A 60,948-nucleotide genomic window follows, 5' to 3' on the forward strand; every position below is an offset into this window, starting at 1 on the left:
TCCATGGGATTCTCCAGGCAAGAATACTGGAGTGGGTTGCCATTTCCTTCTCCAGGGGATCTTCCTGACCCAGGGATCGAACCCAGGTCTCCCACATTGCAGGCGGACGCTTTAATCTCTGAGCCACCAGGGAAAGGAAACCATAAATAAGATGAAAAGACACCCTTGGAATAGGAGAAAATATTTGCAAACCAAACAACTGGCATGGGATTAACCTCCAAAAATACAAATGGCTCGTCAGTTCAAGATCAAAAAGACAAACAACCCAACCCCAAAATGGGAGGAAGACCTTAACAGACATTTCTCCAAAGAAGACATACAGATGGCCAAGAGGCACATGAAAAGATGCTCAACATCACAGATTATTAGAGAAATGAAAATCAAAACTACAACGAGGTACCACCTCACACCAGTCAGAATGGCTATCTCTGAAAATGTATGAACAACAAATGCTGGAGAGGCTGTGGAGAAAAGGGAACCCTCCTACACTGTTAGCAAGAACGTACAGTCTCTATGGAGAAAACAGTCGTGAACTGGTACAGTCATCATGGAGAACGCTACGGCGGCCCCTTAAAAACTAAAAGTGGAACTGCCGTGTGACCGAGCAATTCCACGCCTGGGTCACACCCAGAGAAACATCACTCAAAAGACACAAGCACCCTAATGCGCACGGCAACACTATTTCAACGGCCCAGACCTGGAAGCCATCTGGTGCCCATCCGCATAATAGCTAAAGAAGATGCGGTACACTAAGAAGGAAATTCAAAAACAAGCGGACTCGCGCATGTAGCTGATTCACTTTGCTGCACAGCAGAAGCCAACACGGCACTGCCAGCACCTTTGTGCTCCAACAGAAACTAATTCAAGAGAAAGAAGTCACGGTGCCTGCACGTGGACTGTTACTCAGCCGCAAGAGGGAATGAAACTGGGCCGTTTGCAGAGATGTGGATGGACCTAGAGCCTATCATACGAGTACGTCAGAAAGAAAAACACCAAATACCATGTATTAACATACGTGTGGAGTCTAGGAAAATGGCATAGATTATCTTGTTTGCAAAGCAGAAATTGAGACACAGAGAACAAACATACGGTCACCAAGAGGGCGAAGGGAGAGGAGCCAGGATGAACTGGAGATGGGTTGACGTGTGTACACCGCTGTGTGTAAGAGACAAGTAACAAGAACCGGCTGTACAGCTCGGGGACGACCCGACGCTCCACGGCGAGCCGACCGGAAAGGAGACCGGAAGGGAGCGGGTGTGTGCGTGTGCTGATTCACCGTGCTGTACAGGAGAGACTAACTCAAAATCACAAAGCAACTACACTCCAATGAAAATTAATTTTTTAAAAAAGTAAACGAGTGGGAAAGTATCAGAGCTGCTTGTATTATCTTAGTACAAAGAACATTTTGAGCAAAGAGTATCACCAGACTTAAAAAAGCTCATTGCATAGTGATAAAGGGGGTCCATTCATCAAGAGAGCAGCATCTTTAATGTGAATGCCCCTAATAACAGTGCTTTAAAGCACACAATCCCCTGTCCGTGGAACTCTCCAGGCGAGAATATTGAGTGGGCGGTCATTCCCAATCCATGAAGCAAAAATTAGGGCCCTGAAAAATAGACAACTCTGCAAACATATACTAGGAGATCTGAGCAACTCTGCCAATGATACGGAGCACGACTACGCAGAAATCAGGATGGCTAAGAGGCTCGATCACCACTGTCGACGGAAGCAGTGCGAGGACCTGCACAGAGCACTCTACCGCACGGCAGGACGCGCAGCCTCTTCAAACACACACAAAGTGTTTACCGAGAGAGACCATATTGGGGGTCTTAAAACAGTTTTCATTTAATTTGGTTGTTCTCATTGTTCAGTACTTAAGTAGTGTCTGACTCTTTGCAACCCCACGGACTGCAGCACACCACGCTCCCCTGTCCTTCAGTATCTCCCAAAGGTTCCTCAAACTCATGTCCATTGAGTCCATGATGCCATCCAACCATCTCATCCTCTGTCGTCCCCTTCTCCTCCTGCCCTCAATCTTTTCCAGCGTCAGGGTCTTTTCCAATGAGTCAGCTCTTCACATCAGGTGGCCAAAGTATTGAAGCTTCAACTTCAGCGTCAGTCCTTCCAATGAATATTCAGAATTGATTTCCTTTAGGATACACTGGTTTGTCAGAATTGTCTAGGATTGAAGGCGGGAGGAGAAGGGGACAATAGAGGATGAGGTGGTTGGACGGCACCACCGGCTGAATAAACCTGAGTTTGAGCAAAACTCCGGGAGACAGTGGAGGACAGAGGAGCCTGGCCTGCTGCAGTCCATGGGGTCACAAAGAGTCAGACACGACTGAGGAACTGAACAACAACAAGGATTTGTCACAGCTTTTCTTCCAAGGAGCAAGCATCTTTTAATTTCATGGCTGCAGTCACCATCTGCAGTGATTTTGAAGCCCCCCAAAAATAAAGTCTCTCACTGTTTCCATTGTTTCCCCATCTATTAGCCATGAACTGATGGGATTTGATGCCGTGATCTTGGATTTTTGAATGTTGAGTTCTAAGCCAGATTTTTCACTTTCTTCTTTCACTTTCAACAAGAGGCTCTTTAGTTCCTCTTTGCTTTCTGCCTTTAGGGTGGTCTCATCTGCATATCTGTGGTTATTGATATTTCTCCCAGCAATCTTGATTCCAGCTTGTGCTTCATCCAACCCGGCATTTCGAATGATGTGCTCAGCCTATAAGTTAAATAAGCAGGGTGACAATATACAGCCTTGACGTACTCCTTTTCCTGTTTGCAACCAGTCCATTTTTCCATGTGGGTTCTAACTGTTGCTTCCTGACCTGCATACAGGTTTCTCAGGAGACAGGTCTGGTATTCCCATCTCTTTAAGAATTTCCCACAGTTTGTTGTGCTCCACACAGTCAAAGGCTTTGGCATAGTCAATTAAGTAGAAGTAGATGTTTTTCTGGAACTCTCTTGCTTTTTCTATGAGAAAAATTGCCATTTGATCTCTGGTTGGCAATTTGATCTCTGGTTCCTCCACCTTTTCCAAATCCAGCTTGAACATCTGGAAGTTCATGGTTCATATACTATTGAAGCCTAGCTTGAAGGATTTTGAACATTACCTTGCCAGCAAGGGAAATGAGTACAATTGTGTGGTAGCTTGAACATTCTTTGGCATTGTCCTTCTTTGGGATTGGAACGAAAGCTGACATTTTCAGTCCTGTGGCCACTGCTGAGTTTTCTAAATTTGCTGGCATACTGAGGGCAGCACTTTCACAGCATCATCTTTCAGGATTTGGAATAGCTCAACTGGAATTCCATCACCTCCACTAGCTTTGTTCATAGTGATGCTTCCTAAGGCCCACTTGACTTCACATTCCAGGATGTCTGGCTCTAGGTGAGTGATCACACCATCGTGGTTATCTGAGTCATAAAGAACTTTTTTGTACAGTTTTTCTGTGTATTCTTGTCACCTCTTCTTAATATCTTCTGCTTCTGTTAGGTCCATACCATTTCTGTCCTTTATTAAGCCCATCTTTGCATGAAATATTCCCTTAGTATCTCTAATATTCTTGAGGAGATCTCTAGTCTTTCCCATTCTGTTGTTTTCCTCTATTTCCTTGCATTGATCACTGAGGAAGGCTTTCTTACCTCTCCTTGCTATTCTTTGGAACTCTGCATTCAAATGGTATATCTTTCCTTTTCTCCTTTGCCTTTCGCTTCTCTTCTTTTCTCAGCTATTTGAAAGGCCTCCTCAGACAACCACTTGCCTTCTTGAATTTCTTTTTCTTGGGGATGGTTTTGATCACTGCCTCCCGTGCGATGTTATGAACCTCCATCCATAGTTCACCAGGCACTCTATCTATCAGATCTAATCCCTTGAATCTATCTCTCACTTCTACTGTATAATCGCAGGGGATTTTATTTAGGTCATACCTGAATGGCTTAGTGGTTTTCCCTTACTTTCTTCAATTTAAGTCTGAATTTTGCAATAAGGAGCTCATGATCTGAGCCACAGTCAGCTCCCGGTCTTGTTTTTGCTGACTGTATGGAGCTTCTCCGTCCTTGGCTGCAAATAATATAATCAATCTGATTTTGGTATTGACTAGCTGGTGATGTCCACGTGTAGAGTTGTCTCTTGTGGTGTTGGAAGAGGGTATTTACCATGACTCCACCTTTGACCCACTGTTATAAAAACCTTCTCACTTTTTCTTGTGTTGAGATGTAGTTTTTAAAAGTAGAAGTCTCCCCTTGTTTGGCAAAGCAATAGAGCTGTCCTTTCCTGCTTCACCCGAAACCCTGTCTCCGGAGTTTGATTCAGCACCAGTGCACAGAGCAGGAGCTTTCAGTGACGTTAGAAAGGAAGACATCTCTCAAGTCAAAGTGTTAGTTGCTCAGTCGTGTCCAGCTCTTTGTGACCCCATGGACTGTAGCCGGCCAGGTTCCTCTGACCATGGAATTCTCCAGGCAAGAATCCTGGAGTGGATAGCCATTCTCTTCTTTCAGACTTTCGGATTAAGTTGAAATAACCAAATTGACGTTATTCACAGAAGACACACATGAAAAGAAAGTTATAGGTTGGTTGGAACTGCTTTTGAATACAAATAACAGAAGACCAAGGAACAGTGGTTAATGAAGTAGATTTATTTTTCTTGTAAAAGTCTCGATGTGTGTGGCTTCTGGGGTTGGAAAAGAAGAAGAATGTATATATACATATAAAACTAAATTATTTGCTGTACACTTTACACGAACACAACATTGTAAATTAACTATAGTTCAAGTTTTTTAAGAAAATAAGAGAAAAAGAAAAACATGCTAAATTTAAAATAGGTGGAAGAAAACAAGTAAGGGGGAAAAATGGTACAAATCTATGAAGTAAGAAACAGAAAATTAATGAAGTGCAAGCTGATATTTTTTAGAGGATCAAAAAAATTGATAAAACTCAATCTAGACAGGTGGATCCAGAAAAGGAGAGAAGACGCAACTCATCAGGAATATCCGGAATGAGTGGTGGTTACAAGAGATCCTCCAAAAATGAGAAGAATAAGGGTGTTGCCTGAAAAACTGGGTTGGCCTCATGGTAGCTGTTGAGCCAAAAGACACAACCAAGCCAATGATGGAGAGAAGAAAGGGTTTGTTATTCAGAGCACGTAAGGAGAACCCCGGTGGCCTTTCCCAAAGCACTGTCTCCCGCCGGAGTCCAAGGCTTACGTGATTAAAGTCAGGAGGGTCAGAGGAGGTCATCTCCACCCCTTTAGGACCAGCAGGTCTGGCGGCTGAGACTTGAGGCTCAGTGTCACCAGTGAAGCAGAACCGAGCTTGTACAGCTGAATTTTCATCTTTGATGTTGTTGCTTCTCTTGCCAGGCTTCAGTTTCTGCTTTTGTTCCCGTTAGATCATTATTCCTGAGACCCATTCAAGGGTAAGCCTTGTGGCCAGGCTTAGGTCCCCCAGAATGGCTGCTCTTACCTCAAAAAGGAGGATAGAATGAACAAGTTATGCCAACGCATTCACCCACTAACCCAAGACACGCAGATGACACCACCCAACACATTCACCCACTAACCCAAGACACGCAGATGATACCACCCAACGCATTCAACCACTAACCCAAGACACGCAGATGACACCACCCTTATGGCAGAAAGTAAAGAGGAACTAAAGAGGCTCTTGATGAAGGTGAAAGAGGAGAGTGGAAAGGCTGGCTTAAAACTCAACATTCAAAAAGCCAAGATCAAAAAAAAGAAAAGAAAACTAAGATTATGGCATCTGTTCCCATCACTTCGTGGCAAATGAATGGGGAAAATAGAGACAGTGACAGACTATTTTCCTGGGCTCCAAAATCACTGTGGATGGTGATTGCAGCCATGAAATTAAAAGATGTTTGCTCCTTGGAAGAAAAGCTAGGACAAACCTAGACAGTTTATTAAAAAGCAGAGACATCACTTTGCCAACAAAGGTCCATCTAGTTAAAGCTATTATTTTTCCTTTAGTCACATACAAATGTGAGAGCTGGACCATAAGGAAGGCTGAGTGCCAAAGAATTGATGCTTTCAAACTGTGGTGCTAGAGAAGACTCTTGAGAGTCCCTTGGACTGCAAGGAGATCAAACCAGTCAATCCTAAAGGAAATCAACCCTGAATATTCACTGGAATAACGGATGCTGAAGCTGAAGTTACAAAATTGGGTCACCTGATATGAAGAGCCGACTCATTGGAAAAGACTCTGATGTCGGGAAAGACTGAGGGCAAGAGATGGTTGGATAGCATTATCGACTCAGTGGACATAAGTTTGAGCAAACTCTGGGAGATAGTGAAGGACAGGGAAGCCTGGAGCGCTGCAGTCCCTGGGGTCACAAAGACTGAGTTCTGACTGAGCGACTGAACGACAACCAACTATTCAGCTACTCAGATGAAATGAACCAACCACCGAAGCTCATGGAGAGAGGCACAGACGGGGACGTCCCCGGGGCTCAGTGGCTAAGACTCCTGTATCCCTGCTCAGGGAACTGGATCCCATATGCTGCAACTAAATGACCTCAAATGTCACAGCTAAGACCCAGCACAGTCAAATAAATTAAATAAAGATTAAACAACAAAAAAAAAGAGACAGACAGACAGACAGATATGCCTCACGGCCCCATATCTGTCAAAGAATTGAGACTATAGTTTAAAGCCTTCCCTCAAAGAAAATTCAAGGACCGGATGTCTTCACTGCTGGATTCTACCACACATTAAAAGAAGAAGTAGTACTAACTCGACACCAACAGTTCCATAAAACTGACGAGAAGAAAGAAAGCAGTTCCTGCTTCATCCTTTGAGGCCAACGTTGCCCTGACACCACAAACAGTAAGCATATCGGAAGGAAAGAAAGCAGCAGATGGTGAACACGAGGGCAAGAGACCTCAACAAAAGGTTAGCAAACCAAATTCCAAAATCTATAAAAGGGTACCATATTATGACCAAGTGGGGCATATCCCAGGAATGCCAGGTAGTTTAAACATTTGAAAACCAGTGGGTTTAATTCACCATGTTAACAGACCAACAAGCAAAACCATGCAATTCTCCAAAAGTGCACCAAAAGCATTGCACAAAATCAAACTTCCATGCATGAGGAAAGCATCCCAAAAACAGAATAAAAGGGAATTTCTACCACAGAATTGTGGAATTTCCATAAGGCGTCTATGGAAAACTCTCATGGAATTCCCTGGTGGTCCAGGGCTCAGGACTCGGCACTTTCAGCGTGGAGGCCCAGGTTCAATGCCTCATCCAGGAAGTAAGATCCCGCAAGTCCCAAGGCCCCAAAACAGCAGCAACAAAAATGTGCAGCCAGCATCACCCTTAGTGTGCAAAGCTGAATGCTTCCCCCTGGGGCCAGGAGGAGGGTGAGACCGCCTGCACACACCATCGCTGATCCACGCAGCCTGGGGCTTCAGCTGGTGAGGTGAGGGAGAGGAGAAAAGCGCGTTCAGATCGGAAAGGAAATAAAGCTGGCTTTATCAGGGGAAGACATGAATATCTTTGTAGAAATCCTACAAGAGTGACTAGGACTGATGTGAGAATTGAGCAGGATCTTAGGACAGACAGTCACTAGGCAAAAATCAACTGTGTCTCTGTTACCAAAAGCTCGGCCTCTCTGCACACCGCTGTTGCACTGTTCAGTCTCTGAGTCGTCTCCGACTCCTTGCGATCTCACAGACGGCAGCACGCCAGGCTTCCCTGTCCTTCACCACCTCCCAGAGTTTGCTTGAACTCGTGTCCATTGAGTCGGTGATGCCATCCAGCCATCTCATCCTCTGTCGTCCCCTTCTCCTCCTGCCCTCAATCTTTCCCAGCATCAGGGTCTTTTCCAACGAGTCAGCTCTTCACATCAGGTGGCCAAAGTATTGAAGCTTCAACTTCAGCGTCAGGCCTTCCAATGAACATTCAGGGTTGGTTTCCTTTAGGATTGACTGGTTTGACCTCCTTGCAGTGCAAGGGACTCTCAAGAGTCTTCTCCAGCACCACAGTTTGAAAGCATCAATTCTTTGGCACTCAGCCTTTCCTGTGGTCCAACTCTCATATCCGTACGTGATTACTAGAAAAACCATAGCTTTGGCTGTATGGACTTTTGTCGGCAAATGGATGTCTCTGGTTTTTTTGCTGTCTAGCTTTGTCCTAGCTTTCCTTCCAAGGAGCAGGCGTCTTTTAATTTCATGGCTGCGTTCATCATCTGCAGTGATTTTGGAGCCCTGGAAAATAAAATCTGTCACTGTTTCCCCTTTCTCCCTATCTGTTGGCCATGAAACGGTCTGTGTACTGGTGCCGAATCAAATCCTAGAGACAGAGTTTTGGATGAAGTAGAAAAGGATAGCTTTATTGCTTCGCAAGACAAAGGGAGACACACCAGGCTTCTGCCTTGAAAGACTATGTCTCAACCCCAGAGAACTTGGTGAGGGTTCTTATAACAGTGGGTCAAAGGTGGGGTCTAAAAAGATCGGGGTGTGAACTGGGCTTGTGCTCCCCTCTGACTGCAGCCATGAAATTAGATGCCGTTTGCTCCTTGGAAGAAAAGCTGTGACAAACCTAGAAAGAGTATTAAAAAGCAGAGACATCTCTTTGCTGACACAGGTCTGCATCGTCAAAGCTGTGGTTTTTACAGTAGTCGTGCATGGATGCGAGTTGGACCATAAAGAAGCCTGAGCCCCGAAGAATGAATGCTCTCTATTTGTGGTGCTAGCAAAGATTCTTGAGAGTCCCTTGGACTGCGAGGAGATCAAACCAGTCGATCTTGAAGGAAATCAACTCTGAATACTCACTGGAAAGACTGATGCTGAAGCTGAAGCTCTAATACTTTGGCTATCTGATACAAAGAGCTGACTCATCAGCTGAGACAGTTGGGTGGCATCACCACCTGGACGGGCAGGGGTCTGAGCAAACACTGGCAGATAGTGAAGGACAGGGAAGCGTGCGGTCCATGTCAAAGAGTCAGACGCGACTTGGCAACGACAGACTCATCTCTTATCAGGCGGTCAGTCTCCCAATCTTGGTGACCTTCTCTTCTCCCTTTTATCTCTCATCAGTTGGTTTCATGGCTGCTCTTCCCTCAAGTAGCAACTGTTCAAATCTGCACTTCGAACTCAGGGAAAGTAGGTCATGGAGACTGGAGTCTTGCCTACAAGAACTGGGGGAACAGAAAGGCCTCTCTGCCTGGGAGCCTCCCAGGGCCCCATTCAGATTCATTTCCACTCACTAATAATGAACACTTGGAAATCAAAGGGGTTTGGCTGGGTTTTTTATTTTGTTTTATTTTTGGCTGCCTCGCAGGGCACATGGGATGTTAGTTCCCCAATCAGGGACTGAACCTGTGCCCCCTGCGTCGGAAGGGCAGGACACTGGGTCACCAGGGAAGCCCCAGAAACGGATGCCCCCTGCGTCGGAAGGGCAGGACACTGGACCACCAGGGAAGCCCCAGAAACGGGAGTTTCAGAATGCCACGCACAAGAGAAAGCAAATAGTAAATATTTAGATTATAATTTGACTAAAGAGGACCAAGACTTGAACTCTGAAACCATAAAATATTTAAGAGAAATTATAAAATAAACAGAGATATACAGTATTCATGAATAGGAAAAAAAAGTGAAATAAGTGTTGTTCCCCAAATGATCTACAGATTCAACCCAATCTGAGTCAAAACTCCAGGAGAATATTTTTTGTAGAAATTGACAAGCTGATTCTAAAATTTATATGAAAATGCAAAGGACATAAGATGACTAAAATAAGCCTGAAAAAGAACACTGATGAACAGCTTACCCTACCTGTAAAATAGTAGGGTTTATTAAAATAAACTTCAGTAAAGGCCAAACATGTGATATTGGTATAAAAATAGACACATAGGTAGATGGATCAGATTAATGTCCAAAACCAATCCCAGGCACACATGGCTAACAAGGAAGTTCAATAGAGAATGGATTATATGCCTTTTAAACAGAAGGTGTTGGAACAGCTAGGTCGCCATAAGGTAGACAGCACAGCTTACCTCACATTGTAAACGAGAAATAATTCATGGACCTAATACAAGACAGAAAGTAGTGAAAGTTGTAGGAAAAAAATAGGTGAAATCTTACTGACCTCAAGGTCAGGAAAGATTTATTGAATAAAACGTGTTAAAAAGAGCATAAGAGGAACAAAAACCAATAAACTTGACATTAATTTTTTTAAACTTCTCTTTGAAAGACACTGTTCAAGAAGTGAAAAGACAAGCCACAGGCATGGGGGGAAAAATACTTACGATGCATATATTTTGTTTGCAAAAACACAAAGACTTGTGTCCAGAATACATAAAGAAGTCTTTCTGCTCAATAATAAGACCACCCACTAGGAAACAGGGTAGAGATGTGAGTGAACACTTCACAGAGAAGGAATGGCTGGTGAGCACTTGGGAAGATGCCCTGGTTCCTGAGTCATCAGGGAAATACAAACGGGAACCGCAGGAGAAACCGCCGAACACCTGTTTGAACAGTTAAGATGACGACTGCACGCCACAAAAAGGGCTGTGAGGCTGTGGGGCCACGGAACCCCTCGCGCAGGCCAGTGGTCGTGGAGGATGAAGCGAGCACTTTGCAAACAGCGCTGGAAGACATCTTTAAAAACTACCCACTCTTAGCATCTGACACAGCCGCCCCACTGCTGCGTACTTACTCAGGACCCAGAGCAGGCGTGCCCGCAAACGCCCGCAACAAGCGTCCCCGCAGCTTCGGATGACGCGGCCCTCAGCTGGAATCCACCAAGGGTCCGCCACACTTACCCGGAAGGACAGCAACTTCTTATAGGGGCTAGTCATGCTCAGTCGCTTCAGTCCTGTCCCCTGAGGACTGTAGCTCACCGTGCTCCTCTGTCCATGGGAGTCTCCAGGCAAGAAAACTGGAGTGAGTCGCCATCTCCTTCTCCAGGGGACCCCCCGACCCAGGGACTGAACCCACATCACTTATGTCCCTGCGTTGGCAGGCAGGCTCTTTGCCACTAGCTGGGGAGCCCCGAGTATAGGGGAGTACACGTCAACAAAAAGCAGGAGCCCTCCTGCACCGCTGGCGGGAATGGAAGCTGGTGCAGTCACTGTGCAGAAAGTATAGATGTTCCACAAAAAACTGAAAATGGGATCACCATACGGCCAGCAGTCCCACTCCTGGTGGCGGACATGGACAAATGCGTATCTGAGAAGATACACGTTCACACCCCAGTGTTCAGGCAGCACTGCTCATAAAAGCCAAGACTCGGAGACGACGCAAGCAAGCATCAGCCAAAGAACATACGCAGAACACGTGCCCTGTGCACCGCGGAGCACGGCTCAGACACAAAAAAGGCTGAAATAATGCCATTTGCAGCAACGTGGACACGACCAGAGATTACCATACTGAGTGAAGCAAGTCAGAAAGAGACAAACATATGATCTATTATATGTGATATATGACAAATGTATAGTGTATGATATCACTTATATGTGGAATCTAAAAAAATGATACAAACGAACTTATTCCTAGGACAGAAAGAGAGTCACAGGCATCGAAAGCAAACTTATGGCTACCAAAGGGAAAAGGGTGGGGGACAGATTTATTAGGGTTTCGTATTAAAGCGTGCACACTACTATATGTAAAATAGATAACCAGCAGAGACCTACAGCACAGGCAACTATACCCAGCATCTTGCAATAATCGATAATGGAAGAGAATCCATATAACCGAATCACTTTGCTGTCCACTTGAGACTAACACAGCGTTGTAGATCCAAGATATTTCAATAAAAATGTTTTAAAACTAATGAGATTGATCGTGGGGGCAGAACAATGCTCCCCAAAGACACCCACATGCTAACCCACGGAACCTGTGATCACATGCAGTTACAAAGGGGAATTGAGGTTGCTGGGCAGTTGACCTCAAAATGGGGGATTATCTGGATTACTCAAGTGAGCAATGTGATCACGAGGGGCTTACAAGTGGGTAAGGGAGAGAAGACGGAAATGGGGGGGACGTGTGACTGCCTGACTGCTGTGGGTTGGGGACTGGCCGCCGCCAGTGGTGGCTTTAGGGGTGGAGGTGGGCCGCCAGCCAAGTAATGGGGGCCCCCAGCAGCTGAAAGTGCCAGAATCCAGGTTTTCTCTTGGAGTCCCCGGAGGGAGCTTGGTCCTGTGACCCCTAGATTCAGGCCCAGTGAAACCCGATTCAGACCTCTGGCCTCCAGATCCGCAAAGTCCTAGATCTGGGTTGTTTCGGGCCACTCGGTACACGGGGCTTTGCTGCTGCAGCAGCAGGAACCTCCTTCCCTAACGGAGGCGGGCGGGCACCTGAATCTCCAAGTCATGATGCGGAAACAGAGGGAGCAGAGGAAGGGCCCCGAGCTGACCCCCGTCCCGCCCGCCTCTGGGACAGGAGCGTGTCTGCAGGGCCGGGAGTCCAGGCCACCCCGGGGAGGCCTGGAGCCAGCAGGGCTGGAGGGGAGAGGGGACTCGGGGCGGTAGAACGCTTGTGGTGGGTCACACCATGGGACCCAAGGTGGGCCCGCAGAGCAGCCGCGGAAGGAAATGCTCAGGTGTGCGCTTGGAAGACGTGGTTTGGGGCAGGACCAGAGACACAGAGAAGAGAACAGGCTTGTGCACCAGGAGAGACGGAGACGACGGCTGGACTGACGGAGCAGGGCTGACGCACAGGCAGCACCGTGAGGGAGACAGCCAGCCAGGGGAGCTGCTGACCAACACAGCGGCTGGCTCTGCGCTCACCTAGCGGGTGGGAGGGTGGGGCAGGGGCGGTCCAAGAGGGAGGGGATCTGAGTGCACATGGAGCTGATTCCCTTCACTATGCAGAGGAAAGCAGCACAGCACTGTGAAGCAGCTGTACTCCAGTTAAAAAATAAACAGGCGTTTCCCTGGGGGTCCAGTGGCTAAGACTCCTCACGCCCGCTGCAGGGGTCGGGCTGCAATCCCTGGTCGGGGAACTAGATCCCACAGGCTGCTTCGAAGGCTGCGTTACTGCAACAAGGACCCCGTGCAGCTCCATAAGCAATTAGAAATAATTTTGAAAAAAAGAAAAAATATATATATAAGGCTTTTGAAAAACAAAGGAAGATAAGGATTTCAAGGGTAAAAGGGTTTTTAAAAAGATGTGGTTTCCTGCAGGTCCCAAGCGCACCAGATAAAACGGGGAGGGGGACACGGTGCAGCCTGTTGGATGGTCACGAGCAGGTGCAGGGGAGGCCGTGTGGGAACGGTTAGGAGGAACGCGAGGGCATCCTCACAGGGTGAGCAAGCTTCTGCGAGAGTGGCATCGGAAGTGGCACCTGCAGACAGGAGTGGGGCAGGGCGGCGGGGCAAGCACCCCCGGGCCCAAGGGGGAGGGTCTCTGGGGTGGATGGGTCTGCAGGTACGGCCCGGCCCTAAGGCCTGGGGAGAGCCAAGTAGAACTTGGCTCTGTTTCCAAGTACTCTAGAGTCCTTGGGGAGTTTCTGGAGGACAGGACAGCTGGGGAAGGGGGAGGAGGCGGAGTCACCCTTGACGAGCCCCCGAGTCTGGGGGTCCAGGGAGCACAGCAGAGGACTGGCAGGCCCCGGGTGGGCCTGGGAGAAGGGGCGCAGGGGAGTACTTGCGGGGAGGAACGCACAGCTCTGTCTTCCGTCCTGGGAAGTCAGCACATGACCCAGACAGAAATAGCACGAACACCAGCTGCTGTTTAGAAATAGCTGCTATTTGGAAACAAGCTGTTATTTAGAAACATGGAGGGGAGCATAGCAAGAATCTACTGAAGGACAGAGCGGGGCGCCTCGGGGGAGGAAAGATGGGGAAAGACTGAGACGCGTCCCCAAAAGTCACCGTTTGGAGTCCTGACCCCCCAGCACCCCAGAAAGTGACAATTTGGAGGTGGTGCCTTTAAAATCAGGGTTAAGGTAAAATGGAGTCACGGGGCTGGGCCCTAATCCCGCAGAACTGGAGTCCTCAAAGACACAGACACTCACAGAGGGACGACCCTGTGAGGACGCGGGGAGGAGACGGCCGTCTGCACGCCCGGGGGGAGGCCTCAGGAGGACCAGCCTACACCTGGGTCTCGGATTCCAGCCTCCAGGACGGGAGACAGGAAGTGTTCACCCTGTAAGCCCACAGGCTGTGGTTCCGTCCAGGGAACCCACACTGACGCTCACTGAACAACCTCTGAGCACCCTTGGCCTTCATCACAAGGGGCATAAAGCTGGTAACACAAAAGCATGAGTCCATCCAAGGAGGGGCAGGAGGACTCGTTGACGCTGGGAGGCTGCTTCTGATGCGGGGACAACAGCAGGAGGGCTCTGGCTGAAGGCCCTGTCCCCGGCCTGCGTGGGGGGAGAGGGGCACGGAGGCTGGACAGACGCCCCTGGCCCCTCTGTCCTGGGGAGCTCAGCCCTGGGAGCCAGACGCCGGGGTGACAGTCCTGACTCCCCCGCTCAGGAGCTCCTCACGTCACCTGTCCGAGCCTCCGTCCTTTCCCGTGGCGGGCGCTCGGGCTGCCCACGATGGCCGCTCTCTTGCCCTCAGTACATTCCTGCTGACCGGTCACCACCTCACTTTCACCCACTCACCTCACTGAACTTCCCTCTTAGTCATAGAGTCTGATCCCTACAGGTCTACCTGCCCCCGGTCCCAGCAAGTGAGGACTGGTCTCATCTTCAGATCATACAGCTTGATTGGTGCAGGTCTACATACTTGTCCCCGGGGCCAGTGAGTGAGGCCTGAGCTATCCTCACTAACAGGCCAGGACTATCTCGATTGCGACCATCGTCAGAAGGGCAGGGGGGTCACGCCCCTCTGCTGGTCTCCCTCTAACCCGGGAGCCAGCCTGACGTCAGCTTCAGGTACGTGACCTGTAACCTCCCCACCACAGCCCACTGCATGTGGCCGGTTGCTCCGGGACAACCCCTAGTCCGTTAAACCATCCGCGTCTCTCTCTCACTGACTCTGGGCTCTTTCTTGGGTCTTGAGCGGGGCAGGCACAGGGCTTGCCGGCCTGTGGGGTGAAATTTCCGACGCCTGTGAAATGGTATCATGGCTCCATCTCTCAAAGCATCTCAGAGGCTGGATGCTCCCTACGTGAGCTTTCTGGGCCACCTTCTGCCCTGGCGTGGTAAACACACAGGGATGCATTCATCCCTCGGCCTGTGGACTCGCGGGTGAGGGGCCAGTGAGGGTGACTGCCTCCCCGCTGCCCCAGGGCTGAGCAGTTTCCAGAAAACGCTCTCGCTTTTAAAGCAGGAAAAGCCCCGGCTGACTGGGTGTTTGGTCACCCGCCCGAGGTTCTGGGTCACTTTGCTGCAGGGACTGAGCCAGTTACCACCAATGTCAGGCTTAACACAGGTCCGACACCTTACAGCAGGGCAGGGCATCCAGCGCAGGTCTCGCGGGCTGGCTTCTCTTGGAGGCCCCAAGGGCAAACCCGTTTTGACTTTCCAGCTTCTAGAGGTCCCGCATCCTTGGCCTGCAGCCTGGATGGCCTCCTCCATCTTCAAAGGTGGCGGCGTCGAGACTTCCAGACTCTCTCGGACTCTGACCCTCCTGCCCTCCTCTTGTGGGACCCTTGTGATCACCTTTAGGGCATCCCCATTCATCCAAGATCATTGCCACGTGGCGGCATTCTTCCGCTGATTATATCTGCAACGTGCCCTCACCACGTGGGGTCACACAGCCCCAGGTGCGTGGCATCCTTCTGCTGATTATGTCTGCAACGTCCCCTCACCACATGGGGTCACACAGCCCCAGGTGCTGGGGACCCAGAGGCTGTACAGCTCAGGGCTCTCAACAGACACAGAACCGATAGGATATCTGACTAACCCAATCTACCTTCCTTTCTCGTAATGAATTGATCGCCCGATTACGGAGGCTGAGTCCCAGTGTCTAGGGTCTCCGGGCTGGAGGCCCCAGAGCAGGCAGCGCGGCTCCGGTCTGCGGCAGTGTGGACCCAAGTCCCAGCTCAAGTGGTCAGGCATGAAGACAGTGGAGGGCAGAGGAGCCTGGTGTGCTGCAGACCACGGGCTCAGAGTCAATCACGACTCAGCGACTGAACAGCAGCTCATCAAGAAACACCCTCCCTGGTACATGTTTAACCAAATATCTGGGACCCCCAGGGGCCAGTCGAGTTGACACAGAAGATTCACCTTCACAGGCGTGGCTGCCTCGTGGGGGATTAGGTGGCAGGAGGGGTGGCCAGAAAGGCAGCTCAGAGTGGGCCCCAAGCCCTCTGCCCGGCAAGGACCTCTGTCCCCGTGGAGGAGGGGCTCTCTTCCCGGGGACACAGCAAGGAGGCTCTATAGTTTCTGGAGGGAGGGGACCCTGATAGTCACCCCAGCAGGGCTGGGGGCTTCCGCAAGAGCGGGGCTGGGGGCATCCTCGAGTGTATGGACGGGATGAGGTGAGGAAGGGCCTGTGGGTGAAGCCAGGGGCGGGGCTGTGGGGACGCTGGCCGCTCGTCTGCAGGCAGAGGCTTCTGGGACCCCCGCCCCACTCCCACATTGCTCCCTGTCTGCTGGGACCCCATCCTGGCCCCACGCTGGTCTCCTGACCCCTCTTCCCCGGGACTTCTGTGCTGTCAGCTTGAGTCCCAGGCCAGAGGTCCCCGCTCTGGAAGCCACCGGCCTGCTGCCCTGGGCGTCAGCTGGGCTGCCTGCAAGCCCCAGCCCCGCAGCAATAACAGCTCCGTGTCTGCACCCCAGCGGGGCACCCCAGGTCAAGGGGGCGCCCTCATCGTGGTCTCAGCAGGTGGAAGGAGGGGCGCCCTGGGCAGGGCAGGGGCCCTGCCGGGGCAGCAGGAACCACAGGCCTCCATCCGGCTGAGATGCCTGGTCTGTGGGCAAGGGTTGGGGGCACTGCTCAGAGCAGATGGGCTGATCCCCTGCCTCCGCCCGGACGGAGCAGGGCGGAACCTGAGTTCGAGGCAGCCTCACGTGGCTCCTGACACAGACAGCGGGAACCCCGAGCAGAAAGGGAAGGAAGCTGCTGGCCGGGCCTGCCCCGCACAGGAAGGGCTGTCATGTGCTAAGGGTCAGCAGGCCTGGGGCCCCGCGGGCACTCAGTCAGGCATGGGGCAGGGGGCAGCCTCCAGCTGCCCGGCCCATCCTGGGAGGCCGGCCCCTGGTCTCAGCCTCTGCCCTGCACCCCCCTCAACCCCTGAGACCCGAGGCCATCTCCCTGCGGAGCTCTCCCAGGGACCAGCCTTTGCCACTGCCCCGCCCAAGCTTGCAGCCACCCTCCCAGACGGACGACACCCCCGCGTCTCCACCCTCCGTGGGACCACTCCGAGCTGCTCCTGGCCGTCCCCAGGGCCACACAGGCAGCCTCGGTGGTGCCTCCCAGCCCGGGCCCCTGGTGGCATCACAGCATTGGCCAGGCTGACAGCCGCTCCAGGGTGGCCGCTGCCTGCTCTTGGCTTCCAGGACCTTCTCTGCTCCTGTTAGTTCTCTCTAGCCGCTCCGTCTCCTTCTGCTCTTCCCGCTCCTCCTTGGGGGGGTCCCTGCCCCCGCAGTGCACACCGAGCCGGGGCCTCCTCGGACCCCAGACCTGGGGTCCCACTGCCCACTGGCACCCGACGGGGCTGCAGCTGTGTCTCACACGTGCCCTCAGACATGCTCCTCCGTGGGGGCATCTTCTGGGTGGTGTCCCTGGCCCCTCCCCTCTCTCCCCTCCACCAGCCCATCCTGCCAGCCTCCCCCCTCCTCTCCTGACCGGGCTTCCTGCTTCCCCTCCTCCACGTTGGCCACACCAGGTGCCCTCTGCTTCACAGCCCCGTGAAGTTCCCACAGCTCAGAGGCCCCACATGCTCTAGCCAGAGCCCCCGCCTCTCCCACCCTAACCTAACCCCAACCCCTAACCTGTAACCCTAACCCTAACCTAGCAAACCAGAGGGGACAGAGGTGGGTGGGTTACACGGTGAGCTGCCCACCCCCACCCCCAACATAGATACACACACACACACACACACACACACACACCCCTGCCCTGGGCCCTCTCCCTGCAGGACAGAGTCTGCAACGTGACCCCACTTTACAGACAAGAGACTGAGGCACAGGAGGCTGGGGAACCCTACTCTGAGGGCTGGCGCTGGGGAGGCGTCAGCTCTCATCTGGGCTCCCGCGGGCAGTTAATTGGGGAAGAGCCAGGACACCCCGGGGCCCCACTCAGAGTGGGGGTCAGAGTCTTCAGTTCCCAGTCCCTCCAGGATTGAAAGTGAAAGTCTCCAGGTGGGGCTGAGGTCCCTGCTTCCGGCCCCTCAGCTTGCACTCTGGCCACGACAGAATCGTCCGGAGTCCCTGCGACTGAAGCTGGGCCTGGAAGAAGCAGGGCATTGTTCTGGGGACAGAGGGGGCCTCCTTACCCCGCCCACTAGCCCTGTTCTGCTGAGTCACCGCTCCAAAGTCAGTGGGTGTCGCAGCACTGGGCCTGTCTGTCCGGCTGCCTGGGAGGGGTGGGCACCTCAGAGGAGCTGGCACCCCTAGAGTGGGCGGGCACTGACCACCCACCACCTGCCCACCACTGGGACCTGCACAGCTGTGGGCGAAGGGTGGGTGGGGGCACTGGGAAGAGCGGTATGGTGTGTTTCAGGAGCAAGCAGCCCTGGGACTGGAGGGGGGAGCCCACGCCGCGGCTCCTGGGGGGTGGGCTCCCCTCCACTTGTGCCCCCACCCGGGAGGTCACGTGGCCCTGCCCTGAGGAGTCAGCGATGTGGGCACCCCCTTGCTCTGCTCCAAGGACATCTCCAGGTGGACTGGGGCGTGTGGAGGCTGGGCCCCTCCTAAGGGGAAGCTGGCCCAGGGTGGGGCTGTGGGCGGAGGCTGGCCGCAGCCAGCTGCCTGATGGATGGGCCCCGGCCACATGTGGGGTGGAGGTGAGTGCAGATTTTCGGGTGGGTCCCTCTGCCCATCTTCGCTCTGCGGGGCACCTGGAGGGCCCATGAGTACTCAGCGGAAGCCACAGACCTTGCTCAACTCTTCCCAACACACACAGAGTCGGCGGCGAAAACCAGCAGCCCGAGCCAGCCCAGCCCAGCCCAGCCCAGCAGACTGTGGAAGAACAGAGCCGCCCCGAACCCGGCCCTCAGCCCTGGAGCCTCCCGAGTCCAGCCGCCCTGCCCTCCCAACCCAGCCCGGGCCCAGTCTCTCTGGGGCCTCCGCCCGGCACCCCCTTGACCTGCCCACTTCCTCTCACTGTCTTGCCTGACCAGCGCCACTGCCAGCTGACTCACCCCCGTCCCCCTCCCGGCCTTGCTCTGACCTTGCCCCACACGTCCACGAGCCTCGGGGACACCTGTTCCAGCAGGACCAGCACCACACATGCTCCGGGCCTCAAACTGAACTCCCTGGGGCTTCCCTGGAGGTGCAGGGCCCAGGAATCCACCTGCCAATGCAGGGGACGCAGGCTCCATCCCTGGTACGGGGAGATCCCACGTGCCACGGGGCAGCTGAACCCCTGCGCCCTAACTACCCAGCCCGAGCTCTAGAGCCCATGGTCTATAGCAAGATATCTTGCCAGGACTGGAGAGCAGCCCCCGCTCGCCGACACAAGAGAAGACCCACGCAACAGCGAAGACCCGGCACAGCCAAAGAAGACAAGAAAATTTAACAACGGAACTTATTGTCATCACCTCAACGTTCTGCATTTCAACAAGCGACACCGCTTGTGGTGGGGCAGAGAGATGCCCCCTCCCCAGCCGTCCACGCCCCACCTCCCTACCCCTGTGCGGTGTGGCCTGCCGTGACCAAGGGGCCTCTGGGGGTGAGCGAGCTGAGGACCTTGAGAAGGACAGGGTCCTGGGCTCCCCGAGTGGGTCCAGGGCCACGGCAGGGGTCTTTGTAAGAGAAGGTGCGTCAGCAGCCCGAAGGATGGAAGAGGGACCACAGCCAGGCCCGCAGCACCTCCAGAAGCGGGAATGGCAGGAACAGGCCCGCCCCGGGTCCAGCAGCAGGAAGCAGCCTGCCACACCTGAGTTTAGCCCAAAGCGGCTGAGTTCAGACTCAGGGTCTCCAAGCTGCAGGGTGTGACTCTGAGGATTGTGGGGCTTTTGGCTTTTTCCGGCAGCCACGGGACCCTGACAGGAGCACCTCTCCTCACCTTCAGGAGAGAGGAGGGGGAAACGGTCAGTGCAGCCTGGCCCTCTTCCTCACTCCCTGTGTCCACCCGTCCCTGTCTGTGGTCAGTCTGTCCGTCCGTTCCTAAGGCACCACCCTCGTCAGGCCCACGCCCTCCACTGGGAAGACTGCCATGCCGCCGTCACATGCAGGAGGTGGGGGACGTCACCCCGGGTCTCTGCTCTCTCCACACCCCCACGGCTCTCACAGCTTCAGGCCTGCCTGAGAGCCGGCCTCCTGGGGTCCACAGAGCATTGTTAGGTGGGTGCTTTGACTATGCCAAAGCCTTTGACTGTGTGGATCACAATAAACTGTAGAAAATTCTGAAAGAGATGGGAATACCAGACCATCTGACCTGCCTCTTGAGAAATCTGTATGCAGGTCAGGAAGAATTGGACATGGAACAACAGACTGGTTCCAAATAGGAAAAGGACTATGTCAAGACTGTATATTGTCACCCTGCTTATTTATCTTATATGCAGAGTACATCATGAGAAATGCTGGGCTGGAGGAAGCACAAGCTGGAATCAAGATTGCCGGGAGAGATATCAATAACCTCAGATACGCAGATGACACCACACTTATGGCAGAAAGTGAAGAAGAACTAAAGAGCCTCTTGATGAAAGTGAAAGAGGAGAGTGAAAAAGTTGGCTTAAAACTCTACATTCAGAAAATGAAGATCATGGCATCCGGTCCCATCACTTCATGGGAAATAGATGTGGAAACAGTGTCAGACTTTATTTTTGGGGGCTCCAAAATCACTGCAGATGGTGACTGCAGCCATGAAATTAAAAGACGCTTACTTCTTGGAAGGAAAGTTATGACCAACCTAGAAAGCATATTCAAAAGCAGAGATATTACTTTGCCAACAAAGGTCTGTCTCGTCAAGGCTATGGTTTTTCCTGTGGTCATGTATGGATGTGAGAGCTGAACTATAAAGAAAGCTGAGCACCAAAGAATTGATGCTTTTGAACTGTGGTGTTGGAGAAGACTCTTGAGAGTCTGTAGGACTGCAAGGAGATCCAACCAGTCCATCCTAAAGGAAATCAGTCCTGAATATTGATTGGAAGGACTGATACTGAAGCTGAAACTCCAGTACTTTGGCCACCTCATGCGAAGAGTTGACTCATTGGAAAAGACTCTGATGCTGGGAGGGATTGAGGGCAGGAGGAGAAGGGGACGACAGAGGATGAGATGGCTGGATAACATCACTAACTCAACGGACATGAGTTTGAACAAACTTCAGGAGACAGACAGGGAAGGACAGAGGAGCCTGGCATGCTACAGCCCGTGGGGTCACAAAGAGTCTGACACAACTTATCGAATGAACAACAACAAACAAGAGTTCCTATAAACATAAACAAGAGTTCCCAGCACAGGCACACACACACATGCACACACACACACGCACACACACACTGCATGCACACACGTACACACACGCACACACGCACACATACGCACACACACACACACGTCCCCTGTGATAACATCTGGCATTACTGATACATTTGCTAGAATGGATGAGCCAATGCGTGCATGTGTGTTAGTCACTCAGTCGTGTCTAACTCTTCGCGACCTCATGGAATGTAGCCCGCTGGGCTCCTCTGTCCACGGAATTCTCCAGGCAAGAATACTGGAGTGGGCTGCCATTTCCTTCTTCAGAGCCAATACTGATAGGTGTTTATTAGCCAACATCCATAGTTGACACTAGGGTTCATTCCTTGAGCTGTACATTCTGTGGGTTTCGAGGAATCCAGAATGTCCCGTATCCACGCTTAAACCATCGGCGGCGTCCTTCCCCTGCCCTCATGAGCACTGTCCTCCCCTCCCCCACCCCCAAATCACCCGTTCTTTCACCGTCTCAGTGACTTTGCCTCTTCCACAATGTCACACGGTTGGAACCGCACAGACTGCAGCCTTTTCAGATTGGCTTCTTTCTCTCACAAATGTGCGCCTATGTGTGTCTTTTCGTGGCTCGATAGCTCATTTCTCTTTAGTGCTGAATGATATTCCACTGCACGTGAACTTGGGCAAGCTCCAGGAGGTGGCGAGGGACAGGGAGGCCTGCTGTGCTGCAGTCCACGGGGTCGCAGAGAGTCGGCTATGTCTTGGCAGCTGAGCGACAGCAACAGCAAAGCTCCATTGTCTGATGGACCACAGTGTGCTTTTCCATCCACCTACTGGAGGGCATCTTAGTGGCTCCCAGATTTGGCCATCAAGCAGAAAGCAGCTGCAAACACTCACGGGCAGGTTTTCGCATAGATTCGAGTTTTCATCTCCTTTGTGTATGTTCCAAGGAGCACGGCTGCTGGATCGTATACCAAGAGTAGGTTTGGTTTTGTAGGAAACCGCTAAACTCTTCCAAAGCACAGGGGCCTTTTGCATCCCCACCGGGGATGGGAGTCAGTTCCTGTTGCCCCATATCCTCACCAGCACTTGCTGTGGTAAGGGTCTGGCTGCTCCCGACGGTGTGCAGAGGCACCTGGTTGTGGGTCTCCAGCCGTTTCCCTGCAGACCCGAATGTCTCTCCATGGGCTTCCCTAGTCTCTGGATTTCTCACTTGCTAAGGCATCTGTTCTTGTTCACTTGTTGATTGTTGGGTTTTAAGAGTTTTCACGTATTTGGGGGACTTCCCTGATGGTCCAGTGGCTAAGATTCTATTCTCCCAGTGCAGGGGCCCAGGTTCAACTCCTTGTCAGGGAACTAGACCCCACCCGCCACAGCTAAAGACCTTGCAGGCTGAAACGAAGATACAGCACAGCCCAACAAATAACTTCTTTTAAAAAAAGAGCTTTCCTGTATTTTGGCTGTCAGGGGCCTGCTTCTCATCTATGGCTTTTCTTCTTATTCTCCTAACTCTGTCTTTCTCTTTCACAGATTTGGTGGGTTTCATGCATTTCTATTTAAACCACAAATCTGTGTTGGTTTCAAGGTCACGAAGGTAGCCTCCTTGTCTTATTCCCCTGGTACGTTTACTGTTGACCTAACTAACCTAAGGGCTTCCCAGGTCACGCAGTGGTAAAGAACACACTCGCCAACACAGGACACACAAGAGACTCAGGTTTGATCCCTGGGTCGGGAAGATTCCCTGGAGAAGGAAATGGCAACCTGCTCCAGTATTCTTGCTTGGAAAATCTCATGGACAGAGGAGCCTGTCAGGCTAAAGTCCGTGGAGCTGCAGAGTCGGACCTGATTGAGTGACCAAGCACAACAACATGACTGAGCTGGGAATTGACCACACGGGACCGAGGGCTGTGTGTGGTGTGAGAGGGATTAAGTCCTCCCGTGATGCTGGGAAAGACCAAGGGCAGGAGGAAAAGGGGCACCAGAAGGTGAGATGGTTGGATGGCATCACCGACTCAATGGACATGAGTTTGAGAAAACTCTGGAAGGTGGCGAAGGACGGGGAGGCCTGGCGTGCTGCAGCCCACACGGTCACAAAGAGTCGGACACGACTGAGTGACGGAACAACAAAAGCCACCCCGTGCTCCTCAGTGTGAGGCTCTCCTGCTCCCCCATCCATCCACCTGTCTTTCTGCACCAATACGCACTGTCTCATCAGCAGGTCTTTACAAGAGTGGCTCTCTCTTCACTGACACTGCTCTCCTCCGGGCCACGTCGCTAAGTCCCGTGGTCACTGCCGAGTACCCCCTCCACCTGGTCCGTCGTCAGCACGCCCCCACCACGTTTCATTCGGCGACCAGGCCCCCCTCTTGTTCCCAGCTGCTCCCACTGTCTCCTCTGCTGGTACCCCTCTCGATTCTCTGACCTGATGCATCTGGGAGCCCTCAGGGCTAGTTTGTCTGCACTTTGCTGGCAGCTACGTCTGACCTCCCTGCTCAGAAACTGCTGAGTGCTGATGACTCAAGTTTCTGTCTCAGCTTGGGTCTCTCCCCTCAATCCCCAACCACTTGAGCTGCTGCCCCTCAGCGGTGCCACTGCCCGTCCCCAGGGCAACATCCTCCCAGCATGACAAACCTCCAGAACGAACGGAGCTCCTGGGCTTCCTGCCCCGCCCCTCCTCCTGCTTCTGACCCATCTCGGTAGGTAACAGGCCATCCTTTCGGCCCGTTTGGACACTTGGGAGTCGGTGTTAAGCCCTCCGCTGCACACCATTCTTCCAATCCACCAGGAAATCCTACCACCACCCCTCCCACCTCGAAAGTCCTTCCAGAGCCCAGCTGCTTCTCACAGCCTCCTTGGGCACCGCCTGGTCCAGGCCATCCCAGCCCCCACGGCCAGATGGGAGCCCCAGCCTCCCAGCTGGTCCGGTGCCGCCCTCCTGCCCACCCGCCCCCCCTTGCAGGGCAGCTCCGCTCTGACCCCTGACCTTGTCTCTCCTGCCCCCCAGCACCGCCTGGGCTCAGTTCAGTTAACAGGCTTCCTCAAGGCTTCCCTGATTGCAACACCCCTTCCTGTCACCCAACCCCTCCCATGCCCCCATTTTCCCCACAGTCTTCTCCCTCCAATGACCTGTGTGAGCGCCCTCAGCGTGGGTCACCTGCCTTCCCTGCCTGGAGGATGAACGTCGAAGGGCAGGAAGCCGGTTTCCTTCCCTTCACTTCCACAGCACCCAGAGCTTGTCCGGCACAAGGGGGGTGCTCCCTGATCACGTGTGGGGGCGAAGTGGACACACAGGGTCCCAGAGGGACTGACCCATGAGATGCCAAGTGGAGGTTAAGGGGAGGGGCTGCCCATGCCAGTCTTCTCGACCCTCACCGCGGTAGACCCCCATCACACACACACACACGCAGACACACGTGCACACACATACATGTACACACACGCACACATACATGCATACACATGCATGCACACACACATGCCCGGGCCAGGGCTCTACCTCCTGGAGCACCAAGGGCTGGGCTGGGACCAGTACAGAGAGCATCTCTGCTCTGTAATAAATGGACAAGCAACCTCTGCAGGGGGTAGGGGCCTCTCCACCCCTTCGGCCACCGGAGGGTCCCTTCTCAGAGGTCCCCTGCCACACTCAGGGGAAAGTCAAGGGTGTCAGCTTGCCTCCCACGAGCTCCAGCTCAGGACAGTCACAGCTGGATGCCAGATCAAGCCCGTGGCCCCTCCAACAGTTCACACCGCCTCGTGCCCAGAACCCCCGGGGCCTTGTAAATGTCTCTGAAGAAGATGATGATGTTCTAATTGTGTTTTCTTAGAGGCCCACTTCTGAGAACCACCGTTACAGATATCATGTCCCCACTGAACATCGGGACCAGGCATGGTGACCAGGGGACACCAGCTGGGACTACCTTCCATCAAGTGCCAGAGGCCAGCCCAGCTAGGGCCTCGATGACCACTCCAACACCAGGGCCGGGTAACGACTGGTGCAAGGGTCCCAGTTCTGGGCCTGTGTGGGGAACAGCCTTGGCCCCCAGGGGGCGGGGTCAGGTTCAAGGGCAGGATATGAGCCTGCTTGGCCCCTGGTTTTACTCCTTCAGAACCATGTCAGGGGAACCCAGCAAACATTTGTGAAATGGCCAGGAGAGGAGGCAGGGCAAAGCAAGGGTCACTCATCCGTGGACATCAGGCTGACCAGCATGGGGGGTGGTAGTGGTGAAGGTCAGGGTCCTGGTTTATTTGGTAGTTACAGAAAAGAAAGGAATTCCAAGCTTGCATCTGTAAGCACAGAACCTCGGTTTGACCCCCTTTAGGTGGGGAACTGGGAGGACCACTCAAGAAAAAGTGTCCCTGGGTGAGTCCCCTTGTGAAGATTCCCCCGTTCACATCCTGCTCAAACGTCACCTCCTCCAAGAGGCCTGGCCCCTGTGAACTACAAATTGACACTTGCCATCTGCCTCAAGGATTAAGTATGTACTGCTGCAGCTGCTGGCCTCCAACACCCCCGAAGGGAGTCCAAGGTGAAGAAGAGAAATAGGGCACTCGGTGCTCAGGGGGAAACTGGCAGGACAGGTCTCCAGAGAGCTAGAGATCTTCAGGAGCTGATTTATGAGCCCAATTCTTACATCTCCTCACACCTAGAAGAGCATTAAAACCTTTCATGATGACGACTGTTCCTCATGACTAGCAAAGCTTCACAAGACTAGTAGAATCCTTCCGGGAAAATGTCTGCTTGACCCCTTCACCAAAATCACATACGCTGACCACCCCGCTCCTCTTTGGCGCAGTTTCTCAGAGCTCTCTGAGGTGCTGGCTCCTGGGCTGCAACTCTCATTTTGCCCCAAATAAAACTTAAGTCGCCGCTCACACATTGTGCATTTTTAAAGGTGACAGTTCATGGTGACCGACGAAGTTACCCAGAGAGGGCTGGAGCCCTGGTATACGACCAGAGGCCTCTTATACTTGTCCACCTCCTTGAAGAGTCCAGACAAATCTGGGTAGGTGAATAGTGAAGTCTGGCATGCTATAGTCATTGGGGTCCCAAAGAGCTGGAACAACAACTCCTGGTTCTCGGATCTCCCATATTGGTTGATAATCCTGAGTTTTATTTGGTGGTGGAACAGGTACCTGCCTGCTTCCAACTGAAAGATATTTGGAGGGGAGTTGGGGGGGAGGTGGTGTGCAGATGCTGGTTGACCAGGGCACACTCACCTAAGGTGTAGATACTGGGTGGGGCTCTGTTGAAAGATACCAGGGTTTGCTCAGTTGTAGGAGACTTGAGTGGTCTTGGCTGAAGTGGTTAGGTAAGAGGCTGATCTGACACTTTTCCTCAATAGAAAATCTACCTTAATAGAGTTTGTCAGGTTAAAAGTGAAGATACTTATTACATGAGAGCTTTGCTCCAAAGGAAAGGGACAACTTTTACGTTGCGCCATTTTTTAAGTCGACACCCCCGTATCAGTCACTTCCCGGCATATTCTCCTACTGAATTTCCTTCTTCACGTGACCTTCTCTGAAATGACCTGTCCGAATTCCTTTCCTTGGTAACACCCATCCCCTCCTTTGGGTGCGACCTAGGGTGGAGGATGGAGCTGATTCTCCCCTTAGGCAGCAGGAACTCAGCTCCCAAGCTAAGGGGTCACTGAGGCCTCAGACAGGGCTGTGCATTAGCCAGACCAAGGGACTCGCTCTCCTACCCCAGAAGCTGGTAAAAACTGATCCCAAATGGCTGAACTGTGACCTGCTGTCCCCTCCCCACCTACACACACACACACACACACACACACACACACACACACACACACACACTCCATGGCAGCCTTTGAGATTTGCCACAGGTAGGGATGGTGCCAATTTACAGAGGAGGAGAGCCCAGGGTTACCAGGGCCGGGCCAGGCCAGGTGCTGCTCTGGGGCGCGGTGCCGAGGCTGGGAGGGCTGTGGGCCACTTGGAGGATGAGGGCGGCTGGAGCCTCCAGAGAAACCACCTGGGAGACTCCCAGGGCAAAGGAAGAGCTGGAAACAAGGGCGCCCAGGGAGGGAGCAGGTGGAGTGGGGAGCCCTGGGGAGCCGTGGGGAGCCAGCCGCGAGCCCGGGGCCGGGAAGGAGCCGCGGCTCCGGGAGCCTCGCCCGGCTGAGGGGTCCAGCGGGGCCAGGCCCGGTCCCCTTCTGCCCCGACAAGGTCGTGGCAATTCTCCGGGTCAGCACGTGGCCCGAGGGGGGACAGGAGGACAGCTCGCCTGAGCAGACGCAGCAGCTCCTAGTCGCGGGTGGCCCCGCCCCTCACCGCTCAGGTCCCGCCCCGCGCCGGCCCGGCCCCGCCCCCCGTCGCCGGCCGCAGCCCACGTGACCAGCCCTGGTGCAAACAAGCGGGTCAGCTGACGCGGCCCAACTGCGCCGTCATCCCGGCTATAAGCTCGCGACCTCCCGGGCTCTCCGCTTCGACCGGGCCGCCGCCGCCATGCAGACGCCCAGACTGCTGCCGCTGCTGCTCGCCCTCGGCCTGCTGGCCGCGCCCGCCGCCGCGGTCATCAGGTGAGCCGCGCAGCTCGCGCTCCCCGCGGACGCCCGCGCACCCCTGTGCCCCCGCCGGGGTGCAGCTGGGCCGCCCCCGGGGCCTCCTGTGGGGCCTACCCGCGGGCGGGGCCGGGGAGCTCTGCAGGTGCGGGGCTCGCCCGGGGGTCCGCGCGTCCTCTTCTCCCTGCCATCATGGGGGGGTGGGGGGGGGTGGGGACCGGAGGTAGCAGGAGGGCTATGAGTGGGAGTCGGCTCAGCGTCCCCAGGACGGGTAGGGTGGAAGCCTGTGCTTAGGGGCCCGCACTCGGCTGGAAGACAGGAGACCCAGAGGCAGGCCCAGGAGGCCCCTGAGCTTGGGTAAGTCCTTTTTGCGCCTGGGGTCTCTCTTCCCAGCCGTGAACTGGGCCTGGCCTCATCCCGGTCTGTTCGGCCAATGAGATCTTCTCACAGCCCCTGAGCCAGTTGGACGACCCTCTGGACACCAGGAGGCCCACAGGGTCGAGAGGGAGTCAGCCTAAGGATGGGTCTGGGGGAGTGGCCCAGCTGGCACCAGGCCCTGGGTGGCTTCCCTCACTGCTGGGCTGGGGCTCTGTCCCACCTGCTGCCTCAGTAAGGACCACACCCTCCCCAGGCTTGGGGGCCCCCACTGGGTCCAGTGAGGCCGAGGACTGTCAGGCTGGTCCAGGGCTGTGCCATGCTGTGTCAGCGAGACAGAGGGTCCCCCCACCCTCTGAGCCTCTCCAGGCAGGCTGCTTGCCCAGCAGGAGAGGGGTGCGGAGGGCCCACCCTCTTCTGCCCTGCCCCCACCCTTGCCCAGGCCTGGAGCCTTAGTGCGGGCCTGGGCCGGCATTCTTCCAGCTCTGCTGTGGGCCTTTGCCTGTGGGCAGGGGGGTGGGGTCTCGGGGCTGCAGCAGGCTTGCGCCTTGCCAAAGGGCTGGCTTGTGTGGGCCCTTGCGTGGGCTGTGCCCTAGGGGCAAGTAGCCCTAGCTGGAGCAGTTGTGGGGAGCAGCTGCAGGCCTGAACCTGCCCTGGTCTCACCCCCAGGCCTTCCACTGGGGACGTGAGCCTGGAGCTCCTCAGGTTGGGGCAGCTGAACCCAAGCCCCCACGTCTTCATGTCCAGTGGAACTGCTGGCATCTGTCTCCTTAGTCATTGGAGGGTGTGTCCCCCTCCCCCGCCCCCAGATAAGAAGCCCAGGCTCCCCCAGCCTGTCCCTTCTTAGGCAAGAGGCCAGGCCCACATCTTCCTGGAGCATGCCCTTGGCCTGCTGGGAGGAGCCACTGCGACCTTGAACTCCCAGATCCCCAGGCTGGGAAGTAGCTCTTCTTGCTCAGGTGGCTTCCTGTCCCACCTCCTGGGGCAATTTCAGACCCCTGGGGAGCTGGGGGTGGAGAAGGACCCCTCACAGTGCCCCTGCTGCTGGGCAGACCACCCAGGCTGGCGTGTGTGCTGGGTGGTGGGGCTCCCGGGAAGGGTCCTCCAAGGAGGGGCACCGGGCCTTGCCTGGAGTGTGGCCTAGCAGCCCCCACCTCCAGGCCCCAAGTGTCAACCTTGACCTCCAGTGGCCTGCTTAATGGGGAGAGAGTGACGGGGTTCAGTGCGGCCTGGGGTAAGGACTGGAAGGAAAGGGGGGTCCTGTGAGGGGCCTGGGGGTGGTCAGGGAGAGCTGGCTGCTTGGAGTGGGTGGCCTGGAAGTCCCGTCTGGCGGCCAGAGGGTGGCCACCCCGCAAGTCGGACTGGTGAGCTGGGACCATCTCTGGGGGATCTGGGTGGGGCGGGCCAGGCAGATGGGGCCCCATGGAGGGCTTTGGGCAGACGCGATAGCTGACCGCTGACCCTGGACCCATTCAGTGTGGGGATAGGAGACCACAGCGGTGCGTGTTGGAGCCCCCGGGGTCTGCGGCGGGGCGGGGAGCAGGCACGCTGGACCTCCAGCTTGGTCGTGGGTGTGGGAGCCTCCCGGTGGGCTGTGCACCAGCCAGCCCTGACGAGCCTGCCTCCCGTCTTGACAGGATCCCACTGCACAAGTTCACGTCCATCCGCCGGACCATGTCGGAGGCCATGGGCCCCGTGGAACACCTGATCGCCAAGAGCCCCATCTCGAAGTATGCCACTGGGGAGCCTGCTGTGAGGCAGGGGCCAATTCCCGAGCTGCTCAAGAACTACATGGATGTGAGTGTGGGGGCCGGGGAGGCAGCCTGGGGCTGGGGGAGCCCGCCGACTGCCCACAGCACTGCGGGCAGGAGCTGGCTCTGAGGAAACGTTCCTGAGCCGGTGTGGGTTTGGTGAAATCCTGTGTTCTCAGCCTCCAGTGGTTTGCGAGCTTCATCCGTGTGGGGGGCGGGGCTTCTACCCAGCCACCCTTGTGATGGGCGTTTCCACCATGCCCTCCTGACTGAGGGCTGTGACTTCCTGGCCCCAGCTCCCAGCCCCTCTGCCCATCCTGGCCCAGGGGGCTAGGAGGGTTGGCTGGAGCAGCTGAGCACCTCCCTGACGTCTGCTTCCCCTCCTGCCACCGAGCATCAGCTCAGAGCCGGGCTGGCATCTTCATCCTGGTGGCCGGCCCTGCGAGACTGCCCCAGCCCCTGCAGTACATGGGGGAGCCGGCCCGGCGCGGAGAAGCCCAGAATCAGGCCCGGGCCTGCCCGCGAGGCTGTGGGTGGGGGCTGGGGGTCCCTGAGCTCAGTTCACCTGGGCCCGCCTGCCTGGGAGGCACCCACTGCCCTGGAGCCTCTGTGCTTATCTTGCCTGTCTTTTTGGAAGGCCTGTGGCGACCACGGCCCAGGCCCTGCACCCTATCTTCCTCTCTGGTCAGTGACCAGCCTGTGTGCCCACTGCTCGCAGGGGGGGGAACCAGCTCAGAGGTGGAACGTTCTGGAACACACAGCATGCTGGGGCAGGCCACCCTGGTCCCAGCTCTGGGGCCAGGTCCTCTGGGGCTGCCCAGGTGACATCCTCTCCACGCCCCCCCCCACTACCTGAGTTTCGGGAAGCCAGCCCCTCGCTGCCATCCGGCCTCTGGGCCACTCAGGTTTAGGGCAGGTAGCTGCGCCCTCTGTCCTGCCTGGCTGGAGCCCGGGCCAGGAAGCTGTGGCCTCTTGCAGGCATGTGATCAGGCAGTGGCGGGGGGGGTCTGCCTGGGGCCTGATGGACCAGTTCCTGATCCCTGCCCCCCAGTATGCACGCAGACAGACCGCATGTGCGAGCGTACCACGGGTATGGAGATTTGCTGAGTCATGCTCCGAACCCCCAGCACCCCCCCACCCCAAGTCTAGACACTTCTGCTGGGTCGTGAGTCAGTGGTGGCTGCTGCTCCCTGGAGCCAGGCGGCTGGAGAGAGATGCCCAGAGGTCCTGGAGCCAGAGCCCTGCAGCGACCTGGGGCCTGGCCTCCGTCCCTGGGACGGCAGGGCCCAGCGGACCCCAGACTCATAGACGCCTGTGCCCCTGATCTCTGAGGGGCTGAGGATGGGGTTCTCCTGGAGGCGTGTGCCCCCTTCATGCTCACCAGAGCCCTCACCCCACATCTGGGCCTCCAGGCTGCCTCTGCTGCCCTGTGTGCAGAGGGGGAAACTGAGGCCCAGGGCAGTGAAGGCGGCGTGCCCACCACTGAGGGACTCAGCCTGCCTGTGCGCCGCCTCCCCAGGGCCCCCTGGACCCCTCTGCCCGGGGCCCTCCAGGCTCGGCCCAGGGGGGTCTCAGGGCCCAGGGTCAGGCTGTCACTCGACCCTCATGCTGGGGAGGAGGCCTTCCCTCCCAGAGCCCTGGACCCGGCCGAGGGCTTGGGCGGGGACGGCGGGGTAGGCGGCTGAGACAGCCCACCTGGCCCCGGGCCCCTGTCCTGGCCTGGGCCTTCTCTCTCCCCGTTTCCCACCCTAGCACACCCCCCCGGCCTGGCCCTTCTCTCAGCCCCGTGGGGAGCCCCGTGCCCTGCCCTGACAGACCCCACCCCCAGGCCCAGTACTACGGGGAGATCGGCATCGGGACGCCCCCGCAGTGCTTCACAGTCGTCTTCGACACCGGCTCTGCCAACCTGTGGGTCCCGTCCATCCACTGCAAGCTGCTGGACATCGCCTGCTGTGAGTCCGTCTGTCCCAGGGGCCTGCCGTAGACCCCAGAGGGAGGGACCCCGGGCAGGGGCGTGCCGCCCCCACCGGCTGCTTGCTGTCCCCTCAGGCGCTGGAGGCCAGCCGTCTAGCCTCAGCCCACCCTCTCCCGTCTTAGGGCAGAGATGTCTAGGTGGACCTCCTGGACCACCTGCCGCTCCCACCTCTTGGCCACACCCAACAGGCGGCTCCTCCGGATTCTCCACCCTCCTCCCTTCCTTGATTTAGGGACGGGACCGTGGGGGTCATGGGCTGGACCACCCGCCCGGGGGCTTGCTGGATGGGCCGCAGCAGGCAGCGGGGGCCTAGCAGGCTGGTCCAGGGCGGGAGGACTGAGGCTGCAGTGGGGCCGGGCAGGCAGGCCGACAGTCCCGCTCGGCACAGGGACCCACCGCAAATACAACAGCGACAAGTCCAGCACCTACGTGAAGAACGGCACGACCTTCGACATCCACTACGGCTCGGGCAGCCTCTCGGGGTACCTGAGCCAGGACACTGTGTCGGTGAGTGTCTCAGGGCCGCTCGCCAGGCCGGCGGATTCACCCCTGACACCAAGGCCAGGCAGGGGTCCGCTGAACAGGGCAGCCAGGGTCTCAGCTGAGCAGAGGCCCGGAGGTGGAACAGCTGGGCAAGCTTCGTGGGGGGACGTGACGGGGGCACGTGGTCCCATGTGCCGGCCAGGTGATGCTGGAAAGGCTGGCAGGAGAGGCAGGCCAAGAGCCCCCAACTGCAGAAGCGAGAGTGCCGGGCGGGGGTCTGGGCCCAGGACCGGCGAGTGACGAGTGGCAAGGCTCCTAGCCATGCAGCCAGGCAGAGGAGCCGGCGGACGGCGGGGGGCCACCGCAGCCAGAGCTGCCGACCAGGGGCAGCTGCCAAGGGTGTCGGGCAACATCTGGGGAGGGCTGCGGGGTGCTCGCAGGATGCGCCCGCCTCCCTGGGGAGCAGGGCGGCGCCCTCATGGGCTCTGCTCGGGCGGATCCCCTGATGCCCGGCCACAGGAGGCATCTGGGTTGGGAGCTGTGGGGAGCAGAGCAGAGCAGAAGTTAGTCCCCTCCCAGCCCCCAGCCCCATGAAGGCCGCGGGAGGCCTGTCCCCAGCCTTGGTGGCAGGAGGACCCTTCCTCCAGCCTGCCTGGCGGGGCCGCCCTGCCCCTCCATGTCTGCCTGGCGGGAGTGGGGGCCTCTGCCGGGCTCCCTCTGAGCCTGAGACAGGATGTCGCGCAGCCCTCCTCCGCCCCCAGCGTCAACCCCAAGCAGCCCTTTCTTCCCACATCCTGCTCTGTGTGTGTCTGCAGTCTCCGCCCTGGCTTGGGGGAGGGGGTAGCATGGCCTTGAGTCCAGGGTTAGATCCAGGGTTCCCCGAGGGCAGGGCGAGGGCGGGGGCGGGCGGGTGGGAGGGCCTGAGCTCAGGAGGAGTGCGCGGCTCCCTGCTCCCCCGCTTTGCAGCCGTCCTTGAAACTGGCCCAGCAGAGCATGGGCCCCGCACCCCACTCTCCCCACCCGGGTCCAGTGCAGGGGCAGCAGCCCTTACTCCGGGGCCGAGTCCCATGCTCCAGATGATGGGCACCGACCGAGCTGGCTTTCGTGGCCGTGGCTGCCCGTGCAGGGATGGGGGTGAGGGCCGCCTGGGGCCCAGCGTCAGGCTCGGTGTCCACACGGCGCCTGATCCCCGCTGTCCGTGGCCCGCAGGTACCCTGTAACCCATCCTCGTCCAGCCCGGCTGGCGTCACGGTGCAGAGGCAGACCTTCGGGGAGGCCATCAAGCAGCCTGGTGTGGTCTTCATCGCGGCCAAGTTCGACGGCATTCTGGGCATGGCCTACCCCCGCATCTCCGTCAACAACGTGCTGCCTGTCTTCGACAACCTGATGCAGCAGAAGTTGGTGGACAAGAACGTCTTCTCCTTCTTCCTGAACAGGTGCGGGGGCGGGGCTCCGTCGTGCCAGCCTTCCCTGCGGTCCCCTGCCAGGCGCTGAGCCGCAGCTCTCACTGCCCGATGGGTCGGCGCCCTCTCACAGGCAGACAGGCCATACCGAAGGCTGGGTCTCCCCGGGGTCCCCGAACCAGGGTCCCCCAGCCGGCTGGCCCTGGATCTGGGATCTTGGTCGTTGGGCCTGCCTCCTGTGACAGCCCAAGCTGGGCCAGGGACCCTTCCGGTCAGTCTGCCTGATGTTCCTGGGCCCGGTGACAGGCAGGCTGTTCCCTGCCCCTGGGTCACTTTCGGCCCAGCGGGGATCAGGCCACGAGCCCTGATCTGTGCCAGGAGCTCTGGAGGCAAGGGAGCTGGGGTTTTCCCATGGGGGTGACCCTGGGAGAGCTCAGGGCGAGGCTCCCACGTTGTAGAAGCAACGCTTGGTGCCGGTCACACTGGGGAGGGGTCGTTGGAAAGGGTGTCTCAGTCCCCCAGCCCCTGGCCTCTTCCCACGATGGTGCTGTAGGTCCTGGGAGGGAGCCCCCAAGGGGGGGAGTGCAGGTTTGGTAGGGCGGGGCACGGGCAGGGGGTGGGCCGGCAGCCTGCTGCTCCTGGTCACTGGTCGCCACGCCCCGCATGCCCCGTCTGGGTCCGACCTGGGCACTTCTGGTGGAATTCCAGCCCAGAGCCTTTGGCCTGGTCTCTATATGGATGCTGGTCTCTGTCCCTTGCTCAGTCAGTGGCAAAAACTGAGCAGCTACTGGGCCGAGCTGCCGGCTAGGTGCTGGGTGCATGTGAGCCCTCGGGTCCTGGAGAGGCAGACGAGGTGCAGAGGACCCAGGAGCTTGGCCAGGTCTGAGGTCGGGACAGATGGCCCAGCTCCGTGACTCCCCGGGCGCGGGTTCGGGCAGGAAGTGGGGGCGGGCGGCTGGCTTGCAAGGGCAGGGCTGAGGAGGGTACATGTGTCCTCCACACGTGGGTGGTGGAGGTGACGGGAGGTGGCAGCCACAGCGATGGGCGGAGGACAAGTTTGGTGAGCACTGGAGACAGCTGGGCAGATGATGCTGAAACCACGAGTGTGACTAAGAGGTGGGGAGGGTCGGAAGCTGAAATCTGAAGTGGGAGCCAGTCTTACGGTGGTCTGGGTGGAGAGTGTCCTCCGGAGCGGCAGGTGCAGAGGGCCGGGGGCGGGCGCAGAGGCTCCGCCCTGCTCGGGGCAGCCGGCCCTCCTCCTGGGAGCCCCTGCTTTTCCTTCCAGGCCCGTGAGGTCCCCGCCCCGGGGCTCCTAGCACTCACGACCTGCTCTGCCTGCTGGCCCAACCCTGGCTGTCCTCGGGGGGCAGGCTGGATCCCTTGCAGCCGAGGCAGGCTCTCCTGTCAGGAAGGGGCTTGGCCTGCGATCCCTGGGTGTGAGATTGGAGCCCCCCTCCCCCCGCCAGATCCTCCCACCCCTGCACGCCCAGGAAGGGCCCTGCTCTGGGTCGCCTTCTGAGGGCCCCACACCAGCCCTGACCCCCGTGCCCGTCCAGCCCGGCCACCCGCAGTCTGGACGCCTGGCGCAGAGGCGGGCAGGGCGTATGACTGCCTCCTCCTTCCCCGCAGGGACCCGAAAGCCCAGCCCGGGGGCGAGCTGATGCTGGGCGGGACCGACTCCAAGTACTACAGAGGCAGCCTGATGTTCCACAACGTTACCCGCCAGGCCTACTGGCAGATCCACATGGACCAGTGAGCGTGGGGCGGGTCCCGCCTTCGGCCCCGCGGGGTGGGCCGTGGCCCGTGGGGGCCCTGCCCGTGGCCTTGGCACAGCAGGGCTTGTGGGGGCTGCGGAGGGCTGGCCCAAGGGGACCCGGGCCCCGTGTCCTGCCAGCCCCAGGTGCTTCCTGCCACCTCCCGATGTCCAGCCAGTGGCACCCCCGCACACAGCTCCCTTGGGTGACCTGTCCTTGGCTCCTGCGCCCCCCTAACTCTGCTCACGACCTAGTCCTCTGGGGGCAGGCAGGGGCTCCAGTGGCCCTGGGAGGGGACTCAGGCTCCCGCCCCTCCCCGCAGGCTGGATGTGGGCAGCAGTCTGACCGTGTGCAAGGGAGGCTGTGAGGCTATCGTGGACACAGGCACGTCCCTGATCGTGGGCCCTGTGGAGGAGGTGCGGGAGCTGCAGAAGGCCATCGGGGCCGTGCCGCTGATACAGGGCGAGGTGAGCGCCGGCAGGGCTGGGGAGGCGGGGAGCCCCGCCGACGGGCCCACCCTGTACACTGGCTCCCCTCTAACCACCCCCGCAGTACATGATCCCCTGCGAGAAGGTGTCCAGCCTGCCTCAGGTCACCGTGAAACTGGGGGGTAAGGACTACGCGCTGTCCCCAGAGGACTACGCGCTCAAGGTGAGCGGGGCCGCGGGCGGGTGCAGACGCCCTGGGGCGCGGCGCGGGTGGCGGCCGGTGGTGACCGCTGCTGCCTGCGCAGGTGTCGCAGGCCGGCACGACCGTGTGCCTGAGCGGCTTCATGGGCATGGACATCCCCCCGCCTGGCGGGCCGCTCTGGATCCTGGGCGACGTCTTCATCGGGCGTTACTACACCGTGTTCGACCGGGACCAGAACCGGGTGGGCTTGGCCGAGGCTGCCCGGCTCTAGCTGGCCCCGCTCACTGCTGGAGTCCAGAGGAGGAGGCCGCCCCACCACACACACCCACACACGCACACACACTCATGCTCACACTGCACTCACAGTCGCACCACAGCCCGATCATCCCGAGGCCCGTCGGGCCGCAGTTCGGCTCCGTGGGTTCCCCTCCCTGGTGTCTGAAATGCTGCTTGCTGGTCTGTCTGTCTGTCTGTCTGATGGGGAGGCAGCCTGGAGCCGAGCCGGCGGGCAGCTCCGGTGCGCAGAGTCCTCTCTCTGACTTGGAAGACACAGCCTGTTGGGTGGTCGTGTCCCGGGACCCCCGCTCCGGGTGATTCCCTCGGGCCCGGCTGCCCTCCCGGGCGCTCCGCCCCGCAGCTCCAGCCCCTGCCCGCCTGTTCGTCCTGGACGCCGTGATGAAGGGCCTGCTAGGCCTGAGGACGAGCTGGCAAGGGTGGCAGGAGCCAGAAGCCAGTCTTGTGAGGCCTGCAGGGCCATGCGGGGGCTCGCCTCGTCACGGAGGGCGTCCAGGGCATTCTCTGGCCCAGGGTGGGGTGGGGTGGCACCAGAGGGGAGGGGGCTGGGTCGACCTTCTCCGTGGCCACCCCTTTCTTGAGTGGCTGGGAGCCAAAGTTGGCACGAAAATAAAGTTGTTCAGGCCTCTGCCCATGTGTTGGCGTGTTTTGTGCCCGGTGGGGAGGGCGCGCTCCTCGTGGAGGCGGGGGAGGAGCTAGCATGCACGGCCGTGCCCTCGCCTCAAAGGGAGAGCAGGCTCAGCCTGGGGCACCCAGGGCCCAGGCCAGGCCCGGACCTGGACACTTGCCTCCCGCCCAGCCTCGTGGCCGAGGTTCTGCTGCTGGGGGTGCCAGCTCGGGGGGGTGTCCGGCGCAGTGACCAGCGAGGTGGGCCTGGCTGGGGACCTGTCTCGTGAGCGCCTACACTGAGGCACGTTCTTGGGCCCAGGCAAGTGCCCACCACACTTCCTTAGAAAGTGTTTCCCGAGTCCCCTGCACACCTGACTGGGGGCCTTGGGAGGGGGCGGGTGGCGCCTGGGCAGCCTGCCTCCCTCCCAGGCCTCCTCGCCAGCCCGTGGAAGCAGTGTCTCCGTGAATAAGCCCTGCCAATCCTGGAGCAGGCCAGCCTGGTGTCCTGGGGTGGCAGGGTCCAGTGATCCAAGACAGGAGTCCCCTCAGGCTAGTCTGGCCTGTTTTGCTGGAGGGGGTAGAGGTTGGTCAGAGTGGTTGCAGAGCCAGGAGGTTTTGAGGGATGAATAAGAGTTTGTGAATGCTTGGTGGTGAGGCAGATGCCTCTGGGATGGGTAACTCTGGACCCTGCTCGGAGCCCACCCCCCCCTGCAGGGGTCGGGGTCTGATGTGACGTTTGTTCCCGTCCTGGTACCGTCTAGGCAGGCAGGGCTGTGGCTGTCACCGGCCTGGCCCCAGGGGGCCTGGAGACCGCACCCCAGAGCCGGGCCCTGGCATGCCTCTTCCAGAATTGCAAGAGGGATCATGAACGCATGCCCAGTGTTCTCTGCACCTGAAATCTGAGCCAGGAGTGGGCAGAGCTCTGCAGGGCTGCAGGGCTCCTGGGAGACGGTCGTCAGCGCCGCAACCTGGGAGCTTGCAGGGCAGAGCCGCCAGGAAGGAGGCCGCCTGCCCCTCACGCCCTGCGCCTTGACCATGCGGGCCTCTCTGTCCTCAAAGCCTCCCACCACCCCCTCAAGGCTGGCGGTGGCCCCCTCCTCCGCCTGCCTCGTTCACTGAGACTGGGCAGAAGTGGGACCATGTGTCCTCTCCTCTGGGACATGGGGACGAGACCCCCAAATGCCGCATGGGTTATTAGCGCAGGCTGAGCCCCCAGCTCCTAACCCAGACTGGCAGGGCACTGGTGTCCTGCCCAGGGTCGGCTCCACCCAGCTGGCCGGGTTTCTCTGGACCCTGGAGTCTGACTCTGGGCTCAGACCCAGCTTCTGTGACCCGACCCTGAGCCTCGAGTCTCTGTCCTGGGAAGGTGGGTGACAGCTGGGCACTCCTGGCCACGGGCCTGACGGACGCCAGGAGGAGCCCAGCACAGGGCCTGGCATTTGGCCGCTCCAACGCTGGCTCTCACTCTGGCTGGCTCGGCCCTGCTCTGCACCAGCCCAGCGGGCTCAGGTGGACACATCCTGCTTGGAGGACACCCAGTCTGAGCTCTCAGGAGCTGATCTGAATCCAGCACCTTCCCTCGGCCGCTCTGGTGAAGGCCCGTGGGATGATGCATCCCGGACAGTGGGCTGGGGGTCGGGGGCAGGGTGGTTGGAGTTGGGAGAGGAAGCCCAGCTCCACCCAGTGACCAGAAGCAGACCCCTGTGGGCCTGGTGCCCTCTCCCATGCCCGAGGACCAGCTGGACTCGGGCAGGCCAGCCCATCCGCCTTGCAGCCTGCCCAGCCCTGGGCAGAGCCTGTCCCAGGGAGCCCAGCTGGCACGCCAGGGAGACAGGTTCCCAGGCCACACACAGGCTCACTGGCCCCTTAGGTCAGGCGCCACCTGAGACTGGGGTCTGGCCACCGCCGAGCCAGGCCCTTGGAAGGGGGTCGGTGGTGGACTGCTGGGGGAGAACTGAGCCCAGCTTCCCGGAAGTCCCATCGCCCTCTCACCTGTGGGCTGGGCCTGCCAAGGGTGTGGTCGGGCAGGGGAGGGATGTTGCTCTGGGACCCTGCCCCCTGGAAGACAGTTTTAGCAGCATCTTTAGAGCCAGCTCTTTGTGGGCTCCTGATCAGCCCTGGACAGGAGAGGGGGCCTGACCAGGGAAGAGGCTGCAGACAAGGGCTCGGGCTCGGCACGTGCAGGGGTCCTCGAGAGAAGGGGCTTCAGAGAGGACTCTGAGGAGAAGGGGCCCCTGGGTAGGAGCCAGATGGGAGGAGAGGGTGTCCTGGAGACGAGAGGTGAGTCGAGCCGGTCAGAGCAGAAGCGGCCTTCATGGGAGGAAGGGCTCGAAGCCTGTGGGGGTAACAAGGGCTCGAGGGGGAGCACAGGCTGCCACCGGGAGGGCGGCTGCGTGGGGCAGGGGTGGAGGGGGGGCCGCTGCTCCTAGCGGTGGCTGGTTGGAGAGGAGGACCACCTCGGAGGCCCCTGCGCAGCGAGGAGGGGTTTGGGGCTTCCCCACGGCGAGGGTGTGGTTGGGACGACTGCAGGAAGGGCAACCAATGTGGGGCAAGTGTCAGAATGGCAGGGAGGCGGCGTAGATGGGGCTGGAGGCCTGGGACGGGGGCGAGGGTGACAGAGCCCGCAGAGCAGCTTGGGCAGGTGGGAGGCCTGAGCTCCAGGGGGATGAGTGTCACCGGGCCTGGGAAGGGACACCTGGCCCCAGGGGCAAAGAGGCCTGTCAGGTGAGGGGTCATGGTCTCCAAGACTAGACTTTGTGAGGGAGCGACATTACCTGGGCTCAAGCAGGGGCTCTGGGCTTGGGGAGCTTGAGTTCAGATCTGGGGGAAAGTGGGGGCGGGAACTCGGTGGGGTGGACTCAGGAAGGATGAAGTCCCGGCCAGGTCAGGGGCAAGACTGGGCAGAGTTGGGGCTCGGGTGGGGGCCTGGCGAGGGGCACCCTGCTTGGGGAAGGACTGCAGTTGGGGGCCCTGGGGCTGGGAGGGGCCTGAGACTCACGAGGAACTAGGGCCCTGGTGGGGGCTTGGATAGGAGCGGAGTCCTGTGGGGACAGGCGCGCAGACAGGAGCCTGGCTAGACGTGAGCACTGACTTCGTGAAGACAGACTGTGGGCAGAGGGCTCTGTGGGCAGAGGGCTTGGGGAGGCCCAGGCACCCACCTGGCCTGGGACTAGACGCAGAGAGAGCCCAGATGGAGCAGGAAACTCACCGGGCAGAGAAGGGGCAGCACAGAGGGGAAGGGTCCTGGGAACCGGGGCGGGGCGAGACAGGGGGAAGCACAGAAGGGGGAAGGGGCTCTCCCCGGAAAGACAGGTGGGACGGCTCAGCGAGGGGCCGGGGGCTCAGCCAGAGGGAGGACACAGGGAGCGGGTGGGATCCGGAAGACGCAGGCAGGTGGCGCGGGCGCCGGGGCTGGGCGCTGCGGGAGAGCCCATCCCTGCCCAGCTCTGCCCACCCGCAAGGGTCGCCACTTTCGGCCGGCGCCCGCAGCGCCCACCCCACCGGCGGGAGGAGGCGGGGAGGTGGCTGCGCCCGCCGCCGCCGCCGCCGTGAGTCAGGTTTGGGCTGCAGCCGGCGGCCGGCCCTGGCGCTGCGGAGGGCGCGCAGGCAGCGGAGGAGCGGCGCTGCCAGCCCGCGCCCCTCCCCGCGCCGCCCCGCGCGCTCCCCGCGCCGAGGTCGGGCCGCCGGGACGCGGAGCGGCGGGCCAGCCAGCCACCGGCGGGACGGCCAAAGGACGCGCGCAGCGAGCGCAGGGTCGGGCCCGGCCGCCGAGGAGTCGCCAGTAGGTGAGCGCGCGTCTTCCCGCGGCTGCGGCAAACCTGGGCCGGGCTGGGGGCCAGGGGGCGGGCGCCGCGGGGCCCCGGCTGCCGGACCCCCGGGGCGGCGCGGGGCGAGGGCGCGTGGTCTGAGACGGCTCGTTTTGCAGAGTGTCGCTGTGCGTCTGCTCCTGGCGACCGGCGAGTGCGCGCGCTTGGGGTCCCAGAGCTGCTCCGGGCCGGGTCGGGGGGCAGGGGCGATGCGCGCGAGTTCGGAGCCCCCGCGGGAGGCGGGTTCATTCTTCCGCGACTGTGTCGGGGCCTGTGGCGCGGTGTGTGTGAGGGTCACAGTGCGGGCTTGTTTACCTGGAGGCCTCTCTGGGCGCACGGGGTGTGCTGGTGTCTGGAGAGCCGGGCGGTGATGCTGGCGTTTGTGTCCCAAGCGTCAGCTTGTGCCAGCGTGCAGGTGCCGGGCAGAGCTCCGCTCCGCCTGCCGAGCCTGGCAGAGGCCGTGTCATTGTGGGCGTGCGTGCCCTGTGTGGGCGCCGTGTCTGGGGTGCTGCTTGCGTTGTTTACTGAGAGAGCCTGTCGGTCGGGTGCTGGGGGAGTGTGGGAGTGTTGCTGTTGTGTGTCAGCGGGTGAAGTGTTGGGAAGCCCCTGCTGTCCCTGCCAAGGCTGCTCGGAGGGCTTTGGCATGGGGCGGGGGACGGTGGGGGAGGCAGGTGGTGGCCGGCAACTGGCTGCCCCTGCGGGATTTCCGTGTCCCTGGAGCTGTTTATGAGACTGCAAGGGGGAGGCTGTAGGGGCCAAGGTGGGCCCATAGGGTGATCAGGACCCGGCTTATTCTTCGTCTCCCCCTCCCTGCAGGCCCAGGGCCCCGCCCAGTGCCCAGCCCTGCTGGGAGCCCCGGCCAGCACCACGGACGGCACCCAGGAAGCCCGAGTCCCCCTGGACGGGGCCTTCTGGATCCCGAGGCCCCCGGCAGGTTCGCCCAAGGGCTGCTTCGCCTGCGTGTCCAAGCCCCCAGCTCTGCAGGCTCCGGCGGCCCCGGCCCCGGAGCCCTCGGCCTCACCCCCCATGGCGCCCACCCTGTTCCCCATGGAGTCCAAGAGCAGCAAGACAGACAGCGTGCGGGCTGCCGGTGCCCCCCCGGCCTGCAAGCACCTGGCGGAGAAGAAGACCATGACGAACCCCACGACCGTCATCGAGGTCTACCCAGACACCACGGAGGTGAATGACTACTACCTCTGGTCCATCTTCAACTTCGTCTACCTCAACTTCTGCTGCCTGGGCTTCATCGCCCTGGCCTACTCCCTCAAGGTGAGCCAGGAGGATGGAGGAGGGGCTGGGGGTCTGGAAAGCTGAGCAGTGGTGCTGGCCCCTCCTCCCTCACAAAGAAGCCCGTGGGTGCAGCAGGTATAGCGGAGAGGCTGGGGGACCTAGGGAGACGCAGAGGTCGGCCAGCTAGCTCAGGACAGCAGAAGGCCTGCCCATCGCATCCTGAGCTGGGGAACCTTCCAGGGCGTCCTGGCAGGCTCAGCGTCCTCGGGGCCAGGGTCTCTGCATGGCCAATTTGGCTTCTGGGGTTGGGACCTCAGTGTCCTGTCCCCTGTGTAGAGACCTGGGAATTAGGCCTGGGCGCAGCTGCCCCTGGGCATTAGGATGGAGCCAGCGTGGAGGTGAAGAGAGCTTGGAATCCTTCCCCTGTTGATAGGAGGAGGGCTGACGTCACTGCTGGAGACCTTGTCCCAGCCCCGCACAGGGAGCCTGACGCCAGGCAGGCACTCAGGGGGGCTGTGACAGACAGACGGGGCGCTGCCCCCACCACTGCTCTGCCCCTCTCACATGCTTTCCAGTGACCCATCCTGGGGGGATGGGGCGGGGAGGCCGGGGCAGGGAGGCCTGAGTGTGTCCCATGCAGCCTGACCCCGCACCCTCGGTGTGCACGGCTCTCAGAAGGCCTTCCCTCGCTGCTGTGATGGGAGCTGCCGGAGCGGAGCAGACAGGATACCCCCATCCCCTGCTCCCCACCCTCGAGGGCGCAGCGGAGAAAAATGGACCGAAATGGGGGAAGGGAGCTGTGGTTGACTCACACTTGGGGTCCGGAGATCCCTGCGGGTGCGTCAAGACCCAAGAGCCTGGGGCTGCTGGAGCCCAACCCGCGGAGGGGCAGAGGGAGACCCGGGCCTCCCTGTCTCCTCCCGCTTCCCCAAGGGCTGGGCTCTCATCTCGCCAGGTCATCCCTTTTCCTGGGCCCAGATTTGAGCGTCCGGGCGGGCGCATTTCACTGATTGCAGCTGCCCGAGGCAGGGGTGGGGAGCGGGAACACTGGGGAGGGCAGGCTAGAGGCAGAGGAGGGGCTGGCACCCGGGGGGACGGAGGCTGGGACAGCTCTGCTTGCTGCTCTGAGCATGGAGCACCCCCCACCCGTCCCTGTCCCAGCGTCACACGGCCTGGCCACCTGGCCTTCCCGCCTCCTGACTCATCCTCAGGGCCTCCATCCCCCCGCTGCTCACGCGTTCATCTCCAGGCTAGTGTACCCAGCCCTGGGCTCCATCGGACAGGAACTGTGTCCAGTGAGTGTGCATGCGTGTGGGCACGTGTGAGTGTGCACGAGGGCATGAGTGTGTGTGCAAGAGTGTGTGCGTGCATATAGGTGTGAGCATGTATGTGTGTGCTTGAGATGTGCAGGCGTGAGAATGCACGTGTATCTGTGTGAGGGTGTGAGTGTGCATGTGTGTGTAACTGTGTGTACTGTGTGTGTGTGTGCATATAGGTATCAGCGAGCATGTGCGAGTAATTGTATGTGTGGATGTGTGAGTGTATGAGTGTGTCTATGCGCGTGTGTACAACTGTGTGTGCATGAGTGTGCATGTGTGCTTTAGAGGCAGCAAAAGGAAGGGGGTCCCAGGGAGGCCGGGGGAAGCCCCCCAGCCTCAGCTCTGCCTCCGGGGCCCTCCTGCCAGTCCCGCCAGCAGCCCGTGGACCTGGGCGTGGCTGTGAGGCTCCTGTGGGTGCCGGCGGGCCCCGGGCAGGCCCATCTGCCGTGGGTTGTAGGTAGGTCACAGGTTTCTGAACTGAGTGCAAGGCTCTGCGCTGGGGTGGGGGGTGGGAGATGGTGCTTCTAAGAGGCAGAAGGAGCCCCACTGTGCCTCCAGCCGGGCGCTCCCCCACATCCTCCCTGTGGGCTCTCGGAGCAGAGAGGCATGGGACTTACTGGGGAGCGGCATGGGCAGCCAGCAAGGCAAGCTGCCTCTGTCCCCGGCAGAGGGACAGGCGGGCCTGCTGGCCCGGGCTCCCGCACCCGGGAGTTCGGCCATCTGTCTGTCCGGCTGCACGTCTCCTGGCCTGCTGCTCCGGACATTGTTTGCAGCCAGTCGCGGGCACTTGCAAGGGCACCTCACGGCCTTGGGGTCAGGGGGCCTTGGCTGGACTCCTGGACTCCCTGGATCCCTCCGAGCGCTGACCTGCGTCACTGAACCCATCCCCTCCTCCACTCGCAGAGCACGGCCGAACAAAACGGCATTCCCGGGAGCGCCAGGGGCAGGATGGCCTGCCGTGTCCCCACAGCCCCCCTCGGGCGCAGCCAGGTCCGTCTGGGCAGGCGTGGCCACAGACGGGAGCCTGGGGCCGCGGCCTGTGCTGTGGGGGTGGGTGGCCCAGACAGGGCTCACGACGACCGCCAGCCCCCCTTCTCGGTTGGGAGGAGTCCAGCCCCTCCTGCTGGTGCTCCAGGCCCCGCACGGCCCGCTCTCACCTTCGCTTCCTCCTATTCTCTTTTCTCCCACCCATTTGCTCACCCCACGCCCTCCTCCAGCCTCCCATTCACTCCTCCATCCACGCTGTGTAGCACTTTCTTCAGCCCCTCCCCCACCCGCCACCCACCTGGTGCGTCCATCAGGGCTCTGTCTGTGGCCCACACACCTTCATGGATGCGTGTCATCTCTTTCCTCCTGCCCCGTCTTTCCTCGACACCTTCATCTACCGGCTTCCCTGAATCTGTGTATTGATTCATCTGCCCGTGCTCCAAGTCTCGCGCCTGACGTCTTCTTCCACCCTGTCCCTCCCTGACTCTCGTGTAGCCGCCATAGCCATTCATTAACCTCTTCTAGTCAGTCACCCGGTCATCAGTTCATTCAGACACTTCAGCACCCTGTCACTCTCCACCCATTGATCCCACGAGTAATAAATAATTGTCTCGTTCCTAGTAAGTGACAAGCAACACGTGATCCCTGTCTAGAAGAGCTTACATCCTGGCCAGCAGTCAGACAATAATAAAACTTACACTTACGTGAGTCAGGTGGTAATGTCAGCTATGAACAATAAATGAAGCATCGTCAAGGATATACGAGGTGCTATTTTATATACAGTGGGCAAGGAAGGCCTCTTTGATGAGATTATATTTTAGTCTAAACCTGAATGAATTCATGCAGTAGCCATAAATGCATCTGGGAAAGCATATTCCAGGAAAATGGACTGGGTATTACAAAAGCCCCGAGGCAAAGCCAGGTTCAGGGACCAGCGTAGCTGGCGTGGGGGTGAGCCTTGGACCTGGTCCAGAATGGGGGTGTACTGGGCCAGACCACGTGCATTGTGTCTGCCCCAGTAGGATTTTGTTTTGAGTGAAATCTTGGATGAATTTTAAACAAAGAGTCAATATTATGTGGCTTATATTTTAAAAGATTGCCCTTGTTACTGGGGGAGATAGCCCATAAGGGCTTAAGGAGTTGCGGAGCTGGGGACCAGATCAAAGGCTATTGCCTCAGTCAAGTCTTGGTTCAGAAGGTGGGAGCAGAGAGTGGAAGCAGATCCCGTATTTTAAAGGAAAAGTCAGTAGACTATCCTGGTGGGTTGGGCATGAGGTGAGGGAAAAGAGAGAAGAGCCTAAGACTGCTGTTGTTGAGTTGCTCAGTCATGTCCAACTCTCTGCGACCCCACGGACTGTAGCCCACGAGGCTCCCCTGTCCATGGGGTTTCCCAGGCAAGAATACTGGACTGGGGTGCCATTTCCTTCTCCAGGGGATCTTCCCCACCCAGGGATGGAACCTGCGTCTCCTGCATTGCAAGCAGATTCCTTACCTCTGAGCCGCCCAGGAGCTCAAAGGACATTCATCTGATCTGTTGAGAGAACGGAGGTGCCATTCGCACATGAGGAAGGAGGCCGTAGAAGGAACAGGTTTGCAAGGAAAAGACCCTTGCTCACCTTGTCCACCCACCAACGCATGCACTCATGTTTCCACCCTTTCAACTCTTTGCCCGTCCATTTTCTCTCTATAAATTCATATATTCATCTTCCTTCCTTCCAGAGTTTCTCTTCCACGCTGCCAACCATCCGTAGATTCACTCATTCACTTACTTACTAAATTCATGTTCCTTCTGTCTTTTCTTTCTGCCTTTCCTCCCGCTGTTTATCCACCAACCTCATCCATCAGTCTTACTCTTTCCATCCACCCAGCTTGCCATCTAATCTTTTTCTGCCCTGGGTTCATCTGTTTCCCCCCTTACTCATTAATAGCAATAATAGTAGTAACAAAAAGCCAGCAAATACCAATAACCACCAAACAGCACCAGTTATTTATTGAACTTTTATATTCTAGGCACTGTTCTAAGCATGTCTCATTATTTAATTAAATGTAATATTTTATTTAAAGGTAGCAAAACCCTATTGGAGAAGGCAATGGCACCCCACTCCAGTACTCTTGCCTGGAAAATCCCATGGACGGAGGAGCCTGGTAGGCTGCAGTCCATGGGGTCACTAAGAGTCGGACACGACTAAGTGACTTCACTTTCACTTTTCACTTCCATGCCTTGGAGAAGGAAATGGCAACCCACTCCAGTGTTCTTGCTTGGAGAATCCCAGAGATGGGGGAACCTGGTGGGCTGCCGTCTCGGGGGTCGCACAGAGTTGGACACGACTGAAGCGACTTAGCAGCAGCAGCAAAACCCTATGAGACTGGTGCGGCTAACTGCAGATGAGGAAACAGGGGCAGAGGCACCAGGTAAATTCCTCGGGGTCGCCATCAGGTTCGTTTCCTGGACCTTTGACTCGTTACACTCTTCTTTCTATAGTCATCGCCATTTTTCTTTTTTTTTAATTAATTTATTTTTTATTGAAGGATAATTGATTTACAGACTTCTGTTGTTTTCTGTCAACCCTCACCATGAATCAGCCATAGGTACACATACATCCCCTCCCTCTTGAACCTCCCTCCCGTCTCCCTCCCATCGCATCCCTCTAGGTTGATACAGAGCCCCTGTTTGAGTTTCCTGAGCCAGAAAGCAAATTCCCAATGGCTCTCTAGCTTACATATGGCAGTGTAAGTTTCCGTGTTACTGTCTCCATACACCTCACCCTCTCCTCCCCTCTCCCCATGTCCATCAGCCTATTCTCTGTCTGTTTCTCCGTTGATGTCCTGCAAATAAATTCTTCAGTACCATTTTTCTAGATTCCATATATATGCATTGGAATACAATATTTATCTTTCTCTTTCTGACTTACTTCACTCTGTATAGTAGGCCCTAGGTTCATCCACCTCATTAGAACTGACTCGAATGCATTCCTTCTTATGGCCGAGTAATATTCCGTAGTGTATATGTAACACAACTTCTTTATCCATTCATCTGTCGATGGACATCTAGGTTGCTTCATGTTCTAGCTATTGTAAAGAGTGCTTCAATGAACAACGGGATACATGGGTCTTTTTCAACTTTGGTTTCCTCAGGGTATATGCCTAGGAGTGGGATTGCTGGATCATCAGTTCAGTTCAGTCACTCAGTCGTGTCTGACTCTTTGCGACCCCATGAATCGCAGCACCCCAGCACGCCAGGCCTCCCTGTCCATCACCAACTCCCGGAGTTCACTTAGACTCACGTCCATCGAGTCAGTGATACCATCATATGGTGGTTTTATTCCTAGTTTTTAAGGAATCTCCCTACCGTCTTCCACAGTGTCTCTATCAGTTTACATTCCCACCAACAGTGCAGGAGCGTTCCCTTTTCTCCACACCCTCTCCAGCGTTTATGGTTTGTAGACTTTTTGACGAGGGTCATTCTGAGCTGTGTGAGGTGGTATCTCACGGTGGTTTTGATTTGCGTTTCTCTAATAATGAGCGATGTTGAGCATCTCTTCACGCGTTTGTCAGCCATCTGTGTGTCTTCGTTGGAGAAATGTCTGTGTAGGCCTTTTCCCACTTTTTGATGAGGTGGTTTGTTTTTCTGGCCTGGAGTTGCATGAGCTGCTTGCATATTTTGGAAATTAATCCTTTGTCAGTTGTTTCATTTGCTATTATTTTCTCCCATTCTGAGGGTTGTCTTTTCACCTGCTTTTGCTTTCCCTTCGCTGTGCAAAAAGCTTTTAAGTTTAATCAGGTACCATTTGTTTGCTTTTGCTTTTATTTATTTCTTTTTTTAAAGCATGTTTTGGCCGTGCTCTGTGGCACGCGGGATCCTACTTCCCAGACCAGGGATTGAACCTGAGCCCCGGCACTGGCAGCACAGAGTCAAAACCACTGGACCAGGGAGGCCACAGCTGGTCATCACCTCCTGCCTGTTCATTCACTCATGTCTTCCTCTCTAGCTTACTGCACTTTCTATCCATCTCTCCCTTTACTCATTCACTCATCCAACTGTACAGCCTTCTTTTCTGCTCTTCTCCACCCTTTCTCGCTATCTAGCCACCCCTTCTATCAGTACAGCTAATCGTTCATCCATTAAAACTTGGATTTGTCGATCCTTCTTCTCTCTCGACTTTTTCCTCTTCGTGACCTTGTATCCACCCCCCACCGCCCCAGCCAGTCATCTGCCGGCCATCAGTACATTTCTGTCTCCTCCTTTCATTTATTCACGCTTCCTGTTCAATCACCTCTAAATTAAGTTGCTCATTCATCCGTTTGTGTATTCGCCTTCCCTGTCTTTCCTCTACTCCTTTCTCCCAGTTGCTTACCATGTCCATCCAGGTAGTCCGCTCTGGAGCTGGCGTCAGTTCGTCTGTCCACCCGTCCACCCATCTTCCCTCCCTTCCCGTCACACACACTCTGTCACCCCAGTAACATACACGCTCATCAGAGAGCGTGTATATTACCATCCATTTATCCGCCTGCTCATGCTCCCATTTTTCTCATTTCCTTGCTTCAGTTGACTTACCCAGTTACCCATCCATCAGTCTGTTCACTCGCCAAAGGGCCTTCCTTCTCTTTCCCTTATCCAGCCACCATCGTCCAGCGACCTCTCTGCCCTGTGCTACGCATCCGTTTATCCACTCCGCTCCTCCATGTTTATTCCTCCTCCTTCAGCCCATTGCACCCACCGCCATCCTTCCTTCCTCTTTGCCTTTCTTCTGCTCTGTTTTTTTTTTTTTTTTTTTGAGGGGGCGGCTACTCTGGGTCTTCATTGCAGCACACGGGCTTCTCTAGTTGCAGCACAGGCTTAGCTGCCCCTCGGCACGTGGGACCTTAATTCCCCAACCAGGGATCGAACCCATGTTCCCTGCGTTGGAAGGCAGATTCTTAACCTCTGGACCACCAGGGAAGCCCTGTTTCTTCTGCTTTTCTCGCCCGCTCATCTCAGCCTCCCCTCCTCACTGCCTCTTGCTTCCCGATCTCCTAACGGGGTGCTCCCAGGCGTGGTCCTTGGTCCTCCTCTTCCCGTCGTCGGCGCTCAGTCCCTTGGTGCTCTCGTCCAGTCTCAGAGCTTTAAGTGGCATCTTTATGTTGATGCTCCTCCAATTTGTATCTCTGCCCTAGACCTTACCCCTAAACTAGGCTCTACAAAACCTACCTGCTCAAAATACCTAGCTGTATGTCTAGAAGACATTTCTAGCTTCACGTCAAAAGTCAAACTACTGAATTGCTCACAAGCGTTCTCCTCCTGGAGTGCCCTACAACCCCCTTATTTCAGTAGATCAAAAAGCCTTGCAATCATCTCAAATTCCTTTCTTTTTTTATCACACTGCACATCTGATCCCAGTAAATACTGTCAGCTGTGTCTTCAAAATAGACCCAGAAAACGGTCAGTTCTTACCACCTTCATGTCTACTGACCTGACATGACCCACCCTGCCCACTCACCTGGGCTGTTAAGGGAGCCTCTTTTCTGCTTTTCTCCAGCCTCTGCCCCTGCAGTATGTTCTACACACAGCATCCAGAATTATCAGAGTAAAAAACTCCAGAGCCTGCCTGTTTTCTGCTAAAAAGTGCCTATGAAGCCCCACACAAATTGCTCCTTGACAGTCTCCTCTCTGATTTTAAGCCCCCCTCCACTCTCCTCTGGGTTCTGCTCTCCTCACACTGGCCTCTGGTTATTCCTCTGGTAGAACTCAGCACATCTACACCTGGGAGCTTTGTCTTTAGACACCTGTTTTCCCTGCAAGTCAGCGTATGACCATCTCTCCACGCTCTCCTGGGCTTTACCCAAACATCCCTGCTCCCTGGGTTCTTTCCTGAGTGTCCACAGGAAGTCCATCCACCCCTACACACTCCCACCCTCCTGTGCATCTATGTCTCCCTGTGTTAGCTTGCCATCCATCCTCCACCCTCCAGGCAGCCAGACATCAGTGCCATCTATCTGCCTAACCCAGGCCCTGCCTTTTGTCCATATACCCACCCATCCATCTATCCACCCAACCATCCTTCCATCTATTCACCTATCCATCCACCCACCCACACATCCATCTATCCACCCATCCCCCCATCCACCCATCCCCCCCACCCATCCATCCATCCATTCACCCATCCACCCATCCATCCATCCACCCATCCATCCATCCCCCCATCCACCCACCCATCCTTCCATCCATCCATCCATCCACCCATCCACCCATCCATTCACCCATCCACCCACCCACCCATCCACCCATCCATCCATGTATCCACCCATCCATCCATCCATCCATCTATCCATCCACCCACCCACCCACCCATCCATCTATCCACGCACCCATCCATCCACCCATCCATCCATCCATCCATCCACCCACCCACCCATCCACCAATCTGCTGATGCAAAGACTTTCTCTTCCTGCCTCTCCTGTCTCTCTCCTTGCTCCCTTTCTTCCTCCTCCCAGGCTCTGCTTGCAGTATGCTCAGACCTGCACCTCTCTGGGCTCTGTGGAAGGAGAAGGTGGGAGGAAAGGGGACTCCTAAGACCTGGCCTGGATGAGGCCAGGGGCGCCTCCCCAGGGACACTCCTTCCCAGCCCGAGGATCTTGGGAGTAGGCCCACCGCTGTCTGTGGCTCCCTGGGACTTATTGGACTGCAGGCCGCTCCTCTCACTTGGGCGTGAGTGTGGCTGTGCTGGGTCTTCGCTGCATCAGGCGGGCTTTCTAGCTCCAGCGTGGGGGCTTCGCTTGCGGTGCATGGGCTGAGTTGCCCCATGGCAAGTGGTCTTAGTTTCATGACCGAGATCTAACCACGTCCCCTGCATTGGAAGGCAGCTTCTCAACCCCTGGCCCACCAGGGAGGCCCCCGTTCACTTTAATATCCCGTCTCGAGGCCCCGGGGGCTGCCCCTTGTCCACAGCGTGTGTCCTCAGGGAGCCCCAGTTAACTGTAAGTGAGGCGGAACCAGTCAAGTCAGCACACACTTGTGACGCCCCCTCACCCAGTCACAGACTCTCTGAGGCCAGCTTCCTCTTCCGTCTATTTTCCCAGAGCTGGTGGCGTAGAGTCGACCCGTGACACTGAACACGCTTAAGGTGTACGCGATGACCTGACACGTGTGCGTCGCGTGGAGTGGTTTCTACAGCAGGGTTAGTTAGCACTCCATCACTTCTCATAATTACCTGTTTTTAATTTTTTTGGTAGTAAGAACACTGAATTTTTACCCTCTTAGCAACTTTCAAGTACGTAAAACAGCATCAACAACCCGTGTTATTATAAATAGTTCTATGTCTTTAATATTTATTTTATTTATGTGTTTATTTGGCTGTGCTGGGTCTTCGTTGCAGCGTGTGAATGCAGCAGGATGTGGGATCTCGCTCCCTGACCAGGGATCCAGCCCGGGCCTCTGCATTGGGAGTGTAGAGTCCTAGCCGCTGGGCCACCAGGGAAGTCCCCTAAGTGTTTTAGATTTACCTAAAAGTTACCAGAAAGGAGATACAAGAACCCCTGCATGCCCTTCACCCAGACCCCCAGCAGTTAATAGTTCACCACATCCAGTGTCTCTTCTGCGTGTGTGCTCACTCACCCAGTCACGTCCGACTCCTTGTGACCCCAAGGACCGTAGCCCTCCAGGGGTTCAGCCCTCCTCTGTTCGTGGGGTTCTCCAGGCAAGGATACAGGAGCAGATGCCACACCTTCCTCCAGGGGGTCTTTCTGACCCAGGGATTAAGCCACGTCTCTTGATGTCTCCTGCATTGGCAGGCAGATTCTTTACCACTGATGCCACCTGTTAAATACAGGTTATTTGTCTCATAAACTGAGAGTAAGTTTCAGATCTGATGCCCCTAAGCCTCCCCCGCCCCGCCCCCAAAGTCCAGCGCACGTTTCCACCCAGAAAGGACATCCTTGGGCAGTAGCCCCGTGTGGTGGTCAGGAATCGGGAACTGACCCAGGCTCAGGGCTACCCTCTCCTGGGCCCTCTGCCTCAGGCCCTCCCGCCTGGCCCGTGTGTCCACTCTCAGCCCTGACTGCTGGTCTTACTGCTCCTGGCTTCAGGTCCGGGACAAGAAGCTCCTCAACGACCTGAATGGGGCGGTGGAGGACGCCAAGACGGCACGGCTGTTCAACATCACGAGCTCCGCGCTGGCCGCCTCCTGCATCATCCTGGTCTTCATCTTCCTGCGGTACCCGCTCACCGACTACTGAGGCCCCAGTGGGCACACCAGCGGGACACGCGGCCCTGAGACATGGCCAGAGCAGAGCCGGGCGTCCGCCCTGGGCACCCCCTGACCCCAAAGCTGTGAGCCAGGCAGTGGGGCCATTGGAAGCTTCGTCTGTCAAGGGGGCAGCGAGCTTCGTGCTGCCCCGGCCTCTCTGCCTCTTGGCCCCCTGCCCGTTTCTGGGGGCCCCTGGGTTTCTGCCTGTGCTGCTGCACCCCGGCTTTGAGTGGCTGCCCCCTCTCCCTGCCTGTGCCCCCACCCGGGCTCCCGAGGCCCCTCAGACCTGACACCCTGCAAGAAGGGCCCGTATGGGGCCTCCCAGGGTGGGGCGGGGGCCTGCCAGCATCTGGGGGCTCACTCCCCCCACGACCCCACCTCCTCCAAGCTGTGACCCTGCTCGGAGCTCTTGCATCTGTGAACCTCCAATAAAATACTCGAAAATACTCGCCCAGCTATGGCCCCGTCTCCTAGCCACCCCCCACCCCCGCCCCCAGGCAGGTGGGATTCGGAGGCTTCGGGAACCCCATTCAGGCACTGCCTGGGGGTCCTGAGTGCCGCACCCAGCTGACTTTTCCAGGGATCGTCCACCCTGTAACCCTGGGGGTCTTCTGCCTGCTCTGCAGGATGGGACTGAGGGGGCTTTTGGTGGCTGCCTCCTTGGAGAGGAGGGAAAGGGGCAGGCACAGCTGCCCTCCTGGCAGAGAGTGAGAACTGGCAAAGCCCAACAGCAGGAGGGAGCACCGGGGCAGTGACTGCCGCGCCCAGTCCCTCTCGGGCACCGGGAGCCGCATGCGAGGCCTCCAGGCGAGCCTGGCACACGCAGGGCTCTGAGGTGGCGCTGAGGGTCAGGGCTGGCTTGGCTGGACGTAGGCTGTGGCCAGAAGTGGGCACTTGGGAGTGCGGGCAGTGGGCTGAGGGGGGGCACTGGGAGGGTCTCGGGGGGCGAGGGGGAGAGTTTGGGGACCGGCTGGAGGCGGGCCGGGGGGAGCCAGGAAGGGCGCCTGTGTCTCCAGCATGGATGGTGGGGCTGGCGGGGCAGCTGAGCGTTGAGACTGGGAGACTGAGGAAGGGGACAGTTTGAGACAAGCCCCCCCGGGGGGCGGGGAGGACAGCTCCTGAAGGGGCCTGAAGCCCCCTGGGACTTGGGGCCTTGAGGGAGGAAGGAGCCAGGAAGGGGTGGGGTTGCTGGGAGGGGCGCTATGGAGGAGGGGGGTGGTCACCCCTCCCAGAACCGGGCGGTGGACAGAGGGGAGAGGGCTGGGGAGGGGGCATGCAGAGGGCCAGGTCCGGCGCCTAGGGGGTGGGAGGGGGACAGACAGAGGGGGCGGGGCGGGCAGCGAGGGCCGTGTCCAGATAGACCGCGTCCCTCACCAGGGCAATGCTTGGAGGCATGTGGGTGCAGGCCTGGGAGTGCGGGCTTCCCTTCGGGCCTCGCTCGGAGAAGAGACCCCCCTCCATGGTGCCTGCTGGGGAAGTGGGTCATCGGGACGGCCGCTGGTCTCCGGGGAGGTGTACGCCCGGCTGGCTTTGGTGGTTGATGGTCCGGGGTACCAGGCATGGCTCAGCTGTGCTTCGCTGCCCAGGGGTGGGAGGGGAAGACCAGGTGGCGGGCCAGGAGGGGCGTCCACGCGGTGGGAGTTGGAGTGGGATGCGGCTGGTGTTCGGTTGGGAGGAGGCAGCGGGCCCGGAGGCTAGAATCCCACGGGTCCTCGTTCAGGGGAAAAGGGAGTCAAGGTGGGGCGCAGGGCTCATGGGAGTAGCGGTTTGGAGTGCTATGACCCCTCGGCCTGGAGAAGCGCTTCCCAGGTGGGAGTATAAAGGACCTGGGTGCTGGCTGCACCCCCAGGACATGGCCCAGGGCTCAGAGTGGAGACCAGGCCTGAGTCTGGAAGCTTCAGGTCAAGGGGGTGAGACCTGGGTGGACAGAGGCAGAGATGGGTGAGCGAGCTGGACTATAGCTGTGAAGGAGAACAGGAGCACTGGGGGGCAGGGAAGGGGAGGGGACGCAGGGACATGGAAGTGTTGACCCCTGACCCCAGGGGGCGGTGCGGAAGGGCAGGCTGGAAGGGAGCGGCCAGCCTTCAGGAGGTCTCCACGGAGGGCCAGAGCCAGGGGTGCGGTTGGCGGTGGGCTGGGGGACACAGCATCTGGGTGCCTGGCCGGCCCTGAAGGTCAGTTGCAGGCGCTCTCAACACTTCCTGGGTGAGGCCCAAGAGGATGCCCACCGCAGCCCAGGGTCCCGGGAGGAGTCATGATGGGGGGGCTGCGGCCGTGGGAGAGAGGCCTCGCGTGCGCTGTGGGTCACAGGTCAGCCTGGACTCGCCCTGGTGCCCCAGGGCTCTGTCCTGCCCGGCGAGGGTGGGGAAAGTGCAGGGGAAGTGCTTCCTTGGCTCACTGTCCTCACGCCTTGGGTGCCGGTGGATGACTGCCCACCGGGGACAGGTCCCGGGAGAAGGGCATCGTGTTTAGGCCGCCGCGGCCAGCTTCTCCCTGGGCCGTGCCCGCCCAGGGCAGGCCTCGGGCTCCTGTCTCCTCACAGCCAGCAGAGGCGCCCTCGGCTCCCGGGAGCTCGTGTCCGGTCCTGGGCAGCAGGGAGCAGGCAGGCAGCCCAGAGGTGCCAGCCTTGCCCCTCGGGCTCAGGGGAGGGTGGAGCCCAGGCAGGGACCACGCAGGTCAGGCAGACCCCCACCCGCACAGGCGGCGGGCGGCACAGGCTCCACCTCGGTCTCTGGCTTCCAGGTCTGTGTCTTTGCTCTTCCTCAAGGGCTGGGTTCTTCCTCGACCTTCCAGCGCACCGCCCTACCCCCTGCACTACTCCTTCCCCGTCTCTGATTTCCGCAGTGCCTGGCACGCGTGAGCCATTTGCAGTAAGCACTCAAGAATTACATGTGAACGAACTGCCCTGGCTCACTCTCTTCCTGCCCCTCCTGGATGCGGCCCCCAGACTCCTGCAGCTTTGGGAGCATCAGGTGACTTTCCTCCCCCTCCCCTCCCCTCCCCCTTGTACTGCCCTGGGCCACTGCTCTCACAGCCCCCAGCCTGCAGTCTCCCTTTTGAAAGGATCAGGACCAAGTAGCCGAATGGGGAGCAGATCTGAAGGGCGAGTCTGGCTGTGTGCCTGCATTTGAGTGTGTGTGTGCACTTTGCATGTGTGTGTGCACACCTGCCTGCAGGCGCGTGTGTGTTGGGGTGGAGGGGCCTCGAGGCCAGGCTTGGCCTCTCTTGCCGTGACCACAGCCCTTCAGAGTCCTGCAGGGCCCCCCCTGCACTTCCAAGCCCACAGTCCACTCCAGCTTGACTCTGCAGACACTGGAAACCCACAGAATATTCTTCCTGAATCGCGTGCTCTCAGCTCCCCACAGGTGTGCAGAGCTCCTGTTGCCACCCAAGGACTTGCCCCCCTACAGAATAGCGAAGACAGTTGAGACGGGGTGACCGGGGCTGGGGGGCAAGTCCCAGACCGCTGCAAACCCCAGGCTCACGAGACTTGCTCCTCTGCGCCTGATCTGAGGACTGGAGGACAGGGGGGTCTTCTGAGCCACACCCCTGCCTCTCAATTCCACCTGCCGGGGCTGGGACCCCAAGGGAAGTCTCGGGACTGGTTTCCAGGACAGAAAGACGTCACCTGGGAGAACAGCCAGGCGGCTCGGGGAAGGAGGTGGAGCCGATCAGGCCGCAAATTCAAGACCATCAGAGCCCAAACACGGGTAGAGCTCGCACAGCACAGGCGGGCTGGTGAGTCAGTAAAACAGGAAGCGAAATTATAACCAACACCACAGAAATACAAGGCATCACGAGAGACCGCTATAAGGAGCTCTGTTTCGATAAACCTGGAGGAAATGGACACATTCTTAGAAAGGTGCGATCTGTCAGGACTGAACCAGGAAGAAAGAGAAGATATGAACCACAGTTACAAGTGCCGAATGGAATCCGTGATGTAAAAACTGCGGCTGGGACTCTGCTCCCAGGGCAGGTTCGATCCCCGGTCAGGGAACTGGACCCCACATGCCTCAGTGAAGGTGGAGGATCTCTCATGCCGCAAAAAGACCCAGCACAGCCAGATTATACATATTTATACATATTTATATGCCCAAAAAACAGAAAGTCCAGGACCAGAAGGAAATGGCCACCCACTCCAGTACTCTTGTCTGTAAAATCCCATGGACAGAGGAGCCTGGTGGGCTGCAGTCCGTGGGGTCGCAAAGAGTTGGACACGACTGAGGGACTGAGCACACAGATGGCTTCACAGTCAAATTCTTTCAAACATTTAGAGAGGAGATAACACCCGTCCTTCTGAAACTACTCCAAAAAATTGCAAAGGAACCAACACTCCCAAACTTATTCTATGAGGTCACTATCACCCTGATACCAAAATCAGACAAAGAGATCACACACAAAAAAGAGAAAATTACAGGCCAGTATCACTCATGAACATATATACAAAAAAAAAAAAAAAAGCCTCAACAAAATATAAGCAAAAAATCCTCAACAAAAATATAAGCAGACAGAAGGCAACAATATGTGAAAAGGATTACACCCCAGGATCAAGCAGGATTTACCCCGAGGATGCCAGGAGTTTTCAACATCTTCACATCAGTCAGCGTGCTGTGCCACACTGGGCCTCCCTGGTAGGTCAGTTGGCAAAGACTCCACCTGCAATGCAGGACACCCTGATTCGATTTCTGGGTCAGAAATATCCGCTGGAGAAGGGATAGGCTACCCACTCCATATTCTTGCGTGGAGAATTCCCATGGATCCTCAAATCAATGTGATGATATACCACATTAACAAAATGAAGAATAAAGATCATATGATCACCTCAGTAGATGCAGGAAAGACTTTTAACAAAATTCAATACCCATTTATGATATATACATTTTTTAAAAAACATCTCCACAGAGTGAACATAGAGGGACCATAGCTCAACATAATAAAGGTCGCATATGACAAGAGCACAGCTAACGTCATGTCTGTGGTGAAAAGCTGAAAGCTTTCCCTTAAGATCAGGAACAAGGCAAGTATGCCTGTTCTTACCACTTTTACTCAACATAGCATTGAAAGTCTTAGACACACACACCAACTGGATGAGGAAAAGAAAGAAAAAGAGCCCAGACTGGAGAGAAAGAGGTGAAACTGAGACTGTCTGCAGATGACAGGGCGTTATACGTGGAAAATCCCAAGGATGCGTCCAGCACACGGCTAGAGCTCATCAATGAATTCAGCACATCTGCAGGATTAAGAATTAAGACACAGAAATCTTCTAGTCTACACTAACAATGAAATTCAGGAAAAGAAATTCAGAAAACAATCCAATTTGCTATAGCATCAAAAAGAATAAACCACCTAAGAACAAACGTGCCTAAGGAGGCGAAAGACACTGAAGGCAGCAGTTGAAGATAGTACGAATAGATGAAAAAATACAGCACGCTCATGAATTGCGAGTTTCAATGCTGTTAATATTACCACAGTGCCCAAGGCAATCGATAGGTACAGTGCAAGCCCAGCAGAACGCTAGTGGACTTTGCCCACGGAACTAGAAATGCAAAAATAACCCCAACGATCTTGAGACAGAGGAGCAGAGCTGGAGGAGTCATGGCCCCTGACTCCAAAGTGAAGTACGAAGCTGCGGTCATCGGGACAGTGTGGTGCTGGCACAAAACCAGAAATATGGGCCAATGGACAGAACAAAGAGCCCCGAGGTAACCCTACACTTCCGTGGTCAGTTAGCACGATGAAGGAGGCAGGAACAGACAACAGAGAGAAGACAAGCCTCTTCCATACGGGGTGCTGAAAACTGGACAGCTGCCTGGGGAAGAATAAAATTAGAACACTTTTCACACCATGTACAAAAATTAATTCAAAAAGGACTAGAGACCTAAACGGAAGGCCAGAAGTCATAAAACATCTACAAGAAAACATAAGCAGAACACTCTGACATAAATTGCAGCAATATTCTTGGGGTGCTGTCTTCTCAGGCAAGAGAATCAAAAGCAAAAATAAACAAATGGGACCTAATTAAACTTAAAGGCTTTTGCGCAAGAAAGCAAACCATTGACAAAGCAAAAACGACCTACACACTGGGAAGAAACATTTACACATGATGTGATTGACAAGGGATTAATATCCAACATATACAAACAGCCAGTACAATTCAATATCGAAAAACGCCCAAAGAATCCAATCAACAGACGGGCAGAAGACGCGAATAGAAATCTCTGTCCCAAAGAAGGCATACCGGTGGCCAGCAGGCACGAAATGGTCCTCAACACTGTGAGTTACTAAAGAGAAAGGCAAATTGAAACCGCAGTGAGACATCACTTCACACCTGTCAGAACGGCCGTCGTCAAAAGTCTACAAGTAACAAGTGTTGACGAGGACGTGAGGAAAGGGAACCTTGTGCTCTGTTAGTGGGAATGTAAGTCGGTGCAGCCTGTGGAAAACTGTGGGGTTATACATAACGGAAGTTTGCTCGGCCATAATAGAGAATAAAATCTTGCCATTTGTGACAATACGGATGGATCCCGAGGGTGTTATGCTAAGTGAAATAAGTCAGACAGAGAGACAGGTGCTGGATGATTTCACTTACATGTGAAATCTGAAACACGCGAGCAAGTATGTCAAAACCGCGAGGATCACAGACACAGAGAATAAACAAGTGGTTTCCAGGTGAGGGGTGGGGAGCAAAGAAATGAGTGGAGGAGCTTAAGAGGTACACGCTTCCGGTTACAGACTAGATGTCACGGGCTGAGATGTACAGTGTGGGTAACATGGTCAGTAACTATGTAATAGCTTTGTCTCTTCTCATAACGTGTATGGTAACGTCAAACCACCGTGCTGTGTACCAGGAACTAACCCAGTTCTGTGAGTCAACCACGCTTTTTCTCAGTTGCTTTGTTTATGAGTTTTCGGCTGTGCCGGACCCCCGTTGCTGCGCGGGCTCTCCTCCAGCTGCGACCAGCAGGGGCTACTCTGCAGCTGTGGCGTGCGGGCTTGAGAAGCCACCCCACTGAGAGTGAGGAGGCTTCTGCTGCTGCGGGTCACAGCTCTAGGGCACACGGACTCAATCTCTGTGGTGCGTGGGCTTAGGTGCTCATGGCGTGTGGGATCTTCCCCGCCCAGGGACTGATCCTGTGTCTCCTGCATTGGCAAGCATATTCACCAGGGAAGCCCTTGAATTGTATTTTAAAAGCAAACAAGCAAACTTGTAGGAAAATGAGATCGGATATTGGCTCCTGGAAGGAGGGGTTGGGGGAGTTGGATGCAGGCAATTGCAAGGTAAACTTGCAGTTATAAAAGAGATAAGCCCTAGGGACACAAATTCTTTACTGCATGTAGGAACGTTGAGAAGTAAATGCCGAGTTCTCATCACAAGGAAAAACCTTTTTCTATTTGTTTTATATCTACATGAGATGATAGATGCTGAGCAAACTTTGCTGGTCATCATTTCTCAATGTATGTAAGTCAAATCATTACGTTGCACATCTTAAAATTATACAGCGCTATATAGCTCAGAAAAACTGGAACACAAGAAAAGCATCGATATACTTGACAAGTCAAGGCACGCGTGGGTGACATCTGGGTGCGGATAAGATTCCATTTCTTGATGCTGGTGCTGGTTACATGAATATCTGATTTATAAAAGCATTAGGTTGTACAACTGTGCCTTATGTAGTTTTCTGCATGATATATATTTATTTATATACATACCCTTTTTCTTTAGAAATGCATATTTATATATGTGTATACAAGTGTATATTCATAACAGTGTCATTCATAAGCATCAGTGGGAAATGAATATCTGGTAGCACACATTGTCACATACCTATTAAAAAGGGTAAGTGTGCACATCTTTGTTTAGACTCAAGTAATCCCCTGGGGAGTTCACCCTTGTGTTTATTCATAAATAACAACAGTGCAGAGAATAGAATGCCTCTGGGAGAAAAATGACTGTGGGAAGGGAAACAGGTGAGCAGGAAATGTTCAATTGTATTGTGAACAGAGACGCACAGAGAGGAGCGGGGGCGCCTAGAGGGGGTGTCCGGGGAAGAAGGCGGCAGCCCGAGGCTGGAGAGGAAGCGACCACGTGGAGGGGGTGAGAAGGGCACCTTCATGGGGGTGGGCACCAGTAACCA

General features: G+C 57.0%; 2 protein-coding genes across 3 annotated transcripts; both read left to right on the top strand.

Annotated features, from left to right (window-relative positions):
* The first annotated feature begins 27,816 nt into the window (after nucleotides 1-27,816).
* CTSD (cathepsin D) lies at nucleotides 27,817-37,269 on the top strand. The gene is made up of 9 exons (XM_019954921.2): nucleotides 27,817-27,992; nucleotides 29,987-30,146; nucleotides 31,929-32,052; nucleotides 32,464-32,582; nucleotides 33,768-33,994; nucleotides 35,591-35,713; nucleotides 36,038-36,182; nucleotides 36,268-36,366; nucleotides 36,449-37,269. Exons 1-9 carry the CDS (start codon nucleotides 27,919-27,921, stop codon nucleotides 36,614-36,616), a joined length of 1,239 nt encoding a protein of 412 aa, XP_019810480.2. The 5' UTR covers nucleotides 27,817-27,918; the 3' UTR covers nucleotides 36,617-37,269.
* A 2,544-nt stretch (nucleotides 37,270-39,813) lies between these two features.
* On the top strand, nucleotides 39,814-53,259 carry IFITM10 (interferon induced transmembrane protein 10). 2 transcript variants are annotated; one of them, XR_011564980.1, is made up of 4 exons: nucleotides 39,814-39,972; nucleotides 41,871-42,323; nucleotides 51,648-51,745; nucleotides 52,653-52,791. XR_011564980.1 is itself a non-coding variant. In XM_070783091.1 (3 exons), exons 1-3 carry the CDS (start codon nucleotides 39,829-39,831, stop codon nucleotides 52,800-52,802), a joined length of 747 nt encoding a protein of 248 aa, XP_070639192.1. In that variant the 5' UTR covers nucleotides 39,814-39,828; the 3' UTR covers nucleotides 52,803-53,259. The 2 variants fall into 2 exon arrangements, 1 of the variants encoding a protein (XP_070639192.1); XM_070783091.1 differs by lacking the exon at nucleotides 51,648-51,745 and having other exon boundaries at nucleotides 52,653-53,259.
* Nucleotides 53,260-60,948: the final 7,689 nt, after the last annotated feature.

Source organism: Bos indicus, chromosome 29, assembly GCF_029378745.1.
Source record: "Bos indicus isolate NIAB-ARS_2022 breed Sahiwal x Tharparkar chromosome 29, NIAB-ARS_B.indTharparkar_mat_pri_1.0, whole genome shotgun sequence".
NCBI lineage: Eukaryota > Metazoa > Chordata > Mammalia > Artiodactyla > Bovidae > Bos > Bos indicus.

Coding starts and splice junctions, on each gene's coding strand:
- CTSD (XM_019954921.2), top strand. CDS start 27,919: ATGCAGACGCCCAGACTGCTGCCGCTGCTGCTCGCCCTCGGCCTGCTG. Junction 36,183..36,267: donor TGCCGCTGATACAGGGCGAG/GTGAGCGCCGGC, acceptor CCACCCCCGCAG/TACATGATCCCCTGCGAGAA. Junction 36,367..36,448: donor CAGAGGACTACGCGCTCAAG/GTGAGCGGGGCC, acceptor CTGCCTGCGCAG/GTGTCGCAGGCCGGCACGAC.
- IFITM10 (XM_070783091.1), top strand. CDS start 39,829: ATGGGGCTGGAGGCCTGGGACGGGGGCGAGGGTGACAGAGCCCGCAGA. Junction 39,973..41,870: donor GGGGCAAAGAGGCCTGTCAG/GTGAGGGGTCAT, acceptor CCCTCCCTGCAG/GCCCAGGGCCCCGCCCAGTG. Junction 42,324..52,652: donor CCCTGGCCTACTCCCTCAAG/GTGAGCCAGGAG, acceptor TCCTGGCTTCAG/GTCCGGGACAAGAAGCTCCT.